Source organism: Pantherophis guttatus, chromosome 3, assembly GCF_059756535.1.
Source record: "Pantherophis guttatus breed Tessera chromosome 3, ASM5975653v1, whole genome shotgun sequence".
NCBI classification, from domain to species: Eukaryota; Metazoa; Chordata; class Lepidosauria; order Squamata; family Colubridae; genus Pantherophis; species Pantherophis guttatus.
In genome coordinates, this window is record NC_142065.1 from 166,076,180 (window position 1) to 166,148,268 (window position 72,089).

General features: G+C 41.1%; 1 non-coding gene and 1 pseudogene across 1 annotated transcript; both read left to right on the forward strand.

Annotated features, from left to right (window-relative positions):
* Positions 1-23,645: 23,645 nt before the first annotated feature.
* On the forward strand, positions 23,646-24,506 carry LOC148114890 (uncharacterized; annotated as a pseudogene).
* A 25,711-nt stretch (positions 24,507-50,217) lies between these two features.
* Positions 50,218-50,324, forward strand: LOC117672930 (U6 spliceosomal RNA). Its single transcript, XR_004593424.1, has one exon. It is a non-coding gene; the product is annotated as a U6 spliceosomal RNA (small nuclear RNA).
* The last annotated feature ends 21,765 nt before the right edge of the window (positions 50,325-72,089 follow it).

Sequence of the window (72,089 nt, forward strand, 5' to 3'; positions counted from 1 at the left end):
CTTTGTTCAGGTGTTCATGTCCTTATTTTCTTAGATGTCCATGGTATTCTTCCAGGTGTTCTACCATGTGCTGGTCTGCAGTGTGATTGCTTGTGCTTTTACAGTTGTGGGTTTGTACTAAAAGGCAGCAACTATCTACCATTTCAAGATCATCATTGTCAGTTTTAAGGGTGTTGTGCTACATTTGGTTCATTTAATCTTTTTTACATTTAATCTTAGTTCCAGTTACTCTGCTCCTTGAGTTTTATTAACTAGTGCTTGCAGATTCTTTAGTGTCTTTAGATTCCTTAGCATTTAGTGTCAGTGTAACATCAGTTATTGATATTTCTTCCTCCAATTTAAAAAAGAAATACTCTTTTCTACTTCTAATTCAGCTTCTCTTAATATAGTTTCTAATCCCTTCTCTGTAAAGTAAATTTTGGAAAAATTAAAAAACACATGGATCTTTCTTATAATCAAGCCCTGAATATGAACAAAGAAATGGGAAAACAAAATAATACCCAAACTGAATAAAATATTTCTAGTCCACTGTTACTAATCTCTGAATCTATATTTCAAGAAGAGCAATTGCTTATTTACTTCTGGTTCCAAGATTCCATCGTACTTTGTGTGTACACTACTAACAATATTACAAATAGCATTAAAAAAGAAAAAGCCATATGTTTTAATGGTTGTACATAGAGCAGGGTGAAATCTCTTCTATCATTTTCTAATATTCGTTGCCAGTGGTGGATTCAGCCAGTTCTCACCACTTCGGGAGAACCGGTTGTTAACTTTCTGAGCAGTTTGGTGAACTGGTTGTTGGAAGAAATCATTAGGACAGAGAACTGGTTGTTAAATTATTTGAATCCCACCACTGTTCGTTGCGCAGGAAACATTATGGACCAAAAGCCATAATTCTTGAAGTTGTATCGTTGCTTTTTCTTATACCTAATGTTCTGAGAGTTGCTGTGTATAAACAGGAGCTCAGTCTTCACCATCTGACAGCTTCTTCTAAGCATTCCCAGTTGTGCAAGCAAAAGCAGCTGTGGAATAGAGGCAAAGGAGAATAGAACAATTGCCTATGAATGAGCAGAAAGTGTGAAGAACTGGAAACTCGGTTTGCTCAAAATGCTCTGACACCTTTGCAATCAGCACCATCAGTGAAAGATGTTTCCACCCATTCTTCCAAAATACATTTAATTGTCTGTGCCCCCTCCTATTAAAAGAGATTGGTGTGAAGTGTTGCAATAAATAAATGTCACTGAGCTAATAATAGGACATTGCATGTCTTATTCTATTTGAAAAAAAGATATTGGAGGAAACATTATTTCATAATGCAGATGCTTCAAATATTCTTTGGTTCACATTCTGTTTGTCTATACATGAACTAAGTAGTCGAGTTATATAACTCCTTTGAGATCTAGCATATTGTGCAATGTACTAAAAGCTTTCCACTTTATCCATTTTATAGTATATGCAATTTAACAAGCTATTTTATTAGCTGGGAAACAAGCTATGTTTGGCTTTTGCAACCCCTATTATCCCCTGTCTTCCTGTAAACAATTGTACTTTGAATAATCAACAACATTTAGAATTAGAATTTAAAGTTAAATGAATCACAAAAACAAACATGTTTTTCAAAATATTGAAAAGTCATCTGAGTCAGATTCCTAAATCTTTGTTCAACATAGCTCCACAGCTAAATCTGATATATTGGTTTATTTTCCAGTAAAGACTCTCCTGCACTTGAGCTTTTATTTGTTGCATGTTTCTAATTCTCAACTTTGCTTCTTGAGGAAGAGACATGGACTTAGGACCAGACTTGAGATAGAAGAAAAACTCGGTATGTGGTTAATAATAGTGCCAAAAGTAACTTGATAGAAGCTGATAACAAAATGCCTAGCACTTTTAAAACATTTAGAGACATTTTTAAACATTTGTCTTTCCTGTATATTCTACTGAAATTTGCCACTGCCATATAAACCACCAATTTGAGTGTAGGCTAGGCATTGTACTTGAAAAGGTTCCTGCACATAAGAAATATAACCCTAATGTCTAACATGGGTGTCAAACTCAATTTCACTGAGGGGTGCATCAGGGTTGTGTTTGACCTCGGGGGCGGATGAGCCTGGCCAGGGTGGGCATGGCCAGCATGAAATCAGTCATGTTGCAACAGCCTCCTGCATCCCTCTGACAGCGAAAATGGAGATCGAGGGGGCGCATTCAGCCCCCCTGAGCTCTGTTTTTGCTGGCAGAGGGCTGCAGGAGACTGTCAAGGCCAAAAACAGAGCTCAGGGGGGCACGTGCGGCCCCCCCTGAGCTCTGTTTTTGCTGGCAGAGGCACCGCAGGCCAGTCATTCGCTGTTTCCAGGGTAGCCTCAGGGGGCCAGATCTAAGCATCCTGCAGGCTGGATCCAGCCTGTGGGCCTTGAACTTGACACCGCTGGTCTAACATCTACATAAAACTGTTACGAGTGATTGTTTGCTGGCACAGAGGTAGTTAGTATGAGTATACTTCTGATCTTCAATTATATAGCTCACCCAAAACCAAACAAGAAACCAGAACCAGTATCTAGAAACAGTGTAAGTGGGGATTGCTTTTGGTAATTATAAACAAGTAATTATAATGAACCAGTGGTTCTGTTTAGCTCTAAAATATTCTCAGGTATTAATATCACACTGAATTGGTCAGAAATTCCCTAGATTCTTCATTTTCCCTTTTTTAAAAGATAGTAACAACATTCAATCTGCTCCGATTATCCGGCACATTGCTGTTCTCCAGTTTTATTTAAAGGTAATACATAAGCAATCAGTTAGACCATCTGCAAGTTCCTTCAGAAAACTAGGATACAATTCATCTGGACCAATAGGCATAAACTGAGTCAAAGTAATAGATATTTTTTACTCAAATTCAAGCTTCAATATTGCCCATTCATTCTGTTCTTCATAATTTTCTGTTTAGGTAATAAGATTTGGATAACTCTATTTTCTCTAAGCAGCTGTTATACTAATTCTTTTCTTTTTCTTTTCTTTTGAAGTCTAAAGTCTTTTTTTGTTATTCTTAGCATCTTTCATTCTACGTTTTTGCTTTCCTTACATAAGCTCCACGGTTCCACGCTATCTGACCAGTCTGAATTTTTCCTTGTTATCTGGCTCTCTTCCATTTTCTATTATGAGCCTTTTTAAAGATTTTGTCTTAACTAAGCTTTTTGAGCAGCCATATTACCTTCTCCCCCTGATACTCATTTTTTTTCCTCTGTGGAATCATTTAGTACTGTGCTTTTAGTACCTTCTTATTTAGGAACTCCCAGACATGTTGAGTTTCTTCTCCAATTAGTATTTCTTGCCATGGAATCCTACTTACCACTGCTCTGGATTTACTATTAAAGAACATGATGGCTTTAATATGCAGGAACAAGTTTTGGAAACAGACTGTTCTAGTGGTATTTGCAAAATCTCCCAAGCTGCTAATAACTAAGAAGTAAAGTTTCCTCAGTCTGTTTTATATGCACATGTCGTTTAAGTTAAAGGTCTCTTTTAATGTAGCCATTCTCATTTTCAATTCTTACTATCGCTGATACGTCATCTCAGGAGCAACTGATGCCACCAACTCTGTCCAACTTCATTTGTCATTCAGATCACTTCCTCTATTTTCCCATCCTTCTCTAATATATTTTTACAGCCTCTGCAATTTACAACCCTGGATGAAGAACAACAGGCAGGGGCGGAGGATGAAGAGGCATGTATATTTAGAAAAGGCCCACTAAAAGGGGGAGGACAATAATCATTGTATGCATAAAGCTGATTAACAGCATACACCTATCATTGCAATTTGCCACATAGTTGGAGCTGTCTCATTATTTTATGTTTCTCAATTCATAGTTGCATCAAAGCAAAGGAAGCCCATTTTATAACAAAATGCCATTGCCAAGTCTTTGAAAAAAACCCATTGTTTGGGCTGAGTAAGTTGGCTATTATTCATACCAGCTTCTAGATTTCTGTGCCAATGCATCTATTTTTGACTGCTTGTTGTCTCTGTGATTTCTTTTATGGCGAAGATTTTCAGACAAAATGATCCTGCTGTTCACTAGGATAAAAAAGAAATGGAAGAAGTCTGAAACTATTTACAGACATAGATAATTGTATAATAAGACCTTTCTAAATGAAACTCCCACTGTGATTAAAGACCCTTGTACCTAAATTTTTTCATATTTTGTCAAAATCACACATGCATTATATTCAAGTCAGACAAATGAACAACTGTCAGTTTCTTTTTATATATATATAAATCTCTTTCTGAAGGTATAAAATATTGTGCGCACACCTGTATACCTGTATTTAAATCTTATTAAATTGCACGTGAGGTTTTAGGATTAAACCAAATTTTGACTAGACAGCATACTTGACTTTCCATCTTTTAAAATTAGATGTTACATTAAAAGCCTTCTTTTACCAAACAACTTTTGTATCATCTTTTATTTACTGGGATAAAAAGAAATCTAGAAGCCCCCTAAAATACAATTGTTTCTCTGACACATGCTGTAACATATTGAGGAGCATCAGGTGCCACAAAACTCCAACTGGGAGCCCTGCCAGAAAAGACAACCTTCACAATTGCATTGTGGGAGGACAAAAATAGTTGGCAGCCACTGAGAAAAACAGAACATGAAGCTGGTACGTTTCCACTGCCTCGGATGACCATAAAGTGAAGATGCCTTTCTATGAAAGTCTGAAATGCCAAGAATGAATAGCACAGTTTGCCCACCCTCTCAGCCCTTGTATTCCAAGTGTTTTATAGCCAACCTATAACTTTAAACCCTATTGGATTTTATTCTTACATAGCAGATTTTATATATTGCATGTTTATATAATAGCTGGATTAGGTATTTATTACTGGTAGAATATTTGTAGCTCAGGGTTGATCTGCAAGTCCTTTGGTGCTCTCTCAGCTTGGCTGTTTTGTTGCAGAAATTTCGTTACCAAAACTAGTTAATTTCTTTAGTGCTAGTAGGGAGTGGGGTTTGCTCCCATTTTATATAATAGTACAGGAGTGCGCAAATATGGCCCCTTTATGACCTGTGGACTTCAACTCCCAGAATTTCTGAGCCAGCTTGGCTGTCTCAGGAATTCTGGGAGTTGAAGTTCACAGGTTGTAAAAGGGCCACAGTTGCCCATTCCTGTAATAGTGGCTTCCCGCTGTCAGTGTTGATGGGAGTGGTCTTTGTGGTTCCTTTGATTGGCCTATTGTCTACCATTAGCTTGTTTTAATTGCTACCAACCCACCAACCCACCAACCCACTAGTATATAAAATGAGAGCAAACCCCATTCCCTACTAGCATTAACAATGTTACCTAATTTGGTAATGAAAAGTCTGCAGTAAAAGAAACAAGCTCAGACTCAGTAGGTATTAATTGTATTATATTCAGTTACAGTTTTCCTGGGGTTTTAAATTTTGTTGGCATATCTTTGTTGCTTTCTGACCTGCTCAGAAAACCCGTTATTGGGGAGAGGAGATACCAGATAGACTATAAAAATGTATGACTGCATTAAAGTTGTTTTACTAGCAGTTAACTGAATCCTTGAGTTTCTAACTGGGTTATAAAGCAGAAGTCAATTGTTGTAATCTAAGAGATTCTGGTCATCATTAGCATACATTAGCACAGTTTTTCCCACCTCAGGACTGTCAATGTGTTGGTCTTGCAACTGGCAAAATTGCCAATCGTTTCTGTTACAATCCCAATGTACGTATGAGAAAGCTACTACATAGTATTACATACACTCTTTTGTAATTCTACCTCTAGTATTCTGTGTCTTTTAAGAAGCATTCCTGCCTGCAGACTGCTGTTGATGACTTAGTTCATGTTACAAATAAGAATATAAAGATGCAAATTCAGCTGAATTATCATTATGCCATCTGGTGCTTTTACCTTTATTTATTTTATTCATCCATAGCAGCTAGTTGCTTGCCAGTAGATTATGTTTCTTTGGTCAAAATGGGAATAGAAAAGCTTTCAAAATTCATTTAAAGAGGTCTTTGGGGAAATAAGGAGGTCAGCACAAGATCAGCAAATTTCTTACATGCATAACCATGAACAGATACTGGAAGAAAAGATGAAGGGGGTATGTTGTTGTTCTGAAGGAAAGGTCAAACAATTCTTCCAAAAAGCTTTTGTTTCTAATTTCTGTTCTACAAGGAATTCAAATAAATCCACCTGCAGTGTTTTTAGAACTCTGCCCAATTATTTTAAACTTAAAACTGACTTTAAAAATACAGTTTGAGAAGGATGAATGAATAGGAGTATCCTTTATAGTTATTATGCAACAAAGAAATTATCTGATTTGGAAATAAATACTGATGAATTGAACACATATTACCTTAGAAAGATAGCCGTTTGTCTGATGAGTTGCAGAAAAGGCTTTTCAACTTGAGAGAAACCATTGTATCATATAGCATTTTGCCTGGCATCTTGTGAGGCATTATAACAATACAATCAGAGTTAAGAAAGATCCTTACAAGGAGAATATTCAAAGCGTGAATTCATTTCATACTTCTTAGATGTCCGGGTTCTGTAAACTCACAGAAAATTCTAAAGAAGCAGTCCAGAATTTTCAAATAGTGGGCACCATATTTTTTCATATATAAATCTACCTCAGACTATATTCATTGATAAAGATGCTTGATAAAGGATATGTTATGACTTTGAAAAGAAATGTCAACTGGCAGAAATATACATTTTTCCCTTATATATTGACTGTGTTATTCAGATAAATCTGATATATAGTAATTTAATTTCAGTTTTGTTAATGGTTTTTATTATTATTATTATTATTTATTGAATTTCTATACCGCCCTACTCCCGAAGGACTCAGGGCGGTGTACAGCCATGAAATAAAACACATAGATATACAAAATTTAAAATCAAATAAAATGAATTAAATAAATTTGGCTGAATTAATACCCATAATTTAAAATACCCATAATTTTAAAATACATTAAAAATTTAAAATTTACACTTAAAAGGGAGAAGATTTAGGCGAGGCCCGCTTGATGAAATAAAAGCGTCTTCAACTCGCGGCGGAAGGTGCGCAGATCCGGGATCCTCCGTATCTCTGGGGGGAGCTCATTCCAGATCGTCGGTGCCCCCACAGAGAAGGCTCTCCCCCTAGGGGCCGACAGCCGACATTGTTTGGCCGACGGCACCTGGAGGAGCCCTTCTCTGTGGGAGCGTACTGGTCGGTGGGAGGCTGTTGGTGGTAGTAGGCGGTCCCGTAAATAATCAGGTCCTAAGCCATGGAGCGCTTTAAAGGTGGTAACCAGAACCTTGAAGCGCACCCGGAAGACCACCGGGAGCCAGTGCAGCTGGTTTAATGTTACATTCCTGAGGAAAATGTCTATGGAGATTCCTAAGTCAAAAGGTGCTTTTCAAAAGGCAACTGGACATTCTTGGGGGATGGAGTTCTCTTTGAAAAAGGAAAAGCTGTGGAGGTGCACTGGTTAGAATCAGTGGTGGGATTCAAGTAATTTAACAACCAGTTCTCTGCCCTAATGATTTCTTCCAACAACCAGTTTGCCAAACTGCTCAGAAAGTTAACAACCAGTTCTCCTGAAGTGGCACAAACTGGCTGAATCCCACCACTGGTTAGAATGCAATATTGTAATTTTGCAGGCTAATTCTGCCCACAGCCAGGAGTTTGATTCTGACTGATTCAAGGTTGACTTAGCCTTCCGAGATCAATAAAATGAGGAGCCAGGTTTTGGGGGGCAACATGCTAACACTGTAAACTGCTCAGAGAGTGCTGTAAAGCACTATGAAGCAGTATATAAGTCTAAGTGCTATTGCTATTGCTAGGATATCTGTGATAATACAACCTAGCACCCTTTTTCTATTAAAATGTTAGCACTAGAAGAATAAATTACTGATTTTTATCCTGCTATTTAGTCTTATTCAACTTAATTCTGCAATATACTACTGTTCAAAATAGAAATTACAGTTCTGGCTCTTTATACCTTGAAAGTAATACTTTGAAAGAAGCTTCTAATTGAAATTGTTAGAGTTATCTGTACTTTAAAAATTGTTAAAGTGAAACACCATTAGATACAGCTGTAGATAGATATAGTAGATACAAGCACAGATAGACACAGATATCTATTGTAGTTCATTTTCAGTTTCATTCAACACTAAATGGGCATCTTGAAAACACCTAAGAAAGCTTGCAAGATTCACTTCCATGAAATGTTATGCTGACCATTATTTTATATGATTTTAAGAGGTATGTCAGGTTTCTGTCTGGCAACTGTGAAAAACAAAATGCTTGATCAGATAGTCCTTTGGCCTGGTCCAGGAGACCTTTCCGTCTGGTTTTCCTGAAAAAATACCTATGAAAAAAATACCTATTTCAGCTTTACTTTTGCCCAAGGTGACTATGATCATGACAGAAGTAATAGCTGTAAAACACCAACTTACTTTAAAAGAGACAAGCTTCATTTCTAACCCTAAATGCAAAAGAAATATTTTGTCCATGCTAAGACCCAAGTCCTAGCATTTTGTTCTTAAAAATATGCAGCTTAATATTATAATATACATTGTAGTTTTCTTAAAATTATAAAAAAAATCCAGAAGCATCAGAAGATAAATTCAAGATTTGAAACCAATATAATGATTTTTTTTAATCCCATTCATGTAGATCATAAACAAGATGTACTAAGATATTTGGGAAATGAAATATGCTTCTTCTACTGGAATCAATGAATCTTGTATATTAGCATTTTATTTTTCACTAATAACATTATATATTTTTCCAAGTACATTGGAAATTAACTAAGAATGAAGCTAAATCCATTTATAGTAGGTGGCCATTAAGCTTGGGTCATTGCTAACATCAAAAAATTGGAAAGTCCTTGATAGAAAGAACATTACTTCAGTGTCATAATCGTCAAAATGTCAAATGACTTTTTAAATGTAAAAGAATAGTAAACGTTGACACTTTTAACTTGCCGCAAAAAGATCACAGAATGTTCAGTTCTGTGAACACTGTCAAAACAGAATATTATGAGCCAATGTTTGAAAGTTGATTCTAAACAGAAATGTAGCTGCTATTTAGGGCCATGTTAGTGACGGTGACTTACTGGAGGTTAGAAGTTGGTATTTCTAGGAAAGTGTTCTACCTCAGGGACTGCTGCAGCATCCAGACCTTGCTGTTTAATTACAATATGTTTATTTCAAACTTCTTTAATATTGTTTATAGTAAGTGTTGCCTTTAAGTATTTTTATGAATTAAAAAAACCAGTTTTAACTTTGTGACAGACCATTTTGTGGTTTGTTAGTATTCTGAGTAAGAACCTGGCCTTTTGAGTATTCAGCCATAGTACAGATTCAAGAAGCTTAAAAGAGATTAGTATTCTTCACCTTTCCCTATTGTAGGAAGCTACTGACTGCTATAAACTCAAAAAAGAATCTTACTGCTGCAAACAATATTGTAGTAATTCAATGGATAGAAATAACCCCATTTCTTTCCTCTTTAAAATATTTTTTCTAAAAGATGTCAAGAATGATTCACAAAAATGTTCCTGCTTGTTCCCATATTATCCTCATTCTCACTCTCTGTGTGTATGATTGAGTTTGTGGTTTACATTTTTGATATAAGGATTATAAGAAAATGGATTAGCACCACCAGGAAAAGATTTTACTTTAGAATAAATTGCAAATTATTATGCTTTTTCACAGATCTAGACCAGTTCACATATCCAGTGGCTTTAGGGACTGGATGCAACTTCAGGGTTTGTTTTGAATCAGAGCAGTGATGCTCCTGAGGCATTGGGTTGATTGTTGAACCTTCATTTTTGAAGTGGCTTTCAAGTATACTCTTGTGACAAAGTAGCATTAAGAAAGGCAGGTGTAAAATAATTTACCACTGGCTACATAATTCTTTTCCTTTGACCAGGTTCTTTTATTTCCCCCACTGTAGCAGTTGAAATGATCATGACTATTGACAAGGTTAGTTGTATTTATAATTAAAAGCTAACATTTCCATTTCAGCTTGCAGATGATCTTTCGCTAAAGTTCAGTGTCGTGAAATCCTTGGTGCTCTTCATTTTGTTTCAAGGTTGCTGACATGTACACACAAACACAGTACTTTGGAAGCAGGAATATTTACTTCAGTTTAGGCAGACAACAGCAGGCAGGAATGTGATTTGAATGCCTAGTAAAGAATGCTTGCCTAAAGAGAGCCAAATACAATCCAAAAAGCAATAGTATAGTCCAGAGATGTTCCAAAATTCATAGGATGCAAAATCAGCTACATAGCCAGTTCAAAGGGTCAAGAGCAGTGGTGGATTGCTACCGGTTTGCACCGGATCGGGCAAACCAGTAGCGGCGGTGGCACATGCACAGAAGCGCCACGCGCGTGTGAACGCACGCGCACATGTGCGAGCGAACCAGTAGTGATGGAATTTGGAACCCGTCCCGGTCAAGAGTGACAAACAAGAAATAAGAACATGATTCAGCTGGCTAGCTGAACAGTTGTCTACAACAAAGGATTGCAAGCTCAGGAGCTAACTAAATCAGCCTATAGCCAGCTGACTACACACACTCATGCTTTGCCTTTTGTTTCACGAGAAGCTTCATTGACGAACATTGCTCTGCTCATTTCTATATGTGCCTACCCTGAGGCTTGGTGGCTATGTTTCATCATCTGATTACTCCAGCTGAACAGGAAATGCCTGTGACTGATCAGCTTCAATTGAATCCTGGCTTACTGATTCCTGAGACAGACAATTCTGAAGCACAGGCTTAGCTGGAACAATACTGTCAGATTCAGACTCTGAATCATGGCACATAACACTCTCTGAGCTTGGTTGTTTGCTTTCAGGCATTTTGTTACCCAACTAGATAACAACATCAGTGACAATAAGTGTGGATTTTTCTCTGTTTATATATAGTAGCTTGCTCTGCCAGAGTTGGTAGGGCTATGGTTTTCTCTTTGATTATGACATTGTTTTCTGCTTGACTGTTTGTCTGGTGATAATTGCTGCTTATCTAGGTGTTGGCTACTGGAGAGAATGTGTTCTGGACTTCTTTCCTTCTTAGCTTTTAATTGTCTCTTTTGAAAGATGTGTAAAGGTGGTTTATCTCTATATGTCTATTGATGACTGATTTGTCTGAATAACAAAATTCTAGGAATCCCCTAGCATTTTGGATTTGGTTTGGTCTCAGATGGTCCTAGTTTCCCAGTTGAAACTATGGTTGACTTTGTTCATGGGTTGTGAGACTAAGGGGTTTTCATTGTGTTTTCTGCTAATGGATGTTCATAAATGGGCTCTTCTAGTCTGAGGCTATGCCTCCTACATAGTCTTACACTCTATGTTATAAATGACTCCTTCTATTTATTATTCTATCTTTTCATTTATTTAAGACATTTTGGAAGATTTTAGTTGGTTGATACAGTGAGGCCATGTGGTCGTAATAGTCTGTTGTTTCTGAGATATTTCTGAGATATTTTTGATGTATGGTAATCTACAGATTAACAGAGGTTGGTCATCTAGTCCAACACCCCCCCAGCAGGAAACCCTACACCATTTCTGACAAATGGCAGTCCAATCTCTTCTTGAAAGCCTCCACTGATGAAGCTCCCACAACCTAAAAGGGCAAGCTGTTCCATTGGTTGATTGAAAATTTCTCTTTATTTCTAGGTTGAATCTCTTCTTGATCAGTTTCCATCCATTATTCCTTGTCTGGCCTTCAGGTGCCTTGGAAAATAGCTTGACCCCCCTTCCTCTCTATGGCAGCCCCTCAAATATTGGAACACTGCTATCATATTTCCCCTGGTCCTTCTCTTCATTAAACTAGCCATGCCCAGTTCCTGTAACCGTTCTTCATATGTTTTAGTCTCCAATCACCTAATCATCCTGGTTGCTCTGCTCTGCCCTTTTTCTCACGTTATCCTTTTTCATAGCTTGTGTTGGTTGGACTGAGTAGTATAGCACTTTTTGATAATGTTGCATGTGTTCATTGGAAAATGTCATATAAGTGATCTGTTTCCTTTTTTCTGGTGTTCTAGGTTACCGCAGTGCATTTATTCAGGGTCCTTTGTTCAATATCTTTAGTGTTTAATGTCTTTTTATTTATTTTTATTCATTTATCAAATTTAGATGCCACTTATCTAACTCTGAGTGACCCTATCCCATCAGAAATAATCACTTCTGAGTTTACTGACATTTGCTTCCTGTTAACTATTCATGAACCTACAAGGCGTTATTAGCTGTTTCCGTACTTCTTGTTTTGTATGTCAGAATTTTATGATGGAACATTAAATTCCTGAAAATTTTAGAAAAATAAAGTAGTACTAGGATCTGTTTCTTGCTACCATTGTTTTTGCTTTTTCCATCTACCGAAACTGGTTCAAACTGACATAGAGTCACCTTCCTGCCACTGACTTCAAAACACTGAGAATGTCAAGTTAATCAGAGCAGCCCATATCTGATCAAGAGGAGACACTCCCATGCCTGGTCTGTTTTCACAATCAGGGCTAGCTACTGAGTCACTAGATAACATGTCAACAAGTTACCATTCTCCCACTCAATTTATTAAAATGACAGAGAAATAGTAACTCGACAACAGGAGCTGTGAGTGAGGGAATTGTTCCTTCCCCCAAGTTTTACAAGACTCCAGGGCTCCTGATGAAAAAGATAATGTGCCAATTTTTCTCCTATGGAAACAAAACAGAGCCAGAAATAAATAAGCTGAACTGTCAAATCAAGATGATTCAGGCATGGAACCAGTCAGGAACAGCTTAAAAGGTAGGTGTGAAGCAGCCCTAATGTGACTATAAATACTCCTTGCAAGCTTGGTTACAAAGATTGTAACTCCCATTTCCAAACTGGTAGCGAAGGTAAGTGGATTTCACCACTGAGTCAGCCTGCAATACAGCATTCTAACCACTGCATCTTACATGCACAGTGTAAGGATGTCTGGAAAATAAGTACACTGACTCAAAGAAAATTGGAATAAAGATGCCAATTCTAACAGCAACTGCCATTACTGCAGTTTGTATTAGGTTACTTTCCCCACAAGGCTGAAATGTGTGTGGAAGGTGGATAAGCACTTGGTATCGCTGGACAGATATGGAGTTCACTATTCATCCTTGTCCTGTTTTTTATTCCTGACCAATTGCTCAAAGTCCCAATCACTTTAGGCCACTTAGAATGCAGATCCTGCTAGTTATTGCTCCTGCTTGGAGGGTAGAGCCGAGGATTTTGTTCAATATCTGTATGACAAAATCACTCAGATTCGGGAAGATCTGGACTCTGACTGGGTAGTCTCAGGGGGAGGGACTGGGGCAGGTCTTGAGAATGTTATCTGGGATGAGTTCGATCCTGTGACCCCTGAGGACGTGGACAGGATTCTGGGTAGACTGAACGCGACCACTTGTTTATTGGACCCGTGTCCCTCCTGGTTAGTGCTGGCTTCTCGGGAGGTGACACGAGGCTGGTTCCAGGGGATTATAAATGCTTCGTTGGGTGAGGGTGTCTTTCCTGCCGCCTTGAAAGAGGCGGTGGTGAGGCCTCTCCTCAAGAAGCCTTCCCTGGACCCGGCAATGTTGGTAAATTATCATCCGGTCTCCAACCTTCGTTTTGTGGCAAAGGTTGTTGAGAGTGTGGTCGCGCAACAGCTCCCCCAGCACCTGGATGAAACGACGTATCTGGATCCGTTCCAGTCAGGCTTCAGGCCTGGGTACAGCACGGAAACGGCATTGGTCGCGTTGGTTGATGATCTCTGGAGGGCTCGGGACAGGGGGTGCTCCTCTGTTCTGGTCCTGTTAGATCTCTCAGCGGCTTTTGATACCATCGACCATGGTATCATGCTGCACCGGTTGGAAGAGTTAGGGGTGGGAGGCACTGTGTTGCGGTGGTTCTCCTCCTTTCTCTCTGACCGGTCGCAGTCTGTGTTGACAGGGGGACAGAGGTCGACCCCGAGGCCCCTCATATGTGGGGTGCCGCAGGGGTCGGTCCTCTCGCCTCTCCTGTTCAACATTTATGTGAAGCCGCTGGGCGAGATCATCCGTGGTTTCGGGGTGGAGTACCATCAGTACGCTGACGACACCCAGCTGTACATCTCCACCCCGGATCACGCCAACGATGCCCTTGAAGTGATGTCCCGGTGCCTGGAGGCCGTACGGATCTGGATGGGGAGGAACAGGCTCAGGCTCAACCCATCCAAGACCGAGTGGCTGTGGTTTCTGACGTCCCGATATAGTCAGTTGACGCCATCACTGACTATTGGGGGCGAATCACTGGCCCCCACGGAGAGGGCTCGCAACTTGGGCGTCCTCCTGGATTCACGGCTATCTTTAGAAGAGCACCTGACGGCCGTGACCGGGAGGATTTTTTATCAGGTTCGCCTGATTCGCCAGTTGCGTCCCTTTCTGGATCGGGATTCGTTACACACGGTCACTCATGCCCTCGTCACCTCCCGCCTGGACTATTGTAATGCTCTCTACATGGGGCTCCCCTTGAGGAGCACCCGGAGGCTCCAACTGGCGCAGAGTGCGGCCGCGCAGGTGGTAATGGGAGCGTCATGGCGCTCCCATGTGACACCTCTCCTGCGCGAGCTGCACTGGCTCCCGGTGGTCTTCCGGGTGTGCTTCAAGGTTTTGGTTACCACCTTCAAAGCGCTCCATGGCTTAGGACCTGGTTATCTACGGGACCGCCTACTACCACCAATAGCCTCCCACCGGCCAGTACGCTCTCATAGAGAGGGACTCCTCCGGGTGCCGTCAGCCAAACAGTGTTGGCTGGCGACCCCTAGGGGGAGAGCCTTCTCTGTGGGGGCACCTACCATCTGGAATGAGCTCCCCCCAGAGATACGGAGGATTCCGATCTGCGCACCTTCCGCCGCGCTGTGAAGACTTTTTTATTCCATCAAGCGGGCTTGGCCTAATCTCCTCCCTCTTTTAATATGTAAATTTTAATCTGTTTTTAAATTATTGGGGGATTTTAATCTGTTTGGGCCAAAATGATTTAATTTGATTTTATCTGGTTTTAAATTTTGTGTATTTATGTATTTTATTGCTTGGCTGTTCACCGCCCTGAGTCCTTCGGGCGTAGGGCGGTATACAAATCAAATAAACTAAACTAAACTAAACTGCTATCTGCCATATCTGTCAGGTAATAATGCAGTTAGTTTCCAATACAATGGTGCTTGCCCATTACGATCATGGGTCATGACCATAATAAATCAGATCAATTTTATAACCTTGTTTGCAGAAAGATACTAAATAAATCACCATGATTGTTAGGTAAATATGTGATCATTAAGCAAACCCATTGTTTGCTATGGGGCATTTTTGCCAAAAATAAGAAATGACCACTTGTTTTCAGCAAAAATGTTGTAAATCATGGTCATGTGACCATAGGAATGCTACAAGTGGACATAAAACATTTCAGGCTGGTTGCCAATTGGTCAAAATGGTAGGGCAGCCACTTCAGAACTGACTCATATGAAAATTTTGGGAAGGGTTTTATAATTTCAAATGGTCAGGTATAAGTCTAACAGAATCAGTCAATTTTCTGTCAGCACTCCTAATGAGATAGCTCTATTCTAGCTTTGTTTGTTAAAACTTTATTGTCATTCTTTACACGTAGCAGTCAAACTTAAGACATTGTCTTAAAGGTCATATTTACATAATGCAAATAGGAACATACCTGATCTTTTTTTAAAAAAGCATGATGTTCAGACAACTTGCGTACATAACAAGTATAACTGGATAAATCTGTATTCTGGATGTTTTTGCCCACTTTGGAAGCACCACATCTTAGAAATGTATTTAAATCGAAACAAATAAAATAGTGAAGTCACACCATTAATTAAAATATTCCATTTTATTTCTCTGTGTTGTGATAAATCTATTTCTGGGACTGTATGCAGTGAATCTTACTTCCGAATAGTTATTTACACACTACGGATGTTGATTTCTCAAATGAGCAAGAATTAAGCTATCTTGAAAGCCTAGGGCTTATGGATAATAAAATAGAAAATCCAATGATTAGATTGAGTAGACAACATTATTTGTTTTATTTCAAAAATAAGCAACCTTCAGGGAGTGAAGGGACATTTCTTAGCCACCTAACCTTCTAGGGCAGTGATGGCTAACCTTTTTGCCATCGCATGCCAAAAGCGGGGGGAGTTGCATGTGCGTGTGCCACACCTATAATTCTAGGTGCCTCACCCCCCTGTGCATGTGAATGCTCTCCCCCTGCTTTTGGCATGCGATGGCATGGGGGGTCCAGTAGGCCCGTTTTTCGCCCTCCCCAGGCACCAGAGGCTTTCTAGGAGCCTGCAGAGGGAGAAAATGACCTCCACCCCCATACACCCCAGAGGCCAGAAACAGCCCATTTGCCAACTTCAAATGGGCCATTTCTGGCCTCGGGAGGGCCTCTGGTGGGTGGGAAGGCTGTTTTCGCCCTCCTCAGGATCCTAGAAAGGGTCTGGAGCCTGGGGAGAGCGAAAAATGGGCCTTCCTCACCCACCCCCGGAGGCATGCATGTGTGCCCAACAATCAGATGTCCAGTGCACACGCACACATCAGTTTTCAGCACTGCCACACGCGCAAGAAGGGATCGTACTCCAGAAAAGCTGAACTTCCGTGTTCCGGCACACATGCACACCCGACAGTCAGCTAGCCAGTGCACATGCACACACCGGTTTTTGGCACTGCCGCACGCATGAAGGATAGTTGACTGTCACATGTGCATGCACACCAGAAACCCGGAAGACAAACAGGCAAGGCTGCCTATGCCGGGTGACAAGCCTTTATGTGCCACTTTGGGCATGTGTGCCATAGGTTCGCCATCACGGTTCTAGGGGGCCTTTGAAGGGCCTTTGGAAATGTAGAAATGCCATGAGACAGGGGGAACCAGATAGTTTTGCAGCCCACTTTTAAAGTGGAGGATTAAGGATAGGAAAGGGAACAAGAGGGTCCCTTAGATATTATTGCGTAAGGTGACATGAATAAAACACAAGGGAACAGGTTTCTATCCTTGCTATTAGAACAAAGGTTGCATGTTTCATTTTCTTTCTCCTTCAAAGCATTTTTCTAAGGAATAAGGGGAAAATGATGTCTTGGTTAAAATTAATTTGGTGGCCTTAGCTTAGTTCCCAGGAAGCACATGCCCACATTGCACACAAAAAATCCCACAATAATTGGCTCTCTCATCATTATTCTCTACAACAGATACCACATTTAATGGCCTCTGTCAAACAAACCATCCTTTCTTACACTAGAAAAGGAAACTCTCCTTCTAGGTTAAAGCATCAACAGAAGAAATCTGATGGTATTGCCTTCACTCAAGTGAATATCAATTTCACTATGAAGGCTTCCTTCCTTCTTTACATGCAGTCCTCCCAAATATATATTCAAAATCATTATAACATAACAAATATAATCAAAAATAATATTTAACACCATATAGGCAACTATAACAGTTAACAAATATAGGATCCTGGGTGCTCTCTGAGCTTGGCTGTTTTTATGTAGACATTTCATTACCCAGCTAGGTAACATCTTCAGTACATAGTGGATTGAGCACTGAAGATGTTACCTGGCTGGAAAATGGAAGTCTGTATTTTTAAAAAAGCTCAGATACCACCAAGGGCTTCATAATTCAATCCTAAACTACATACATTCTCTTCTATCAGTACACTTAACTATTATTGTCTTTGTTAGCTAAATGTTATATTATATATTATATACCAGCAATATATAATACCATTCTCTCTATCTGTAAATAGCATGCACGAGCTCTGACTTCTAGCAAACCCATTTAGCTAGCTCCAGATTAAGTAATTTGAGAAAGAAATTTTTACATACATTTTAAATAAAACATCAAAGTTTTCAATCAGTCAGAAAGACGTGTGCATAAATTAGAAAAATATTAAAAACACATATGCTATTAAATGTATATTCAAGACCAAAAGGTAGCAAACTTGGTTAAGGTAGATTCCTTAACATAAAAGTATTTCATTTCAGAATATTATCCTTTGTTCTGCTTGGAAAGCAGGTTATTTATAACTGGAATTAACCTGTGCTTTACCATGTCTACATAACAAAAATCCAAATATCCACTGGTTTCTGAGCTCCATAAGAGGACCATCCAAGTGAACCTAAGCCAAGAATTAAAATTTAATTATCTCCAGCAGTTTAGACTGTGATCATACAGAATGCAACTTTTATTTCAAAAAGAACTTGAAATCCACCACCACATGTATGTCATTCATTCATATGGAAGCAACAGGAAGTCTTCCCAGGGATAATTGCTGTATTGACTCTGGCTCATTATGGAAAACATTCTATTACAGAATTTGTATAGAATCAGTACTAGGAAGACTATGGTGCTCTAGCCAGGAAAATTAGGCTCTTTCTTTCAAAAGCATGCTATTTGCAAAATAATTTGCAGAGCTGAACTTTTTTTTAAACAAAATATTGAATATTAAATACAACTTACAGCACCAAAAAATAGTGCTTGTATACTGAAAAAAAGATACTTGTGGCTCAGCGATTAAAGACCCTGAGCTTGTCAACTGGAAAGCTGGCAACTCAGGGTTGAGACCTGTGGAACTGGGGAAGTTTCCATCCCTCCCCCAGCTCCACCCACCTAGCAATTCAAAAGCATGCAAATGTGAGTAGATTAATGGGAATCATTTCAGTGGGAAGGTAACAACATTCCATGTGTCTTTAGCATATAGCCACGCTGGTCACATGACCATGGAAAATGTCTTTGGATAATGCATTCTCCCTCAGCCAAAAAACAGAGATGAGCATATTTGAAGTCTTTGATTTACTAATGTTAAACATTCCAATTCTTTATTCCACAAGTTAAATAGATAAACTTAATTTCCATTTTAGTTTTTAATTCCTTATAAAGTTGAATTTTTGGTTTCTGTCCAAGTGCTACATCTCTTTCTTTTTTTATATAAATTTTATTAAAAGAGCCGAGGTGGCGCAGTGGTTAGAGTGCAGTACTGCAGCTACTTCAGCTGACTGCTAGTTCAGCAGATCAGCAGATCAAATCTCACCGGCTCAAGGTTGACTCAGCCTTCCATCCTTTCGAGGTAGGTAAAATGAGGACCCGGATTGTGGGGGCAATAAGCTGACTTTGTATAAAAAAAGAACACCGCTTGGGGGGGGGGCGAAAATAAATAAATAAATAAATAAATAAATAAATAAATAAATAAATAAATAAATAAATAAATAAAGCATTTTGTTATATTTCAAAAAAGAAAAAGAAAAATTTAAAAAAATCAAAGTGCTACATCTCTTCAATAACCTCAGGGGCTATTGCAGCATTCAGACCACTCTATTTAATTATAGTATGTTTAATTATAGCATGTTTCATATATATATATATATATATATATATATATATATATATATATATATATATATTCATTTCTTTATTGAAGTTAAGAAATATTTGCATTAACAAGAAGCTAGTTCTGCTCATCTTTAGGGTGATCACTGGAATGGATAGATTAAATGAAAGATACTGTCATTTAATTGAGAGAGTCTTCATAAACCTTTTTAATGGCAACATTTTAGACTGATATAAATTAAAGCGTCTTGCTGGGTGTCAAACTGTGTATTTTTTCTGTATAGGATTTCAGTTCTTTTTGTGTTTTCTTTTAAGGGAAAAGCCATTTGATTGGCTGTCTATTTAGAAGTCTCAGGTTAATCTTCTGCGTAAAGCTATCACACAAATTAACAGAATTTCTCCAAAGCCATCATGGACAGCCAGATTCCACTGTAGAAGAACTCCATTTTAAATATGTCTCTTTCAAAATTTAGCAGCATTAAAATAACAACTCAAATTGTGAGAATGGTGTTAATCATTATCATAAGTTGAACATAGTTGATTTGGTATGGAAGTGCCAGAGTTGTTCTAATAAAGCAGTCCCCGGAATTAATGTATTATTCAAACACTTTTTCCATAAATGTTATATTGACGTTTTGACAGATGTTCCATGACAAAAGTAAACAGGATGTATGTGCTTCTCTGAAGATGTGTAACATTTGATGTTCCTAACTAATTGCTAACATCCCCTTCCCATATACAGAGATTATGCAGATTGCCATCTTCAGAATTCTTCAATGGAAACAACTTAACTCCAATATATGGTTATGAATGTTCTCTGCATTGGAATCTATGAGCTCTGTGTGCCTATTAAGACTCTGTTGCTGTAGACTACCAAAGACAGAATATTATTATAACATTTTTGCTATTTTGCTGCAGCTGTGGAAACATGTTGCAAGTTGAATTGGTTGATTTAAGATCTAATGCTGCAATAGCCCCCTGCAGCAGCATAGGAAATAGCTGCAAACCTCTTGATTAATGAGGGTGAATAAAGACCTGTTTTAAATTTCCCCATTTGTTCATAAAATTCTGTTCCAGTACATGGGAAAGGCCAAAGATTGAATTAGCAGATTATCTGATCGGAAAACAGATAGTCTAGAATATACTGGGGGGGGGTTGGTTGGGGGGGAGGAGAGCCTATATTGTGTAGTATGCAATTGCATCCTTGATTTAACCTCTCCTTAAAGTCCTTAAACCATATGGATTCTTTCAATGTTATCTTCAGTCCTCAACTGAACATAATTTTGATATATGATCACAAATCAAAAGAGGTAAATTTTGTCCTCTGAAAGATTCATACTGTAATTCCATGTGGAAATATTTAGATTAGTACGAGTAACAATCTTCATAATAGTTTTATGTGTGATAGCTCAAAGGAAGCCCCTAATACTGAAGACTGACCTAATACCTGTTTCTTTCTGAATCATTTAATAGCCAAAACCTAACCAGACAAACAAGGAATGTTGGAAAACAATTAAATTCATATTAAATACTGTAATCTAACTTTCAGTTTGGTATACTTAAAACTGTAGCCTTAACCTATGGATGAGTGTAACTTGGCAAATTAGACTGAATGTTATCTTTGTTCAGATTAATGTAGGAAGTTATAATTAAAATAACTTTCTTATTTAGCTCAGCATTATGTATACCAATAGCAGGTCTTCAAGGTTTCATATAGGATCTTTTCTCAGCCCTAGCTCTGAATCTGGGGCTTTCTGCATTAAAACGTGCAGAGCAGTGGTGAAATCCAAATTTTTTTACTACTGGTTCTGTGGGCGTGGCTTGGTGGGCATGGTGTGGCTTGGTGGGCATGGCAGGGGAAGGATACTGCAAACTCCCCATTCCCTCCCCACTCCTGGGGGAAGGATATTGCAACATCTCCATTCCCACCCCACTCTGGGGCCAGCCAGATGTGGCATTTGCCGGTTCTCCGAACTACTCAAAATTTCCGCTACCAATTCTCCAGAACCTGTCAGAACCTGCTGGATTTCACCCCTGGTGCAGAGTATAACTGAATAACAATGAATCCACAGTGTAACTGGATACAATGAATCTTTGACTTCTCCGTCATTAAAATGTAAAAGATAAAAGTTGTGATTACTTGAATGTGCTTTTCTCTAAGTTTTCGTGAACTGCTTAAGTTAAATCTTACATAAAATGGGGATTTTGGACACTCATACATATTTTTTTTACTGCCTAAATTTAACAGTTTATGTTTTCATAGAAAGGGCCAGATATACCAAGGTTAAATTATGTTTCTTAATAGGCTCGGCTTTATTTATTTTATTTTATTTTTTTGTTTTAAAACAGATGTAAATTTAAGACTCCAATGTTGAGAATAATGCAATAAATGTCATTCAGAACAAAAAGATTATTCTCATTATTTTTCTTAATTCATGCAACTTTGCTGATCAAGATGTGGTATCTACATTTCCCAGAATTCCCAGTTAGCATACAGACTCTGGGCATTGACAACCTAAAGTAGAGGTGTCAAGCTCGATTTCATTGAGGCCCACATCAGGGTTGGGTTTGACCTCGGGGGGGCAGGGTGGGTGTAGCCAGCTTGACGTCACTCATGTCAGATACGCCTGTGGTGGCCTGAGCGCTCTGCCAGTATAAACAGGCACTCAAGCTCCGTTTACAGCTGGGACAGCCTCCTGCAACCCTCTGGCAATGAAAACGGACCTCAGGAGAGCCACACGTGGCCCTTCACTGTTTCCAGGGCAGCCCTGCGGGCCAGTTCTAAGCACCCCATGGGCCAGATCCGGACCCCGGGCCTTGAGTTTGACACCCCTGACCTAAAGTGTTTGGATGATGCTCGAATGGGATTGTCCCCAATCTTTCAAACAATTTATCATACGTTTCTCATAGGGAGTTGCTCTATGAAGTTCTTTTCCACTTCCCCAAATGAAAAGATGCTCTTCTCCAATACATCTGCAGTTACATGTTCCCTGCTACACAAAAACTTCACTTTCTCCCAATAAACCTAACATTCTAAACCTAATCATAGAGTGTACATGAAAAATTTAGAAGACAAGGCTGCCCCAATCCAGCCCTGTGGCTAACATTCTCATATTCAACAGCATTAGTCCTTCATTCAACAATCCATGCAGGATGCAGTGCAAGTATGACAAATAAACACACCTTTAGCGTGTACAGATACATATTTCTGTAGCAGGATTCTTTTATTAATATGATGTACTGTGTTTTTTATAAAGCAAGCAGACTATTTATGCTGTTTTTTATACTACTGCCCAACAGGACAAGAAATCTTCAGTCTCAACTGAATCTTCAGTTGGCCAAATACCGGCATGAAGGGGGCTGCTGTGGAGGAAAAGGAGAGGGGCACAGGCAGTTGCCTGATGGAGATGTGTGACCCCTCACGGAAGACCTTTAATGTTGCAGAAGACCTGGAGACCTCTCATGGTATTTAAGGGAGGCTGGGGTCTGGAAACAATTATGCTTCCCAAAAAGCCTGAGGAAATAGGGTTGGGGGCGACGGAGGGGCATCCCTCCGTCGCATTGATATCTATCCCTCCCTCCTCTCCCCCCTTCCCGGGCACTGCATATGTTATGAAATGGGCTTACCAGCTGCCCTGAAATTGAAGGGGTTCTCCTCTCCTTTCCCCCACCTTCCCTTTCCCTCTTTTCTCGTCTATCGGAACTATTACTCGAATATGATCTGCGAGTATACGACTATGCCAGAGACTATTTCCATCTCTCTCCCTGGACTGATTGGCCGACTGATAGACTGATAGCTTTTGACTCTCCGACTGTGGTTAGTCAATGAGGCAATATCTGAGGGGGACTTTATTACATCTTGACTGTACCACTGGGAGGAATACTCCATTTCGATCTAAGGTCATTTGTCGGCCGCTCGTCATGTGAGGGCGAGTTGGATGTTACTCCTATTGAATTGTATCTGTCAGGACCCTTCCCGCTGTCATGAGAGGACAGTGGAAGTACCAGTGCGCCTCATTGAACTATACCTGTATATTACATCTTTTGTGAGACCTCTGTTTACGCTCTGTGCCTTCATCGTTACACCTGGAGATGTATACGACATTGGACCTGCTTGTGCTGCGAGATTCCCCCCTCTCGCAGATGTGGCCCTCCTCCCTATTGAAGGCCTACCTCAAGGATGGGTTTTGGGACCCGGAGAGGTGGCATGTGAAAACTAGGAGGTTGAGGGGTCTTTTATTCAAATTTTTAGTTAAATTTTTGAGGGATTCTAGGGATGGGGAGGGTTTGATTAGAATGCGGGTTGTGGGCATGGGGGATAGCCCACTAAGGGGAGGGGCGGGCCTGGCAAGAAAGCACGGCGTGGGAGGTGGGGATCCCGGGGTCAAGGGGGGAGTCAGAGTTTGTCCGGATAGTGCTTTGAACATCACTACCATGAGTGGGAGGGGTAGATATGGCAGGAGCAGGGGGCCATATCGAGTTAGGGGAGTGCACACCCACTGTTTACGAGCGGTGGTGTGCTCCGGCCCCCAAGGCTCCACCCATTCCCCAGGTTGCACAGATCCTCAGGGCCCAGCCCTCTGGCTGATGCTGTGCAATGCCAGGTCCATAGTAAATAAAGCCCCCCTCATCTGTGACTTAATTGGTGAGGGGGGAGCGAACCTGGCAGGTATTACGGAGACCTGGTTGGGCCAGGACGGGGGTTGCCCTCGTGGAAATGTGCCTGCCAGGTTTCTTTGCATTCCATCAGCCGAGGTCACAGGGGAGGGGCAGGGGAGTAGCGGTTATTATTAAAGGAAGTCTGAGACCGAGGGAGGCCACTGTCCCTCAGACGGGCGGCTGTGAGTCTCTCCTTGTGAAGTGGGGTCATGGGGTTCAGATGGGCTTGCTGATCACGTACCTGGCTCCCTGCCACGTGGCAGCAGCCCTGTCCGAGCTCCTCGACATTATCGCCGCGGTGGCAGTTGATACCCCCAGACTTATGGTCATGGGGGATTTCAACTTGCCATCTGTGGGTGAGACGTCGGAGGTGGCTCAGGAGTTCATGGCTTCCAAGACAGCTATGGACTTGACCCAGTTAATTCATGGTCCTACCCACAAAGGGAGAAACACGCTGGACCTGATTTTTGTCTCTGGACAGTGGTTGAGTCATCTTGAGATAGGGGATATAGTCATCGAGCCCTTGTCATGGTTGGATCACTCTTTTCTTCACCTTGACCTTCGAACCGCTATACCCCGTCGCAGGGAGGCAGAGCCGGTAAGATGGTTCCACCCCAGGCGCCTGATAGAACCTGATAGATTCCAGATGGAGCTTGGGCCATTTCCTGAGGCTCTGGCACATGCCTCGACTAGGGACCTAGTGGCCGCCTGGGATAGGGCAGCTGCTGGAGCTCTGGATTGGGTCGTGCCTTTGCGGCCTCTGACCTGGCACTGATCTCACCTAGCTCCTTGGTTCACTGAGGAGCTGAGGGAGATGAAGCGCTGGAAAAGACACCTAGAGAGTAGTTGGAGGGCCAGTCTTTCTGAATCCGACCGGACACTGGTAAAATCTCATATTAAGAATTACCTAGTGGCAATAAAAGCAGCAAAATGTACATATTTTGCTGCTCTTATTGCGTCATCAGATAATCACCCTGCTGCTCTGTTTAGGGTGACCTGCTCCCTGCTCCACCAGGAAGCGCGGTAGGACCCCTGGGAGGGTAGAGCCAAGGATTTTGTATGACAAAATCACTCAGATTTGGGAAGATCTGGACTCTGACTGGGTAGTTCTAGGGCGGTTAACTGAGGCAGGTCTTGAGAATGTTATCTGGGATGAGTTTGATCCTGTGACCCCTGACGACATGGACAGGATTCTGGGTGGACTGAACGTGACCACATGTTTTTTGGACCCGTGCCCCTCCTGGTTAGTGCTGGCTTCCCGGGAGGTGACGCTAGGCTGGCTCCAGGGGATTATAAATGCTTCGTTGTGTGAGAGTGATTTCCTCGCCGCCTTGAAAGAGGCGGTGGTGAGTCCTCTCCTCAAGAAGCCTTCCCTGGACCCGGCAGTGTTGGCTAATTATCATCCGGTCTCCAACCTCCATTTTGTTGCGAAGGTTGTTGAGAGTGTGGTTGCGCGACAGCTCCCCCAGTACCTGGATGAAACGACGTATCTGGATCCGTTCCAGTCGGGCTTCAGGCCTGGGTACAGCACGGAAACGGCATTGGTCGCGTTGGTGGATAATCTCTGGAGGGCTCGGGACAGGGGTTGCTCCTCTGTCCTGGTCCTATTAGACCTCTCAGCGGCTTTTGATATCATCGACCATGGTATCATGCTGCACCGGTTGGAAGAGTTAGGGGTCGGAGGCACTGTATTACAGTGGTTCTCCTCCTTTCTCTCTGACCGGTTGCAGTCTGTGTTGGCAGGGGGGCAGAAGTCGACCCCGAGGCCCCTCATATGTGTGGTGCCACAAGGGTCGATCCTCTCGCCCCTTTTGTTCAACATTTATGTAAAGCCGCTGGGCAAGATCATCCGTGGTTTCGGGGTGAAGTACCACCAGTATGCTGATGACAGCCAGCTGTACATCTCCACCCTGGACCACCCCAACTATGCCCTTGAAGTGATGTCCCGGTATCTGGAGGCCGTGCGGATCTGGATGGGGAGGAACAGGCTCAGGCTCAACCCATCCAAGACCAAGTGGCTGTGGTTTCTGACATCCCGATATAGTCAGTTGACACCATCGCTGACTATTGGGGGCGAATCGCTGGCCCCCACGGAGAGGGCTCGCAACTTGGGTGTCCTCCTGGATTCACAGCTGTCTTTAGAAGAACACTTGACGGCTGTGACCGGGAGGATTTTTCATCAGGTTCACCTGATTCACCAGTTGCATCCCTTTCCGGATCGGGACTCCCTACACACAGTCACTCATGGCCTCGTCACTTCCCGCCTGGACTACTGCAACGCTTTCTACATGGGGCTCCCCTTGAGGAGCACTCGGAGGCTCCAACTGGCGCAGAGTGCGGCCGCGCGGGTGGTTATGGGAGCAACATGGCGCTCCCGTGTGACACCTCTCCTGCGCAAGCTGCACTGGCTCCCGGTGGTCTTCCGAGTGCGCTTCAAGGTTTTGGTTACCACCTTTAGAGCACTCCATGGCTTAGGACCTGGTTATTTACGGCACCGCCTACTACCACAAGCAGCCTCCCACCGGCCAGTACGCTCTCATAGAGAGGGGCTCCTCCGAGTGCCGTCAGCTAAACAATGTCGACTGGCGGCCCCCAGGAGGAGGGCCTTCTCTGTGGGGGCACCCACTATCTGGAACGAGCTCCCCCCAGAGATACGGAGGATCCCAGATCTACACACTTTCCACCGTGCTCTTAAGACCCTCCTATTCCAGCAAGCCGGCCTGGCCTAATTTTCTCCCGTTTTAAAATTCTTTTAAATCGAAATTTTAATCTGTTTTAAATTATTGGGATTTTTTAATTGTCTCGGGCTAAATTATTTAATCTGGTTTTAATTATGTCTTTTAACTTTTGTATCTATGTATTTTATTCTGTGCCTGTTCACCGCCCTGAGTCCTTCGGGAGTAGGGCGGTATATAAATCTAATAAAACAAACAAAACAAACAAACAAATCAGCTGGCATGATTTTATTTATATAAGTTTTTTGTTGCTATTATTATACTATTACCTTTGTTTTGCTTTTGTTAACATTTGGGGAACTTGCCATTTTATCTTTGATCGAGAAAAGAAACTTGGAGTAAGCTTTGAAATTTTTTATTTTATGCATTGCTCATGACATTAAGGAGACATTTGCGACAGCAGAAGTAACAAATGGAATTGCAACATCGGAAATAGGCCATTGGAGGCTTAGAAATAATGACTTGTGAATAAAGGAAAAAAACAGGATACTTGTGTTATTCAATTACTGGAAGAAAGCAACAATAACAATGAAAATACTGTGACACCTAAAAATGGAAAAACAATAATAAAGAAAATTCAGAGCACAAAATACTCTAAGGACTCCAGAGCTCAGGCATTTGCAGATTGGGAGAGCAAAAATTAGAATGCAGAGAAAACTATACCTTTCCATCAAATTCAAAGGAGTATTTTCCTCCCACTGCGCCATGGAAAGAAATTATTTGGACCAGCCCAAATTTATTGGTGATTGTTAAGAGCCAGTCTTTCCCTTCAGCCTAATCTAAAAGATGACAAGTGAAATTTACAAATATAGAAAGTGTGGCTCTTCCGCACCACCCAGCAATTACCTGAGGCAGTTCACTTAATCTGTTTCTGATTAAAACCAATCTTCTTCCTGGAGTTTCTTCCTATTACAAAATAAAAGTAGAAAACAGAAAACTCAGGGTTGGCTCGGGTTTTAATGTGATGACCTGGGTAAATCACTATTCATCAAGGAACAGAAGGGCCATAAGGAAGGTACAGGGCAGCCCTTTGGAGAGAGCTCTACATCCTTGTGTCACCTAATTTGCGGGGAGCAGACAAAGAGCTTAAGATACAAACAGGTTCATGTGGAAGAAAGTAATCTTTTGAATAACTTAGCCAGGGCATCATGAACTATAAAGGTCAACATTAGCATTTTATATTGAATCTGGGGGGAGAAAAGGAACAGGACCTGAAAACAAATCAGGTGAATAAAACGTGACTTTCCAGACTTATTTGTAGCACGTTGCTTCATATTCCTATTCCTTGTGAAAAAAAAAAAATCCTAGTTCTTATTTATTAATGGAATATGCTCACATGGGGGTATTTATACTTTAGCCTATAAATAGTAGCGCAAACGAGCAACACTTTGACACTAATCTCAAAGCTAGTGTGAAATGTACCTTTTAAACTGCTCTTGTTCTCTAAAAATTATTCACTGTGAGCAGGTGGTTCTATTTCTGTTTGCTTTTTTTTTTTCCTATTGAAAAACACCCATAGAAATGTGCAGCAGGTAAAGTATATCACTGCAACAGAGGAGTAAATAAAATGTTTACTGCTTTCTTTTGGTTTTGTAAAAATGTAAGAAAGGTGGACACCTCACTTGGTCTACAGATAATGGAGTTTATGTGTTTGTATATCTGTTAGATGATAGAGAGAGACAGACACACATGTAGATTTGATTTTTCTCCTTACATTCAGTTTTCTGTGAAGTTAATACAATTTAATATTTATATTAGCATTTTATTTTTTAAAAAATTACATTTTATTCCATGCCTTTCGTTATCTGCCATGCATTTTAGCCCTTAATTGTCACCAGTATCCACTGCATCTTCCACTGCTTTTGGGATGTTATTTCTAACAACATTTACAATCCCCAAAAGAAAAGAAACAAATCTTTAAATCAGCAGAATGCTACAGCTACAGCCATGAAATAATAAAAATATTTTTTAATACAATGAGAATCTTTGTTTAAACTAAAAGCCTGGATCATTGTAGTTTCTCCCCCACCCCCACCCCTTTTTTTTTTAACTAATATTTTTAATGAGCAGTTAACCTTGTGGGTCCTGCAATTGGTGCTACATTCAGAAGGAATTATATTTTTTTAAAAGAAATCAAGGTGCCAATTAGTGATGGCCTTGGGCAAAGTGGCTGAAGTCAGCTGGGGTTCAGAAATCAACCACCAATTATGTTCGTTGTTTTTCTAGGTGCACAGCATAGGCACAGTAGTCAGGAATCAGAAGAAAGGGATAAAGTCCAGGCAATCACAACACAGCCAATAGACGTCACCAGATTGCTAATGCAAAAGACATCATGGCAAGCTATCCCTCCATTTACATAATATGTCCCATATTATCTGCCTGAAGCAACTCAACCATAATAAGAAAAGGTGACTTGGGTAACAGATACCTAAGCCACCCCTGAACTGAACTTAAGGTACAGGCAAGGGCAAGTGCTAACAGAAAGCCTCATACTGGGGTTTGAAGGTGGTGTGGATGTGTCCTGATACTGTAATCCTAGTTTAATAAGTAGGGAAGAAGTTGCGCTGTTGCTACACTTAAGGAATAAGATCCCCCGTAGGCTTTCTTCTGAGTGAAACCTGCTGAAGAGATTGCGCTCCACATCTTTCATGTTTGTTGGGAAAACAGTATCTGAAAATAATTGCAAGTACCTAGATTTAATAGAGGAAAGCTATTGGTACTTTCCTTTATTGTTTAATTTGGGTTTATTAGCCAACTTTGAGCCATGATAAAATAAGATTTGCATTTTTATCTGTGCTGCTTAAATGAAATAATTAAATGAAAAATCATTCCGATTGTTGTTTCATAATATGACCATATACCATGAGCTACTTTAAGAGTTTTATTGATCTGGGGAAAGTACACTCTATTACTGGTATAAACATAGAAGATTTTTTTAATTAAAAAAGCCACTATTGGCTATTATTTAGTAATAGACTTAATGTACAGAATGAATAACCTTAGTTTCTTAGCTCCAATTAAGGACTATAACACGTGAACGCACACACAGTCACAGCATCTGGTGAATGTTTGAACATGGACAAAGTAAAACTGAGCCAGGAGTTTATACAATTTTTGACAAAAATTAGAGCATAGAATTATTGGAGGACAATAAGTCCTATAGAAACTGATACTCTCTCAAAATTGCATCTGATAAAACAAATAAAACCTCAACTAAAATCCTCTTGGACTGTACAATTTACAAATTACGTTGTGGCACTACTGCTTATTATCCAACTGTCTCTAGACAGAGTCTTAGATGTACAAAAGTTCAAAGAGATATAATTATCCTCAATAAGGCCATAGGTGAGCCACTACAAATACACTTTAAAAAAAATTAGTTTATAATATAAAATACAAAAATACAAAAGAAAGTGGTGGGAAAATAAGGGAGGGAGAAGGGAAGGGAAAAGTGTAGGACAAAGGGAAAAAAGAAACAAAAGGCATTGACTTCCAACTTCTTTTGGTGCAGCAGGATATACAAACACACCTTTCAAATTGGAAAATATCTAAATATAGAAATGTCCAAGCATCTCAGGAGGGTATTTACTCAAGTGAGATTTAAGAAGCTAGATGCAATGGTTAAATATGGAAGGCTAAACAAACTTCCTTACCATCAATCTACGTGTATTTGTGATGCTCCAGAGAGGACATAGCACATATATTATTTGAATGTTAGTTGTAGGATAAAGACAGAGATCAATATCTTGGGACATACATTAGATGAATGGCCCATTAGGATCCATACTTTAACTCAACATTTTATGTGTGGTCAGAAGTCAAATATTATACCAACTTTTAGCTCAATGATAAAGTACAAGTGAGACCTGCATGTATGGATTTGATTGGAATAAATTGTAGGGAAGGTACAGAAATATGAAATGTATTTTCTTTTAGTTCTGCCTTTGCTTTGTTATGCATGGTCCTATTGATGTCTTGTGTGTAGTATTCTGCTATGGCAGGGGTGTCAAACTTGATTTCATTGATGGCCGCATACGGCTTGTGTTTGACCTCAGGGGCATGAATGGGTATGGCCAGGATGGGCATGGCCAGGTTGGTTGTGGCCAGCTCAACATCCTGCAGCCTTCTGCCAGCAAAAACAGAGCCTGCACGTGGCCCTCCTGGGCTCAACTTTTGGCTGTGATGGCTTCCTGTAGCCCTCTGCCCTCTACCAGTGAAAATGGAGCCTGCAGGGCTGCCCTGGAAAGGACCAGCCCATGGTGCCTCTGCCAGCAAAAATGGAGCTCAGGAAGACCGCACAAAGTCCTCCCGAGCTCCATTTTCACTGGCAGAGGCATGTGGGCTGGTCCTTCGCTGTTTCCAGGGCAGCCCTGTGGGCCAGATCTAATCACCCCATGGAGTTTCACACCCCTGTGCTATGGCTTCAAGGCTTACCAATAAACCTTTATTAATATGGTTGGTAACATAGTCAGCCAGATGTTTAGACTGGATTTGGCTTTTTTATACACCATCAAGTCCTTTCAAAGGATCTGAGATAAGCATATATTGTTGTTTGATAATGTTAAAGATATCATTGCATGTTCCAAATAAAGCTTCCTTTTAAAAAGATACTTATTACTACTACACCAAAATGTGAAATCAGAGCTGCCAGTTATTTAGCTGGTATTGGTCTTCATATGCATTGAGTTTTTCCCAAGAACCAAGGATGTTATACTGTATCAATTAGTGCAGATCCAAACAATGTGGACTTTTATCATTGGCAGATGGAAATTTTATCAATGTGCATATTTTCTAAGTGCCATCCAAGATTTTTTGGTATAGCACTCAGGGTGCCAATAACCACTGGGACTAGCACAGCTGGTTTATACTATAATCTTTCAATTTTAATTTTCAGATCTTGATAGTTCTCCAATTCTTAGTCTTTTATTCCACTATGTCTTGGCATTGCCACATCAATTATTCACACTTTTTATTCTTCTTTTTAACCATATTTAAATCTGGTGTGTTACAAGTCAAGACTATCAATTTGTATCTGGAAATCCTACAATATTTTAACTGGCTCATTCCCAACTATTTTTTCAATTCTATGTTCCCACCCATTTTTCATTACTGGCACATGATAATTTTTAAGGATGATCCAGTGAATCATTTTGGCAACCATAATGTTGTGCATTCTCTTGCATGAGCTGAGTGATCTACTGTTTCTTTTGTATCTTTGCATAATCTGCACTTTGAATCATTTGATGATTTTTTTTTCCAATTCTGGCCCTGATTGCATTAGTTTGAATAGCTTACTCTTAAGTTGCCAGAATCAAATCTTATGGCAAATCTTCTGGTTTCCTTTTTTAATGTTCCAGCTGTAAGCCATTGCCAGGTTTTATCTTTATCCACTTTCTCCTTGATTGTTTGTAGAAATTGACCATGTAATGTTGGGTTGCATTATTTCAATATTTATGTTTTGTTTCCTGCACATTCAGTAAGTTCCAATTTTAATTATTTTATGATTACTATGGTTGGTCACACAGTCAGATGTTTAGACTGGATATGGCATTTTTATTCACTTATCAGGTCCTTTTACTATTATATTTTTCTTAATTAACAGTTATAAAATATTTCCTTTTGGTACTGAAATATTTGTTACATGTTTTTGCTGGCTCCTTCCTTCCTTCCTTCCTTCCTTCCTTCCTTCCTTCCTTCCTTCCTTCCTTCTCATATTTAATTAAATTAAATATACCGGTAATTAGTAAAAAAAAAGAAAAAAAACAGCCATGCATTTGCATTCCAGTTTCAAACTGAGATAAATGGGGAGAGCTGAGGTAAGACATGGTGAACTACCTTGTAAAAACCTCACAAATAAAATTAATCATGTATGCTGTGGACTTCAGGCCACATTATCAATTTCTGTGGTATTAACAGAGAAATATTATGTTTACTTATATCAATAAAAAATCTATAAACCAAATTTAAATCCTATTTCCCCTTAGAAGTTCAATAACTTTTTTGCCAGTGGTAGAACAGAGCCAACTATTGAATTGGCAAAGTTCCTATTCACAGATTTGACATGCTACATTCCTAACTGCTATAAATTTGCATACTTGGGACACTTGCCAAAGGAGTATTAAAAAAGAATGGGTTTTCCGAAAAAGGAAAATGCCTTCAGTTGTGGAATTCGGCTCATGAAAGAAAAAAGACACTATATCTATGTAATAAAAATAAAAAATGTTTATATTGATATTCAAGAAAAGTAGACATCATATGGGCAAAACTATGGGTATACAGAATGGCACCAAGAAGTTGTCTTCTCGCTGATTGCATTTTTTTCCTTTTTCAGAAAACTATTGTACATATACAAATAATAATGAATAGAGTTTGATTCCAGATATTTTGTCTTACATAGTTGGGCAATTTTAATATGCAAATTAGCACCAAAAGAGTTTAACGTTAAGTATACATTATTTATTATTTCTTTTTAAAATTAATTTTTAAAACATATTAAAAATAGTAAAATACAATCCAGTGTATTTAGCATGCACATACACACACACACCTAGTGAATAGAATGAAAAGCAGAACATAGATATTCTATGAGGCTCCTTGCCAACTAATAAAGTAAATCTTTTAAAGACAGCTGGCTACAGCCTGATTTAAGATCCAGCCCTGATCCATGATCCTTTATTGAAAATAACTATCTGATTTCCAGCTCTTGTGTGACATTCATTTGAACTGTGCTTGAAGAATACTGACCTCTGAACTGCCTGACAACTCTGACTTTACTCTCAGAATCTTGAACTGGATTTTGACTATTCTTCTGCACACCCCTAATAAAAGCAACCATTCAGTCCAGCTCTTTTCAGAGACTGTTTTGGTTTGCATTCCTTGTCTGCTGTTGTTTCTATGATGTTGAGTAAACTGCTAATCACCATGACACCGTGACAACTATGTGTGTGCATTTAAAATCAAAAATAGGATAATGGCTTGGTGGATCAAATAATTCTAAAATTTAGGTGTTAAAATACTGCACCATTGGGCAAAAATGGCCAAATGAAATTATTAAGCAAAGGAACCATGACCTTGTTTAAGAGGGCTCAACACTCTAAACAAATTCAAAGTTTCAAACTAGCTACTAGCATTTGTAGAGCAAAAGCCATGAGGGTCTAGAAAAAGATTTTAAAATGCCAAAACATATCAATAACGATCAGAATCATGCAAGTCATGGTATTCCCTCTGACACTCCATGGAAGCAAAAGTTAGACTTTAAAGAAGCAGGATAATAAGAGTATTGGCAGCTTTGAACTTTGGTGTTGGAGAAGACCTGGGAATACCATAGACAGGCAAGAAAACAAACTGATGGATCATCAAATAGATGAAGTCCTACTCAAGACACAAATGGCTAAGCTCAAATTATTCTATTTCAGCATATTATGCAAAGATCTGGCTCTCTGGAAAAGCATGTGGTGCTGGGAAGAATGGAAAGAGAACAAGAGGATCACCAACAGCAAGGTGGAATTGATTCCATTACAGTGTCAATGTCTCAACTGTTGAGAGTCCTGAAATAACAAGTTAGGCATAGCTAGATAATCATAAAGAAGATACAGAGAAGAACTAGGGATGACATGATAGCAGTCTTTTAATATTTGAGGAACTGTCAGGGGGGGGTCAACCTATTCTCCAAAGCACTTGAGGGCAAGACAAGAACTAATGATGGAAGCTTAAGAAAGAGAGGTCCAACCCAGAATTAAGGACAAATTTCCTCTCAGTTACAACAATTAAACAGTGGAAAGCTTTCTCCAGAAGTTATGGGTGCTCCATCACTGGACGTTTTAAGAAGATATTGGACAGCTATTTGTTTGGAATAGTATAGGGCAGGGGTGTCAAATTTGCAGCCCGTAGGCCAGATACATCACATACTGACTATACCCACCCCCAGTTTAGCAAAGGGGGGGGAAGTCAAATGATGACAACATGACGTTGCGAATTTGACACTCCTGGTATAGAGTCTTCTGCTTGAGCAAAAGGTTGGACTAGAAGATCTCTGAGATCTCTTCGAACTCTGTTACCATGTTATTTTGTAATTTATCTATATAGCTGATAATAGTCAAAAACTACTTGATTGAACAATCAAATTTGTATTCTATAATATTTTTAAAAGTGAGATACGGACTCAAATCCTTCTTGCAAGCTATTCAATTCCTGTTTTTATATTTCCAGTCATACTTCCATCATTATCTCAGTAGCTGATCTGATTTCTAGAGGGTGCGTTGGATGTTCTAGTTCAAGAATTTGCACCTCTTTTTTTCAAGCCAAGGGCTATAAACAGATTTTGAGTGATGTGCCAAGGCAAAATTTTCCCCCAAATAAACCATGCTCCCAGAAAGGAGAGCATGGAGCTAGGAAAGAATTAAAAATTGATGGAATTAAAGTTAAATGCAGTCAATATGATTACTCCCAGTATATTTAATAGTTTCCCCCTTCTGTCACACTAAAAATCATTATTTGGTAATGACCTTAGGGAGAATCTTTGTTGCATAACTAAAGATTTGGGTAGCATATGGTCCTAGAGCCTCACACACCTTGAATCCATTGATTTATTTACCTTGTTACTCATTTATGAAAACATGTTTGCTGCTTGAATATGGCAAACAAAATTTGTATTTGCTGTATATATTGGATAACGCAGCCCAATATCTTATTATGTATTTCTCCTTGAAGAGACAAGTTAACTTTCCATCAAGTATTTTAAATATTATAAGTTTTTATAATAAGTTTTTTTCTATTCTGGTCCAATCAAAGTTGGAGATGTCAGGATAGTTCCCTAGAGTGATTATCCCACTCACTTAGAGCCACCCACAAAAACGTTCTGAGTGCCATCCCTGCAAACATTCAATAACAGCTGTGTGTAGGCTTCTGCATCTGCCCTACTTTACCAACTCCCACTAGTCAAGCATATGTAGGAATACATAGTTCACTTTTAGAAGCTAGGATTGCATGTTTTCATGACCTCCATGATTTTTAAAGAGTGAACTTAACATACATTGAGGTACATAAGAATAAACTAACATACCTTAGTTTCTAACTTCTAGCAAATTTCAGATTTGCTTCCATTGAGATAATGCATTCATCACTTGCTGAGACTCACCATGTCTACTTGTGAGTTAAAATTTAACAGCTGCTCACAAATGCATGGCAAGATGGCATACTGTGACAATCTTGACAAAAAATAGCCCCAATTATAACAAATAAAAATTGGATCATGAATTCAAGGCTTTGGGCAAGCAGCATTAATCTCTTAACTTTCCTAAAGAGTTGAGTTGCATTGTGCCTCAAGCTCCATTGTGGTATAAAGATCATTATGAATGTAATAAATATTTAGGTAAATAAATAAATCTCTCCAGATTTTCTTCCGCTAGTTGTTGCCGACTATAGGACGCAGTGGTCATATCCATTTCAAGGGCTGTTGAGCCAGCACTTTCTGAAGACATTTCCACAGTCATATGGCTAGCATGATATCACAGAATGCTGTTACTTTCCCACCAAAGTGTTACCATGCTTTCAAACTGCTAGGTTGGCAGGAGCTGGGGCAAGTAACAGAAACTCATCCTGTTGCCCAACACTTGGGTCTTTTAGCCAATAAGCCCAGCATCTTAACTACTGAGTTCTCATAAATACTGCAAAAACCTAAGCACCTCTCTACCAGCAATCAGTACCCACATTAACTCCAAGATTAACATCAGACCAACAATCAAATAAAGAAAACCCCAATCAAGAAACTGGCAAACAAGCCAACAGTAGACAGTCCAACCAAAGAATCCATAAGACCATCCTCACCAAAGCCCACTCCTTACTAGCACTGATGATGTTACCTAGTTTGGATAATGAAATGTCGGCAAGAAAACAATCAAACTCAGAGACCATCAAAGACCTCTCTTTTCAACTCTGAGTTACAACTATTCTCCTTATTGGTACTGTCTATGTTTCAGCTCCCATGAGATGTATTTCATTCATAGTTCTTTAGCAGCTTAGGACATGTATTAAGTTGCACTGGAGTTAAGAGCTGAGCTCTTAATATCTAATCTGAATATCTCTATTCAAGCTTTTAAAATCACCATTGTAGGACCTTGATTATCTTCTCTTTACTCATTTTGAAGGCAAAATTTAACCCTCCCCTTACACAGTGTTAAAATTATCTGTGCCTTCTTGCTCCTAGACTGGGGACTAAATCCATTTGCAGCCTGAGTGTTTAGTGCTTTAAAGTCAGAAGAAAGAAAAATGCTACTATCATGTTGATTTTCCTTGCAACAATGCAATCAATATTTCATACTCAAAAAAGGTCAAGAGATTAATAAGCAATAAAAAAAATAAGAGTTAAATAGATTCTTGGAGTGAGAAGGAAAGAAATAAACGTTATCTTATTGAATTATGTTCTGACCTGAAACAAATTTCCATCCAGGAAGTGAGGACTGAATAGGATTGTAGTAATTTCAGAAACTCTTATTTAGAACTAGGTTTAAAAGATGCTGACGCCAGAGTAAACCCCTACTATTTTCACCTTTACAGGGACATCTAAATTTCATTCTGTAAACTTCATTCCATAAAATAAGATTATGGACATTTTTTTGCAAGAAAGTTGACGGTTTTTTCCCCCCAAATTGATCATTCTCCCATTTCAAGAAAGATGTAAAATCAAACTTTAAGGCTATGATTACCACCATTATTCAGTCAAGCTACTTTTTGTCTGTTTTGGCTTTGTGCCAGCACAACTGTGGGGGGAGGGAATTCTCTTTCAAATATTCTATATTGAAATTTAAGAGACTGACATAACATTCCTGAGGTATGAAAAGATCCTTTCTGAGGACCTTATTTTGATCTCATACATTTATTAAAGATTATCAAACAATATCAGTTTTTTCTTTTAAAAAAACAATGTACTTCTTAAGAGTACAGACATCATGCTACAGTATTGCCTTACCATAGTTTATTAAATAAATCTCAATATTTCATAAGTTCATAAAATGGGGAGTTCTGGGAATCGAATTCCCAAGTCTTAAAGTTGCCAAGGTTGGAAAAACCTACCCTAAACCATGATTCACAAACTATGGGGTCTGGTTTTACAAAACACATTAAGCAGAATTAAACAAACTATAATACAGGTTAGCATGAACCAAACCAAACTAAACCAAGTCAAACTTATTCACAATTCCTTTCTGTATCTCAATCTCTAAATGTACAAAATGTTGTTTAATTTTCCTTTAAATTGATTGATCATCTGCTCAAAATATTATCAGAGATAATACTACACTTTCTACTACAAGTGGCTGTTTTTGTGTTGCTTCACAATAGCTGTAACAAGCAAACAAATCACCCAGAGAAGTCAAAAGGCACTCTCTGTTATTTGGCAGATCTAACTGTTTGGTGTTAGAGAGATATCTTCTTGGATGTTTTAATTAGCAGTTGAATTTCATCCAGTATAAACAGTCAAGACTACTTGAGGAAAGGAAGTGTAAAAGTACATCTTGAAAATAGCTATGATAGTTACATCCTTCCTTCCTGATGCCAGAATTCATCTTGCATTCAAAGCACTTAGCAAACATGGCCTAAGAAGCATAACTGAAAACATTTAAAATAAATTAATCGAAATATTGAAAGGTACATTTGTCTACAGTACAACTCTATTGCAAAGCCAATATCATTATGTGCCATGTCCTGTGACTCATTGAATCATGGTTTAAATTTAGGGTACCAAGATATAAATCATTCTCATGATTAATATGTTCTAATCAAACCCTATTAAGTATTTACCGAAAAGGAAATAGCTGTATTAGGGGTTGTGGGAGTGAATTGTGCTTGGTTAATGCTAAAAAGTCAAGCTTCCATTTATAATTAATAGTGTGGTGCCAGGCTAGAAATTATTTAAGAAATGAAATATTACCTTGCAGTAAAATGCCATGGTGCAATGAAAGCTTCACCAAGAAATGTAAGAACAATTGGTATCTACTGTGATTAGTGTTCAGATTCAGTAAATATATATATATATATATCGTTCAGTATCAATAAGGCTATGTAGATTTATCAGGAAACCAAGAATTGTGACTTATTAGGTTCATCGCAAAAACAAGATTATGGCATTGTCTAGCTTTAAGAGCAACTTGTATACCTCAAGACTCAATGAATCCCAACAACTTATTTCTAAATAGAGTTTCTTCGCTCCTTACATGGAAAATTCAATATACTTGGGTTTTGTACATCCAATCCATAAAAGTTGGAGGTAGGGGTAATAGCTGTTGTTTAATTTATTTTCTGCCTTTTATCCAGGAGCTGGCATTCATGGCACACATATACCCCTTCCATCTTTTCTCCACTAACAATCCTAAAAAGTAAGTTGGGCTGAAAGATACAGTGTGGCCCAAAGCAATGGAGTGAGTTTTCATGACTGGGAAATGTCTTAAACCTCAGTCTCCCTACCTTAAGCACTGTATCACACAGTGAGTCTCCTTGGTATATTGATATCTATTCACCAATTAATGTGCCATTTTTCCATCTCTTCAATATGTAGTCAATAATGTGTTGGTTTGGTGAACAAGGGCAAATATGCATGCAAATGATTTCCCTGAAAACTTTCAGCCATATAAAAATCAGTTTGAAATGATCAGGGAGCATGATGTATATTCAAATGGACAGAGCATTTAGCAGAGCTGAAAACTGAAAATCCCAAGAAGGTCTTCAAAATGAGGTGATTTGACAATATGTTAAAATTGGCATTACCTTCCACTTTGCATTCTGATTGCTATTTTAAAAACTCAGGGAGATGTATTGCCATATGTTTAGCCTTCAATAAGCCAACAGGATTAGAAGTACAAATTGGAAATAGAATCTGTCTAAATCATAATGCAATCCTTCGAATCAAAAATCATTTTGTGCATCCTTTTATTAAGCAAAAGCTAACATTCTAGATACGAAGTCTGAGTGGTTCTGTGTAATATTTAATTAATCATGGTTCAAGTTAAATATTCTGCAATAACCAATGATTCAACCCCATAAAATGTGGCTGCTTGCTTTATTGCATGTACTGTATGTATTCAGCCATAAATTAATCCATTCTGTTAGAATTATTCTAGTTGTTCTGTAGAAGTAAATACTGGTTTTATTTAAATTAATAGCTATTCTATTCTCACAGTATGGCACTGGCTATCTATACAAGTTTATTGCAACCATCGAACAGTCTTAAAAGGCTTATTACCAACCCACTTTATGTCACTTTCTATAGCAAACAGAAACTAATTTAACAGAGAATTCTTTGTCTTTTTGTTAATTAAAAAAAGCATGGGAGAAAGGAAAGACGCCTATCAATTCGTTCCTTTGGTGGTTTGGCAAAAGATACCAAGGGACGCGGTGGCTCAGTGGCTAAGATGCTTAGCTCGTCGATCGAAAGGTCAGCAGTTCAGCGGTTCGAATCCCTAGTGCTGCATAATTGGGTGAGCTCCCACTTCTTGTCCCAGCTTCTGCCAACCTAGCAGTTTGAAAGCACATAAAAAATGCAAGTAGAAAAATAGGGACCACCTTTGGTGGGAAGGTAACAGTGTTCCGTGTGCCTTTGACATTTAGTCATGCCGGCCATATGACCACAGAGACGTCTTTGGACAGTGCTGGCTCTTCGGCTTTGAAACGGAGATGAGCACCGCCCCCTAGAGTTGTGAACAACTAACACATATGTGTAAAGGGAACCTTTACCTTTACCTTTTATCCCACCAAGAACTATTTCCTCTGCCAGATGCTCAGATAAAAATCCTGTAAGAAAACAGGGAGCAACATTTTATGCTGGCAAGTCTAAAAAAAGAAACTTGGGGTGGGGGGAAGGCAGACAGACTCCAGCCCTCAGTGTCTTTTTTCCTGCATGCATTAGGAAATATGTCTGACATACTAGTTAAACATCTGGACCTGTCCTAAATAAGATGAACCTTGCTCAGGCTTCTCAGAAGGTCTTGAAGAACTACAGCCCAGGTGTCAAACTTGCAGCTTCATGTTGCCATCATGTGACACATTGCAACGTTTTTTCCCTTCACGGAGCTGGGATGGGCATGGTCTGTGTGTGATGCATCCGGCCTGCTTGCCAGTTTGATACCCCTGATACTACAGCAAAGAAATGCAGATGATACAACTGGCACACACATATTTTATGCATCAGTATTAACAGAAGGAACCATGCAGGTTGTTTCCCTTTTCTTCAATATAGTCATGAAAAAATCCAGAGCTATGATTTTCATTTAAGAATAAAATATTTTAAACATTGTCAGAATCCCAAACTACACTTAATTTTAATTACATTTTTATTTTAATTATCTTTTAATACTTAGGTTATTTAATTCTGATTTCAAGTTGGTTGGTTCCAACATGTTGTAAATCAGAGGTCCAGGCTTTTGCTCTGTTTCAAGATGTCTCTAAGATGTCTCTCCCGACTTCGTAGAGAGCTTTATTTTTATACAGTTTTACACAAGTAGACAAAAGGTAGAACAGTAACAGTATTCTGATTGGATAGAAGTTATTCACCCCACTCTCAAGTTGCCATCTTCTCTAGGTAGTATATTAGATCATCCACATCCGAGCCAATAATGAAGTAAACAGGAAAGACCCACAGAGCACAAACCGGCAGTGTGATGCTACAGCCTGGCACTGAGACCTTTGACCTATTGAGCTACACAACAAACTTTAGTTAAAAGTAACAAACGTGTCAGGATTCTTCGGAAAGCTTTCAGACTGCTCTAATTATAACCACAATGTTTACAGCAGTGAGAACAATAAAGAACTCAAAAAGACAAGAAAAGAAAAGGAAGAGATTGCTGCAGCTACTCATATCCTACTTAAGGAGCATGGTGTATTGTCTATGCCAAAGTGCCCATCATGGAAGAAGAGGTCACCAGCAAGGCACAAAAGCCATCCTCTCTCTGCTTCTCTGTAGCACTTGGATGCGAATAGACATAGCTCATTAAGTATGAGCTAAATGGTCACCAAAAATAAGGAGACATGGTCCTGTTGCCAGATTTATTGTCTACAGATGACATAGTTTCTTGAGAAGGAAGGAAGAGGGCATGTCATCAAAACTGAAAATGAGTCATCAGAAACTAAAGAGAATGGAATGTGAATAAAGATGAAGCAGTATAGACAATTCCAAAGCAAAAATCTCATGAAAAAAATTGATGAAGTGGATCATAGAAAATTTAGTTTTATAAAACATCCCTTATTACATAGTACAAGGGAAATATTTGCCTAACAGCTCTTTGAAAACACATTTTCAATGTTTTGATCCATACATGCTAAATAAGCAATACTTAACTAAAGATTGCTACTTTAACTCTTTGCAATTAATCAACAGTAGTTTTAACTGTAACCCATCAGAAATTACAGAGATAATCAATGAATATATCCTCATCATCGCTATCATAATCAAAATGAATAATGAATGCATCCAAATATTAGAAAAACAAATCCAGAGAGACTAAATCTCTAATTAACAGTGCAGAATTTCATTATACTAATTAAAGAAGATATAAATTATTGAAATAGGAATTAAAAAGACCCCTTTCTAATAGAAATGGCATGACTAGCTAGTCTTAAATTAAGTATTTGATTAATATAAATGGAACATTGTGGTAATTAAGATTGAAAACACATGATTATGAATTATTTGTATTTAAGATTCTCATAATCTGAAACCTAAACATATGACATATAAATAGATTAAATGAATTACATTAATGGGAATAATAACTGCATAGTGATTCCCATGCTTCTAAATCATTTCTAGGAGTTGCTTTGATCTATTCATACTTGAAACTGATCAAACTGAATTTCATGCAAGAATATTTATTTCAGAATAACTTGCCTCACTGACTGCAAGGGTCTAAAAGAGATCTGGTGAATTTGCAATTCTCAATATGCAAAATGGCCAATGGCCAGTTGAACAGGCATCTGGTTGCTTGAAATGAATATGCGCTAAATCCAAATCCAAGGAGAATATATCTGTTGGATTCAGTAGGTTGGAAATTGTTCTAGGATTATCAACAGTTTTCTCTACCATTGTACAAGTCATGTGGCTATCTCCCTGTTGTTAATAGAGCTTAAGTGCTGGGTAACTTGTCTCTTCTTTGGCCTGTCTCTTTTTTCATCTTCCTTTTTGATCTTCTATTCTGCCTTTTCTGGTAGAAATAAACAGGGAGAAAGAAAAGTTAAGAGGAACAGAATGGAGAAAAGAGAAAAGGCCACCAACTGCTCTGCCATGTATCTTTCCGCTCCCACTGATATGAAGAATTATTCTGTCCAACTTTAGATTTCTAGTTTATTCACTGAGATTTATTATTCCATAATTTTACCAGCAAGAAAGCCAGACACTGTCATGAACATTCATACTGTTGTTTGTAGAGATGTCCTTTTGATTTCAGCAGGACATATTGGTACCCAATTCTATACAGGATCGTAGTCTAGACTTTAGAATCATGTAGTCTAACAAATCAGCTGTAACCTTTTGAAAAGGAAACAGAAAACAGTTTCAGGAATATGTTCTCCCTCACTCAGTAAGGAGCTTCACAGTCACCACTGCACAGGCTAAGAAACAGCAAGATTTTATTTTTTTCTATTCATTTCCAATAAAGAAAACAAAAGCAAGGAACATGAATAAATACATTCATGAGACAATGCAGTGATATTTTCGTCAGCATAGATTGTGAAATTGCTGTTTTAGCAACACTAGCCCTAAAAAATGGCTCAGTAGACAGAAATCATTACAATGAGAAGAAATGATTTCAAACAAAACAATGACTTTAGACAACTCATGATCACCTTCGAAAATGTATCAATGTATATTCCACTGTATGAATTCTAGCCCAGAAACTGCTTTAGCCAGTGGGTTGAATCCTTTGGTAAGGCTCTTATTTTAAGACAGAGAACTTTTCCTGTATTTCTTCCATCACACTATCTGCTCTAGGTTGCAGAAGACTCCGAGAACATCTCAATAAGCATTTTCATCTCAGACAAATCAATAACAGGACCCTAAGTGGGTAAATGCTTTCATTGAGCTCCACAGAACAATTACTGATCCTAGCTTTCACCATTTCCTTTGCCCTCATGAACCTAAGCAAAATCACCCACCGTTCTCTCTACCCATTCATGCAAAGGGACAAACTTCCCACTGTGCCTATTGCAAACAGAAAGTGCAGAGAAATAATTCTGCCAAGAAAAAAAACGAAGGAAGAGGACTCCTCCTATGTCTCCTGTATTTGCATGTTTTATGTTTGCATACCCAAACATTTAAACATATGAATGTTTAATCAGAAATATATGTCTCTTGATTCCAATTTATTATTATAATTGCTAAATATTTTCTGATCTACTGTGCTCTCTCCCAAGCAAAACTGTTGATAGAAGGAAATGGTAATGACATATAAACCAATCGAAATATCCCAAAAGGTTTTCCTGCAGAGATTGCAGGCATCCAGGTCATGACATTAACAATCCTGCCCATTGTCATCTGTATTGTACTGTCGAGAGAAATCTTCTTTAACCTAACATACTATAGATGGGTTGAACTATCACCCCAAGGAATAATGGCTATTTTTTTTAAAAAAAATTATATGGTTGCCCATCTCACATACAAGACTTTGGGTGGCTATAGGACATCCTAACTAGAAATTTTAACGTAACATATTCAGAAGACACTAGATTAGAGAAGGCAAGGCAGTGGCACCTACCAATTGCCCAGACATTTTGCTCCACCAGCAAGTTAATGATGAACAGCAAAGAAGTAAAAAATGGGGGACAGGGCATGTTGTCTATTGCAGTTTTGATCATTGGTTTATACTAGTTGATGAAAGTGATTTTAGATGATGAAAGTGATTTGAGTGTGTCTGTGTATCTGGACATTGCACCTGTTGTGTTAAAACTTCTTCACTGAGCCAAGTTAAGAAAAATCAACGTTAATTGTTGTTACAACAAAGGCTGCTCTTGAGTATTGATTACTTTCTGTGCTTTCAAATTATCACTGCTTGCTTGAGAAAGTGGGTTTGTTTTCACCATTGACTTACACAACGTGATATTTCACATGCAGAATAGAAGTTTCTCTTATGTGCTACCGGCTCATTGTAAACTTTTAAAAGTGAGAGAGTTGGGATAGCTGGAGGATGAAATAGCTTCATGCATTCAAGTTTCTGTCTTTAATTACGCTTTCACAGTTATGCACTCCATCATATAATTACAGGCCACTCTCTTTTGATCACGTCAGTCTCTAACAGCGTCTTTACTTTTTGCTTTAATCCAGTGCACCTAAAATTATTACATTAGATTTCAGACCAGTGAACTCAAAAGAGCTTTTGCTGTTTCCAAAAATATAAACAACAATGGAGCTGCCTAGCAAAGAAACTAATATTGGAAGTTATTTTTTAGTGCTCCTTATACTGTTTTCCAGGGCAACAGCAACCTGGAACTACCCATAAATTTCCAAAGAACCAGGGTAAGCAATACAATATAAAAATGGAAGGGCATTGAAAATCTTAGATATTTTTCAATATATAAATTAATCATAAAACATTTTCTAATTGCTTCTTTCAAAACAATCACATTGTAATTGTTTATGACACTTTACTAGTTATGTTCAGGATCACTAGAACTACTGGACAGTTTCCTACATCACTCACTCTTCTCCTTATGCTACTATAATCCCATTATAGCTGACAGTAGTTGCTATGAAGAAGTTAACATCCTGTAATCTGGTGCTCACAATTTGCAACCTTTCTTGCTGGTTTTGAGGGGGGGATGGCAAAAACGCCCATTAGGAAAGCTGTATTCACTTACTGACCATATGTTTTGCTCAATGACCACCATAAAAATTGTTGTAAAATATATCCAAATTGACTCTAACGGAAATTCCAGTCCCAACTGTGGTCCTAAATTGAAGACTATTTTTAAGAATCAATATATAGTAGTGACCAAAATTGTGGGAACCTTTTGGGAAAAGTGTATCTTCTAAAACTAGCTAATACCACCACTTTATTTTTTAGTAGTACCATAAAATTATATATCAATGGAAAGGTAATTTAATCAAGAATGTAATGCAATAACTTTTATGAAGGATTTCCTATTAGAATAGCAGTTAAAGTATAAAGAAGAAAAGTGAAATATGTAGAAAAAAATGAGATATACAAAAATTATCACCATGTCAGTTAATACTTAGTTGGGTAACCTTTAGCATGAATTATGGCCTTACAACATCTTCCCATGGAGTGAACCAAGTCTTTTAGTTCTGCAGCTGTTCTAATGTGAAACCAAGATTGAATTATTGCTTCTATTAACTGGATTTTATTGCTGGGTTGCTTCTGATTAACAAGTTCTTTAGTCGGCTCCATTTTCAATTGGGTTAAGGTCTAGGCCCGTGATGGTGAACTATGGCACGCCAGCCATCCAGAGGTGGCATGCAGAGCCCTCTCTGCTGGCACGCACGCTGTCGCCCCAGGTCAGATCTCCATGGTGTTTCTTTCGTGAGCTTCTGTTTCCCTGCAAACGACAAAACAGAAGCTCACAAAAGAAAAAGATCTTACCTCTTGCTGCGCTGCCAATATTGGGATGCCCTGCCTCTCATCAGCCAGCCAGTCTTTGGGTCTTTGCTGTGCGTCTATGCATGTCCGTGCATGTGCTCATGCATGTTTGCACATGTGCACGCACCTTTCAATTTGGACATGCGCTCATGGGCAGTTTGGGCACTCAGTGTCTAAAAGGTTCGCCATCACTGGTCTAGGCTATTCCCAGGCCATTCCAGCAGTGGAATATGGTTATCCTGAAACTCCAAAAAAAGTGATGTTATTAGCCATCAAACCTCAAAAATACACTTTTCCCAAAAGTTTTCCACAATTTTGGTCACTACTGTATATTAATATATAGACCTATACATATATATTCATATAAATATAAATATATATTTCATCAAGAGTTGACTTCTGTCAAATATCACTGTTAAGGAAAAGCTGTATTTGGACACTCATACTGTATTGATATTTAACATAATAAGGACATGGTTTGGGAAGTGTCTCCTCTAAAAATGCCATTTCAGATTTTATTCAACTATGAATGTGGCTCTTTATTTTATAGTTACATACGTGGTCTTTGGTTCCGAAAAGAAATAGGGTGAAATATAATTTTTCATGATTGAACTTTGTCAGTTTTCTAAGATTAATTTTCTGTCTTTCATTAAGGAAGGTCTATTAAGCTGCACAAACAAGTGTCTGGATGATATATAGATATTAGTCTATCTCATTCACTTAGTGCTATTTCTGCCTTAGCAGATGTCTCCTGCCTACAAGACCCTGTTAGTTACAACAAGTCATTCGGGATAAGTTTGATTCAGCACCCTGTGTGGTAAATAACACTGCTCAGCAGAGTCAGTGAAACTGCAGCTATAGTTAGAAGAACACATCCTGAAATTTAAATAGGATGTTTAATTTGCTTTTTCCTTGGGAGTTCTTGTAATCCATAATGATTACTTAGCCTTTTGCACTTTTTAATAACTTTTAATGCTTTATGATAACAATTTTCCAGGGTTTATGTTTGTAAGGATAATATGTTTATATTAGTTTTAATTAATCTGTTCTATATTTATTCTTTATTCTTAGCCACTGGAAATGCTCTTTTACTTGTGAAAGGCAAGATATCAATCCAATTAATAATGATCATAATACCACTTAATTCATTGTCCTATTTAATTGTTTTATCATTAGCACTTTAGCAAGCAGATTTACTGAGTTAGCCAGAAATAGATATGAAAAAAATAATGTGTGTTTAAAAAAAAAAAGCCATAGGGAGTGATGTCTCTTCCTAAAATGCGAGAAACATAATAGACTGCTTTTCTGTCCATTTTGAACAAGAGCACTTCAAATTCAGTGTTTCATTGCTAAGCAGCATATGGTACCAATGTAATTCATGACAAAGTTCAATCATATTCCAGTCTGTCACACCAACCTCTAACCTCCTGAGACTTGTCTGTGACAACTTGTAATTATGAACGAGGTCAGCTTATGCAAATCATGTCAGTCAGTGGCATCATGCCAGTTTACACCATCTGTGCGCCCCGCGCAGGCCTAATCCTATGGCCCTCCATAATTGTCAGAAATATGATATTGAAGTGCTGTAAATTGCAAAGATGTAGACATTTTGATACTATATTTTTAACATATTATTATAGGTTAAACCTGGGAAATATACCAACTTCAGCTGAGTCCAGTGATCTGAAAAGCCTAATAAAAGGCTCGGCTTCCTCTCCATTTATGTTTAGCATTGCCAAAACAGAAGGGTAAAGTCAACAAAGACACATCCCCACAGTGTGATATAAATTGAAAAGCCTAAAACTGCGTGAAAAGGAAAGGCATTTCTTGTGCTAAGAAGTTTTCCTTGACTTTACTCAAGTGTTTTTTTTAATTTCAGTATCATGGATTACTCAATGAATAGGCTGGTGGTTCATTTGGCTTAAAATGTTAGGGTGAACTCCTGACACATTCACTACATATGGCAATCTCTATGGTAATTCTATCAGTGAAATCATGGATCTAAAAAGATGCCCAATCAAAAAGTCATTATATCTGTGATCTAAACACTGAAGTGAAGACAAACCAAGATCACTCATTTCTTTATACCAACTTATTTAGGTGACTATGGCATAATCCTTTGACGTCACACTGTATTAACCTAAACAAACAAACTACACTGTGGTTTAATGCAACATGTATGAACCCAGTCCCTCTTCTTCTTCATCATCATCATCATCATCATCATGATGAATCACTAGAACAACAGTTATCTTCTTTGTTATTGTTCGTGTTATTCCCATCATAACACAGGGGCCTGGTGGCTCAGCAGACTAAAAGCATTGTGATTAACAGCAGCTGTCTGCAATTACTGTAAGTTCGAATCTCACCAGGCTCAAGGTTGACTCAGCCTTCCATCCTTTCTAAGGTAGGTGAAATGAGGACCCAGTTTGTGGGGGCAATAAGCTGACTTTGTATAAATATACAAAAGGATGAAGGCTATTGCTTAACGCATTGTAGGCTCCCTGAGTCTCTGGAGAAGGGCGGCATATAAATCAAATTTAAAGAAAAAAATCACAGGATCCACAATTTTGCATTTTACCCACCACTTTGTCTGGTCTGCAGGATCAACAGGGTATATCCTTATGGCTTTCATGTCTTCATGCAGGCAGGTCCCCCATCATTTTTTCAGTCGTCCTTGGGGCTGCCTGCAAGTGGCCGCCTCACAATGGATTCCACATCATTTCTGACCAAATGTCCATACCACCACAGCCTCACTTCTCTCATTTTGTCTAGAATTGGAGCAACTTTGAAAGTCTTTCAAATGTCTTCATAATATGATCCAGCTACATGACCCCCAATGACCATCTGATTGTTCACATTTCCATTGTGTCCAATGCCAGCATTCTGCCCCATAGAGTGCCACTGGGAGAACAACTGTATGGTAGATATTCAATTTAAGGCACAGTGGAATCTTCTCAACTACTATATGAGCCAGATTTCATAGCTTGCATTATAGTATGCATTATAAGTATACCAACCATCAAACTTAAACTTCTGCTCCAGATCTGGACCTCTTAAACTAGATTTTCATTCACTGTGCATGGAGAATGTTGTCCTATAATGGAGAATGTTGTCCTATAATTACAAGTAGTTCTTGATTTACAACAAATGGTCATTTAGTGACCATTCGAAGTTACAACAGCCCTGGAAAAAATGACTTATGACTGTTTTTCACATGTACAACTGTTGCAGCACCCCATGGTCACATGATTAAAATTCAGGTGCATGGCAACTGACTCATATTTATGAGAATTATAGTGTCCCAGGGTCATGTGATCACTTTTGGTATCCTTCTGACAAGCAAAGTCAACGGGGAAGCCAGATTCACTTGTGTCACTAACTTGACAACTGCAGAGATTCACTTTAAAACTATGACAAGAAAGGTACAAAAATGGGGCAAAATTCATTTAACAACTATCTCACTTAGCAACAAAAATTTTGTGCTCAATTATAGTCGTAAATTGAGGACTATCTGTATGTTAATTCATTTGCTGGCCTGAATTTTCTTTAGTCAGCAAAATTATTTGGGCTGGTCCTGATAAAATATTTCAATTCAGAGCAGGGGTGAAATGCTCTGAAGTCTGCTATCGGTTCACTTCGCTGCCGGTTTGCTTTGCGCATGCATGCGTGGTGTGTGCCAAATGCACACGAAGCATGCTGGCACAACGCAGGCGCTGCCACACAGCGCTGAAAAAGGAGGATTAACAAGTCTTTTCAGAGTCTGCAAAGGTAAGTAGAACAGCAAGGGGGGGGACAGCTGTACCGCGCAATTTATATTTGCTAGAAAGCAGGATTTCATGCTTTCTAGCAAATATAAATCGTGCAGCACAGCTGATCGTCAGAAATACCGGTTCACTTGTGCTCGCTTCAGCAGCACATATACTAAAATTGGAACGATACAGAGAAGATTAGGATGGCCCCTGCGCAAGGATGACACGCAAATTCGTGAAGCGTTCCATATTTTTAAATCAAAGCATTTTGGATAAAAATTTGGTGGGTGATGTAGAATATCTTGAAAAAAAGGTTGAAATTTACTCCGCAGCTGTTTTTATTGGGTATAACTACAGACTGTACAACATTAGAGACTAAATTGATTTTAAACTTGATATCAGCAGCTAGGCTGTTGGTAGCGCAATATTGGAAGACAGACTCTTTGCCTACTATTGAAGAGTGGACACTGAAAGTAACGAACTTAGCGGAAATGGCGAAAATCTCAGCGTATTTGAAGGACTAGACACAAGAAAGATATGTATCGGAATGGAGAAGATGGATTGATTATATTCAAAATAAGTATCAATCAAGAAAATATCAAATAGCTTATGAATGAATGTTAAATCTTAAGGTTTCAGGGGAGGATTTGGTAATTTAAGGATACATAGGTTAATTTAGCTTATGATTGTTAACTGAATTACCCTGTATTTTGCTCTGGGAAGTCTGGGGGGGAGGGTGGGATGGAGGAAGGGGTGGGGGGGAAGGGAAAAAAGGGTGGAGGGAATATTGGGGGAGGAATTTTCTGTAAAACTTTTCAATAAAAAAAAAGAAATATCGGTTCGCTTGAACTGGTAGCATTTTTTTCTACTACCGGTTCGCCCAAACTGGTAGCATTTCAGCCCTGATTCAGAAAATCAGACAAATATGTCTCCAATATCAACCTGTTCCTTAGATCTAAGGTAAATGCTGCTCTCTAGCATGGTAGGACTGGTAATTGATTTAGGAGGGACAGGAAAAACTACTACACTAAAAGATTTCTTAAAGATAATCACAACTATGCCTGATTAGCACAACAAGGGGTGGGATGTAGGAACCGCATCTTTACTGAGTCAATCAAAACAGAAACCAAAGCTCTAAGGTAGGAGTTTTCCTCCAAGGTAGGAATGGTTGGAAAGTGTTGATAGAAATCTCTTTTTCTCCCATTCCCTTCCAGAGACAAAAAGTAAGGGCACAGATAAGAAGAGAAAAAAGGAGCCATCTACAGAGGATTGAACTTTTAAAACATGTATGATAACAAGTCTGCTATCACACATGTTTTCAGGCTGTGCAGCCATTCAACTGTGCCCTAATAGCATTGCTGGATTGGAGAGAAGGATCCTGGTGTCATTCTTAAAGGTGTAATGCATAAAAGGTGGAATTATCATATGTGATCTCACCTGCTTGCCTTAGATAACTATATATGGTATCTTGTCTTTACAATTTCCACAGCACCAGAATTGAGATTCCTCCATATTTCTGTAATAACAAAAATAGAACTTTATAAAGGATCCTGGGACATGCTATTTATCTGCTTTCATCAAGAACAAGGGTCTCCATGGCTGTTAAATCCTTGTTACTGCAATTGCACTATGATCACCTTATTTTATTACCAATAAATGGATGAATGTATAGCCTGTATGCTCCCTGGTGCTTTTTGAACTAGTTTTTAAAACAAAAACTCTGATATGTTTGCATATTAACACTATCAAATATATAGTATTTTTTTTCTTTTTACAACCCTGTAAATCTCTTCATTCGGGGTGGAGTCGGGGTGACTGAATAAAGGTAAGCATTTATTGGCCAGATGACTTTCCTGATGCCCAAGTGGAGTCTGCAACAGATATTTTCTCTTTGCGCCCTAAGGGAGAAACATCAGCTGCTATCTAGGATTGAACTCTCAAACCTTCCAAATGGGAGGTGAGCATCTTCAGCAGTAGGCAACCAGGCCCCTTCTGTCAAATATCTAGTATATTATAATATAAAGAGATATCCTAGATTATATATGCAAAATGGGCTTCTTTGGCCTACTCAAGCAACAGTCATTCACTAAGGACAGAGAAAAACAAGGAGCAGACAGAAAGCAGAACTGGTTTTTAAGCTTTTTTAAAAAAGTGGGAGGAATGAAAGAAGCATGAAAGAACCTGTTGAGACAAATTATGCATCCATATTACAGTGACTGTTGTACAGTTCAGATAAGTAAAAGAATAAGTAGAATTTATACAAAGGTACAGAATTGTAAGAACAATTGGATAAGAGCAAGAAAAGTAATTGTTTCTATTTCGGTCAAGCCAATCTGTTTGAACCATCTTAGCTGAAGAGTCAGAGCAGAGATACAAATAGAAATATATGTGTCCTTCTTCCAAGCACTCTGATAAGCCGCAATGCTGAAATCCATTGCTGAGAGGGTCATTGTCAAGGACTGAGCCCATCTCTCAAGCACCTCCTTAGCTTTGTGTATATATTGAAACAAATTTGCAACATTATTTTTCAAATTCTTTGCAAAGCCAGAATAGTTTATCAGATTCTTTAAAAGTGCTCCATCAGTTTGATCCATCAAATTGCTTTGACAACTCCAAATGATCTTGCACATCCCACCTACATGATCAATCTTTTTTTTTCATTGGTAGAATCTATCAGAAGTATTGATTTCACTGGCAATAAAATTCCCCAGGCATAAAGCAGTCACCATACTAAATTGTCCTTTCAAGTTTTTTACCGGTATAATGAAAGAGTTTAACAATAATTGTATTAAGAAAATTACTACTTCAGAGTAGGATTACTCTGTAGCACCATCAGACAACTTCAGCTTACTTAGAGAGGAGAATCTAAGTTATTTGTACCAACTTGCTGTCTTTTGACTAAATGCCATTTCATGCTATTCCCTGCTGTTTTAACACAGATGGTGCAGCATTTAAATATTTCATTGTTTATGACTTTGCTTTGATTTGCTGTATGTGATACTTGACTAGTTTTATCGAGTTCATGAACAAGTGACAAGAGAATATCTGTGAAGTTTCTTCTCTTTTTTTCTGTGGTAGAATATGAAGTGCTTCACTTTGAAGGCAGGTTTATAGTTTTAAACACAACAAAGTAGTTGTTTGAATTCAATGGAATGGCATGAACAGAGAATTGTAATACTGCAAAGGAAGTAAATGTACTATATAACGTCACAGAGAATACCCAGGGGTAATTTAATAATAGTTATTTGTAGATTACTCATGTACATCTTCATAATAATCTAAATATTCTATTATCTATTTGAATTATTATCATGGATGGATAAACGAATGAAGGAACAGATAAGATACGTAGAGGCAGAATCCTTTTTTCAGACATTATCCTTTTTATCTTCCCTGTGATTATAACCTGACACAAGGGACGGGAATGATTCCATAGAGGAATGAATTAGAATGCTGTATTTATAAATGCACTCAGAATTGTAGAGCTATACTATATCTGAAATTTCTTTCTCGGAGGTATCACAATGGTTTCTTAGCATCTTCTATGGTTAAGGGTGTCCTTGACTCCCTTCCAAATACTAGGCCCATGATGGCGAACCTATGGCACACGTGCCACAGGTGGCACACGGAGCCATATTGGTGGGCACGCGAGCATTGCTCTAGGTCAGCTCCATTGCGCATGCATGCACCGGCCAGCTGATTTTCGGGCCTTCCGGTCCCACTGGAAGTTGGCAAATGGGCCATTTCTGGCCTCCTGAGGGCCTCTGGGGGGATTGGGGAAAGCCGTTTTCACCCTCCCAAGGCTCTAGAAAGCCTCTGGAGCCTGGGGAGGGGAAAAACAGGCCAACCGGGCCCACCATGCCATCAGGTGCCAAAAGTGTGGGCAGCGTGGGGGGGTCGTGCGCATATATATGGGGGTGGGGCACATTGAATTATGAGTATGGGCACGCATGCGCGCAACCCCCCCCCCCCATGCTCCCCCTGCTATTGGCATGCAACGGCAAAAAGGTTAGCCATCACTGGTCTAGGCTAATCTCTGTTTTCACATTTTTCACTCTACTGCTGTGTCCTTTTATAATGTGGATAATGCCATATCATATCATTTATAGTCATTCAGTCCCACAAATGTCTTGTTTTTGCTTTCCATTTCCTCTTAAGAAAGAGAGAGGGGGGGAGGGAGAGGGAGAGAGAGGGGGGCATGGATGCTATCAGCCTGTGGCACTGCTGAGGTGTTATGGAAGACCAGAATGCTTCAATAGTAGCCTTCAGCTCTTCTGCATTGTTCGGTCTCGTGTCTCTCATTTTTCTCTTGGCAATGCCCCATAGATTCTCTATGGGGTTCAGGTCAGGTGAGTTTGCTGGCCAATCAAGCACAGTAATCCCATGGTCATTGAACCAGGTTTTGGTACTTTTGGCAGTGTGGGCAGGTGCCAAGTCCTGCTGGAAAATGAAGTCAGCATCCCATAAAGCTCGTCTGCGGAAGGAAGCATGAAGTGCTCCAAAATCTCCGGGTAGACGGCTGCGTTGACCCTGGGCTTAATGAAGCACAGTAGACCAACACTAGCAGATGACATGGCTCCCCAAATCAACACAGACTGTGGAAACTTCACACTGGACTTCAAGCATCTTGCAGTGTGTGCCTCTCCATTCTTTCTCCAGACTCTGGGTCCTTGGTTTTCAAATGAGATGCAAAATTTGCTCTCATCAGAAAAGAGGACTTTGGACCACTGAGCAACAGACCAGTTCTTTTTGTCTTTAGTCCAGGTAATATGCTTCTGACGTTGTTTGTTGTTCAGGAGCGGCTTGACAAGAGGTATACGACATTTGAAGCCCATGTCCAGGATCCGTCTGTGTGTGGTGGCTCTTGATGCACTGACTCACCTCAGTCCACTCCTTGTGAAAGTCCCCAACACTTTTGAATGGCCTTTTCCTGACAATCCTCTCCAGGCTGCAGTTATCCCTGTTGCTTGTGCATCTTTTTCTTCCACACTTTTCCCTTCCACATAACTTTCTATTAATGTACTTTGATACAGCATTTTGGGGACATCCAACTTCTTTTGCAATTACCTTTTGAGGCTTTCCCTCCTTACGGAGGGTGTCAGTGATGGTTTTCTGCACAACTGTCAGATCAGCAGTCTTTCCCAAGATTGTGATTCCTACTGAACCAGACTGAGAGACCATTTAAAGGCTCAGGAACCCTTTGCAGGTGTTATGGCTTAATTAGCTCATTAGAGTGGGACACTTTGAGCCTAGAATATTGAACCTTTTCACAATATTCTAATTTTCTGAGATTGTGAATTTGGGGTTTTCATGAGCTGTAAGCCATAATCATCAAAATTATGACAAATCAAGGCTTGAACTATCTCATTACACATGTAATGAGTCTATCTCATATATTAGTTTCACCTTTTAAGTTGCATTACTGAAATAAATGAACTTTTGCACGATATTCTAATTTTTTGAGTTTCACCTGTACATATACATATACATTATATACATATGTATACACACACACACACATTGAATCCAGAACTTTTCTTCCTTTTCTGCCACAGGAACTCTTCTTCTGTTAGAAAAAAAGGAAAACATGTGAAATAAGTTAAGTGGAGTTGTCCAAATCTTTTAGAGTAATGAAGGCAGCCATCTCTCCTAAAGGATCATCACAGGAAGGATCTCAAAGAGGCCCAGTGAAAGCCTTCCAGAGGTGCAGCCTTTCCAAGCAGCATATTCAGAAGGTATTTTTGTTCATTTCCTAAAGTGGTTCTCCAAATGAATTCTACTGCGAATTTCAACATTATTGGTATTGTCTATAAGGCTTCATTCTTTTTCCTTTACTTCTCTAAGTTCTCATTCATATCTGTGTTTGCTTGCCCATTTTCTTCCCTCCCTTTTCTGCGAAGCAACCTCTTACTCTTATCCTATCTTTATCCTAGTTTTTCATTTTTTTTTCCTGCTGAAACATGTGTGAACGTATACACTTCTATATGTTTCCTCACTCTATTTAAAACTAGACAGCATTAATATACAGTGCATTCATTCCCAATACTGTCTTAATAAAGTTGTCATATAAAACGTGAACAAAATCCTTCAAGGAATGACACTAAAATAAATGCTACAGAATCCCAAGATCAATGTTACAGGCCTGGGAGGGATACCACTACAAAATCATAACCTTTTCAGGGAATAAAAATAAGGTATTTGTCAACAGAATGATGTACCAAGGAGAATAGAACAATAATGTAATTCTAATTAAATTTAATTGATCTAGTTACTATAACGCAAGCAACTTTCTAATTTTGTTCATAAGATATCAGTGGACATTTTATTAGATCAAATTTTCCTTAACTTGAATATCAGACATCTTTCTTATTTTGGATCAGTGATGGGTTGTCCCCGGTTTGCACCGGTTCAATAGAAAACCGGCGGGAGGCTCCGCCCACCAACCCCGACATCATCAGAACACTTCTATGCATGTGCAGAAGCTTCTGAGCATGTGCAGAAGCTTCTGCACATGCACAGAAGAGTGCACGCGTGTGAGCGAAGCAAGCGTGCAAGCATGGCCCCGTTGCAAACCGGTAATAAAGATTAGTAGAACCCATCCCTGTTTTGGATGTGTTGCTCAAGTCCTTTGTAATACACAATGTTGTCCTTCTTACAATTATGATAACATTGCCCTTGCAATTCATTGCAATATGAAATGATAATGAATAGAAGATCTTGCATGCAAATGGGTGAATCTCCTTTATGGCAAAATATATAGTTTCATCTATGAAGAATTATATAAGGGTGGAACTTTTTCTTCATCATCTCCTAACAGATCTTGCCATTCTCTCAGAATGGAAGATTTGCTCCTCCCTTTTCCTTCAGTCCTAAAACAAAATTTTAAGGCCTTAATTTTTTATCATTTGACACCTTCCAACTGACAAGTTGATGTTTTCTTGGTTTAAAATCCTGGAGACAACATTTGACCAGTTATGATCTTTATGTTGCTTCTAACCACCAACCCAAATTAACTCCGTGGGTAATCCAAGTTTTAGTTTATTATATATTAGACATTTGTAAACTGTCAGCTTGAAAGCATGCTTCCATAGCAACTATAACCAAAGCAGCCGGATTGTTTCATGCCAACTATATTGTAGCAAAATTGAGCTTCTGTTAAATTACAACCGTATTTGGAGACCAGTCACAAAATGCAAACATCACCATAATAAATGCAGAGGTTCTTCATGAAGGTCAATTCCCATGTAGCCTTATTTAGTTGTTTCCAGATGTTTCAGATTTACCCTCTTATTAGACAAAATGATTAAATCATGTCATGAATTTCTACATTCAGGAAACTGCTGTACCTATTCTTGTTGCATTCCATTTTTTTAATGAATTACAGTATTTATTGACCTTTTGTTTTTTTCCCTTCATCCAAGACAATTGTCTGATTGTATATGCAAGCATTTTCTCTGCTACTTAGTTGACTGCTATCAAATGCCAAATAACAGAATGCAGAATAGATTTATGCACCATGAGGCAGACACTGCTGGGGTTTTGTATATGTGTGTTTTGATTCCAGTTAAACAATACCCAGAGGGCTGCCATACTAACAAGCTTTATAATGATTGACTTCACCAGCCACTTTGAGACCTTGGCTTCAGTTGAGTAGCTCAAACCCTCAATTAACATGAAATTTATATCTGAGACAGGACGCTTGCTTTGAGCAGTGATGCATGTTTTTGATTTTCCCCCACAATATCTGGCTCTTCCTTATTTAGATATACTTTATCTGCAGTATCTACTCCCAGCAATTTCAGACTGCCAAAAAAAAAAAAAGCAATAATTCAGTTAATGTAGTGTGTGAGTCACGAATTATGTTTAACTTTGTTAGATGATATCTATTCTAAATAGTTTCTTTTCATTGTTTATAATGCTTCACTAGCCATTGTCATATTAAAAGCTGAGATGTTCACTATCTTCTTTACCCTTTATATTTAATAACTTTTTTATTTATTTATTTATTTATTTATTTATTTAATTTGTATACCGCCCTTCTCCCGGAAGGGACTCAGGGCGGTGAACAGCCAAAATTAAAAAACATACAAATGCAAAAGTTAAGATAATTAAAAGAATTAAATCATCGGCTACCCAAATTTAAAACCCCAAATCCATAAAATTTAAAATCCCAATTAAAAACCATTTAGGCTAGGCCGGCTTGATGAAATAAAAACGTCTTCAGGGCTTTACGGAAGGTCCGGAGGTCTGGGATCAATCGTATTCCAGGAGGCAGCTCATTCCACAGGGCGGGTGCCCCCACAGAGAAGGCTCGCCCCCTGGGGGCCGCCAGCCGACATTGCCTGACCGACGGCACCCCGAGGAGGCCCTCTCTGTGAGAGCGTATTGGCCGGTGGGAGGTTATCGGTAGCAGCAGGCGGTCTCGCAAATACCCTGGCCCTAAGCCATGGAGCGCTTTAAAGATGAGAACCAACACCTTAAAGCGCACCCGGAAGACCACCGGGAGCCAATGCAGCTCGCGCAGGAGAGGTGTTACGTGGGAGCGCCACGTCGCTCCCATAATCACCCGCGCAGCCGCATTCTGCACCAGCTGGAGCCTCCGGGTGCTCCTCAGGGGGAGCCCCATGTAGAGAGCGTTACAGTAGTCCAGGCGTGACGTAACCAAGGCATGAGTGACTGTGCACAAGGAGTCCCGATCCAGAAAGGGGCGCAACTGGCGTATCAGGCGAACCTGATAAAAAGCCCCCCTGGCCACGGCCGTCATATGCTCTTCTAAAGACAGCCGTGTGTCCAGGAGGACGCCCAAGTTGCGAGCCCCCTCTGTGGGGGTCAGTGACTCGCCCCCAATAGCCAGCGATGGCACCAGCTGGCTATACCGGGACGCCGGCATCCACAGCCACTCGGTCTTGGAAGGGTTGAGCCGAAGCCTGTTCCTCCCCATCCAGACCCGCACGGCCTCCAGACACTGGGACATCACTTCGAGGGCATCATTGGGGTGGTCTGGGGTGGAAATGTACAGCTGAGTGTCATCAGCGTACAGATGGCATCGCACCCCAAAACCACGGATGATCTCACCCAGCGGCTTCACATAAATGTTGAACAGGAGCGGCGAGAGGACCGACCCTTGCGGCACCCCGCAAGCAAGGCGCCTCGAAGTCGACCTCTGCCCCCCTGCCAACACAGACTGCGACCGGTCAGAGAGATAGGAGGAGAACCACCGCAACACGGTGCCTCCCACCCCCAGTCCCTCCAGCTGGCGCAGCATGATACCATGGTCGATGGTATCAAAAGCCGCTGAGAGGTCTAACAGGACCAGAACAGAGGAACAACCCCTGTCCCGAGCCCTCCAGAGATCATCCACCAATGCGACCAATGCCGTCTCCGTGCTGTACCCAGGCCTGAAGCCGGACTGGCACGGATCTAGATAGACGGTTTCATCCAGGAACTGTGGGAGCTGGCGCGCAACCACACTCTCCACAACCTTCGCAACAAAGCGAAGGTTGGAGACCCGACGATAGTTTGCCAAAACGGCCGGGTCCAGAGAAGGCTTCTTGAGGAGGGGCCTCACCACCGCCTCTTTCAAGGCGGGAGGCAAGAAACCCTCTCTCAGAGAAGCATTTATGATCCTCTGGAGCCAGCCTCGTGTTACCTCCCGGGTGGCCAGTACCAGCCAGGAGGGGCACGGGTCCAATAAACATGTGGTTGCGTTTAATCTCCCCAGGATCCTGTCCACGTCCTCAGGAGTCACAGGGTCGAACTCATCCCAGGTAACATTCTCAAGACCAGCCTCAGTCACCCCGCCGGGATCTACCCAGTCAGAGTCCAAGCCTTCCCGAATCTGAGCGATTTTATCGTGCAGATACTGTGCAAAATCCTCAGCCTGCCCTTGCAAGGGGTCCTCCCGTGCTCCCTGATGTAGGAGGGAGCGGGTCACCCTAAACAAGGCGGCTGGGCGGTTATCTGCCGATGCAATAAGAGCGGAAAAGTGGTTACGCTTTGCCGCTTTTATCGCCACTAGATAGGTCTTAATATGAGACCTAACTAGTGTTCGGTCGGATTCGGAGCGACTCGCCCTCCAACCACTCTCTAGGCATCTTTTCCGGCGCTTCATCTCCCTCAGCTCCTCGGAAAACCAAGGAGCCGGGCAGGTTCGGCGTCGGGTCAGAGGCCGCAAAGGCACGACTCGGTCCAGAGCACCGGCGGCTGTCCTATCCCAGGCAGCCACCAGATCTTCAGCCGAGTCGTGTGCCAGAGTTTCAGGAACTGGCCCAAGCTCCCTCTGGAACCTATCAGGATCCATCAGGCGCCTGGGGCGGAACCACCTGGTCGGTTCCGCCTCCCTGCAGTGGGGTGCAGCGGTCGAAAGGTCCAGTCTCAGGAGAGAATGGTCCGACCATGACAGGGGTTCAATAACTATATCCCCTATATCCAGACCACTCCGCCACTGACCAGAGATAAAAACCAAGTCCAGAGTGTGTCCTCCCGCGTGAGTGGGGCCATGAATTAATTGTGTCAGGTCCATGGCTGTCATGGAAGCCATAAACTCCCGAGCCATCCCAGACGCCCCACCGGTAGATGGCAGGTTGAAATCCCCCATGACCAAAAGTCTGGGGGTATCAACCGCCACCCCGGCAATAACGTTGAGAAGCTCGGGCAGGGCCGCTGTCACGTGGCAGGGAGCCAGGTACGCGATCAGCAGGCCCACCTGCATCCCATGGCCCCACTTCACCAGGAGAGACTCACATCCGGCTATCTGAGGTACAGTGGCCTCCCTCGGATCAAGACCTTCCTTTATAACGACCGCCACCCCCCCACCCCTGCCCTGGGCCCTTGGCTGATGGAATGCGCGGAAACCTGGTGGGCACATCTCTACGAGGGGGACCCCCCCCTCTTGGCCCAACCAGGTCTCCGTAATACCTGCCAGGTCCGCACCCCCCTCCTGTATTAGCTCACAAATGAGGGGGGCCTTATTAACCACGGACCTGGCGTTGCACAACATCAGTCTAAGGCCTGGGCTCTGAGACTCTGGACAGCCGGGGAAACGAGAAGAGTCATGGGGGCCGAGGCATGCCACCGCTTGGAGATAGCGGGTGCGTGCCCCCACCACCTGATGTGGCCCCCTACTCCCGCCATATCTGCCCCTCCCAACCACGGTCCTGATAGAACTGCCCTCCACCCTATCCACACTGAGCTCCTCCACACCCCGCTCCCCGCCTTCCGTTCCATGCCCCTGTAACGGGCCTGACCTATGCCCCTCCCTCCCCACCCCCCGCCCTAAGCCCCTTAAAAGATTACAAAAAGACAATTTTAAAAAACCCCACAACCCCCTCTTTGCGGCATGCCACCTCTCGGGGTTCCAAAGCCCGTCATCGAGGTAGGCCCTCGATAGAGTGGAGGGCCAAGCCTGCGAGAGGGGGGAGTCTCGCAGACCAAGAAGCTCCGCTGCGGAATACATCTTGACCACAGAGGATGGGAGCAACCATATCCTAGGGGTCCATATAGAAGGTCCAGGGGAGAGACATGGAATGGGAGTCTCAAAAACATTTTCAACAGGACCGGTCCACTGTCCCCTCACAACAGAGGATGAAGTCAAGTTCCAGGTCGACCACAGTCCAAGGGGGGGGAAGGGGGAAGACCCAACCACCCTCTCACGGAGGTCCGATCAACCATTCGACCCCCTCTTGTGGTGAGATGGCAGCGATGAACCAATGCAGACAGCACAGCATCCGGGGCTCAGGTCCAAAAACCGCCCTCTCACGGCGGTTGGTCCGATGGTCAGGTCCCCTCTGCTGGCAGATGCAAGAATTCAATATCATCCCAGTTCAGCCCCCAGGGGCCCCGACATCAGAGCCACCCTCTCACGGTGGTTTAACTGAGCCCAGCCCTCTCAGCTGATGGGATGGAGCCATGTACCAGCCCCCATTCAGATTTAAATAGTCCTCCCCACAGTTAGGGAAAGTTCAGATGAAAATAAACTTGGCGTCAGGTGAGTCAGTGAGCTAGCCGACAATCCAAGGTGGGCATAGTCTTGGTAGAGAAGCATTGGGGGGAAACAGGGGCAGTTATCTCTAGCCCCCCCCAGCCCCCACATAACAATGGAGGCATCCCAAGATCTGAAAGCGTCTCATGCCAAGTCCTTGCCCAACCCAAAAGGCAGATGATCTCCCGGCCTCGTTGCCCCCCCCATCCCCAACTTCCGGGGGGGGGTGTCTCCTCCCTGCCAGACCCTCTGGGCTGCCATCACAGCTGCCGTCGTCATGCCATCGCCGCCGTCGCTGCCGTAGCGCCCAAAAGGGTCTGGCAGCGTCCCAAAGATCTCCTGGGAAATCCGGCAACTCCCATAGCACTCCGGGCAACCCCTCAGCCTGGGAAATCGCCGTACCGCAGCGCCCCAGGCAAAAAACGCCGCCACGCCGATTCCGACGCCCACGTGGACTCCAGCTGGAGGAAACGCTGCCGACGCCCAGCTGAAGCAGTCCGCTGCTCCCGACATCGCCCGCTCTCTCTCTCTCTGCCCAGCCTCAATATCCGGAGGGAAAAAAAAAAAAAAAAAACCCTCTCCGTGTGGGCAGAGAGTTCTCCTAACCGGGCCTGGGGTCGTAGATCTTCACAACGACCCCCAAAGACCCCAAAGGGTAGGTCAGTCCCTCATCCTCAAGCCGCGATCTCGGCAGCCGTCGCCATCTTGGGCATGCGCATATATATATGCGCATTTTCTCTCTCCTGAAGCCGGTTCCTGCGATTGGTGGACCATAAAGCTTTAAAAGCATATCACCACTTCCTGACAAAGTTAGCTCCCCATGCAGGGGTGAAATCCAGAAGGTTCTGACAGGTTCTGGAGAACCGGTAGCGGAAATTTTGAGTAGTTCGAAGAACCGGCAAATACCACCTCTGGCTGGTCCCAGAGCAGGCCACACCACGCCCACCAAGCCACGCCCACAGAACCAGTAATTCAAAAAAAATTGAATTTCACCACTGTCCCCATGTGATAAGTTTCCCCACCATCATGAATGGATTCCTGGTATTCTTCTTCTCTAAAACACTGACATCCCAGAATAGAACAAAGAGGTGTAGCATTGGCAATTATACTGAGAATAAATCTAATATGGTCACCCTTTTTCTTATAATTTTTTTTTCTTTACAGGTAGTCCTCGACTTACAACAGTTCATTTAGTGACCAATCGAAATTACAGTGAGAGTGAAGAAAATGAGTTATGACCATTTTTCACACTTACAACTGTTGCAGCATCCCCATGCTCAAATGATCAAAATTCAGAGCCAAAATTCAGCTTGGCAACTGACTCATATTTATGACAGTTGCAGTCTCCTGGTGTCATGTGATCACCTTTTGCAACATTCTGATGAGCAAAGTCAATGGGGAAGCAAGATTCACTTAACAACCATGTTACTAATAGCAATAGCGCTTAGATTTATATATCGTTTCACAGTGCTTTACAGCCCTCTCTAAGCTTTACAGAGTTTACAGAGTCAGAATATTGCCCCCAATAGTTTGGGTCCTCATTTTACTGACCTTGGAAGGATGGAAGGCTGAGTCAACCTTGAGCCGGTGAGACCCAAACTGCCAAACTACTAACTTAACAACTGCAGTGATTCACTTAACAATTATGGCAAGAAAGGAGGTCGTAAAATGGGGCAAAATTCACTTAACAAAGGTCTCACTTAACAACTTAAATGTTGGGCTCAATTGTGTCATACATTGAGGACTACCTGTATTTTCAGTTCAAAAAGGCATTTTCCTATGTTCTTGAAACAAAAGTTAAATTGCATGCACAACAGTACAAAAATGCCTAAACCATTCTTACATGTGGTTTCAATGTGATTCAGCTCTTTCTGTCCATTGTAGAAATATGAAGTCTACATCATGTCACAAGAATGTTTATTTCATTTAGTAAATTGCCTTGTTTTACTTGAATACTACATTCATTTATTTTTTTTTATATGATATGAAGGCATTTTTCTTTTCATTAAAGTATTGTGTACAAAAGTAGTTTAAGGTCTACTTATAAAAAAGGCAATAGAATTTAACAATCTTTTCTTCTAGTTGCCTGATGTGTTAGAACATAGCACCATTAAGAGACATACATTTTCTTTTCAGATTTCCTGCTTAACAATCAGGATAGTTTGTAACTTAAATATAACCACTGTAATAGAAACAAGGAAAAATGAAGGTAAGAATGAGGAGGAAGAGGAGAAGGAGAAGGAGTGAGGAGGAAGAGGAGGACCAAGTAAGAAGGAAGAATATCAATAAAGTTTTATTTGCTGGTCTAATAATAAAGATACTAATTAATGCCTACTTTTTCACATTTGCATCATAGTCAATCCAACTTTTTTTGTAAACATTTTGGCACCATTCAATTTTAAATAGGAGTGTACATTAAAGCAAGTTTCTTTTCACACTGTATTCTGCAGAGGCCTAGGCTTCTATGAGATATTGGTGGAGTTCTGTGAAAGGCTAATAGGGAAAATAGTTTATCTAAACGCAGGTATTTTTTATCATTAGCTCTGTACTCCTTGATCTTAGAATCCAGGCTTTTTTTCCCTTTAACTGATAAGTTCTGCAGACTGAAAAGGCTCGAAAACCCTTGCACTAAATGCACATTGAAAACAATGATTTTTCTAGTCTAAGATATTGAATATGGATCAGAGGTGGTATTCAGCAGGTTCTGACCAATTCTAGAGAACTGGGAGCGGAAATTTTGAGTAGTTCAGAGAACCGGTAAATACTACCTCTGACTGCCCTGCCCCCATTTATTCTCTGCCTTCTGAGTCCCAGCTGATTGGGAGGAAATGGGGATTTTGCAGTAACCTTCCCCTGGAGTGGGGTGGGAATGAAGATTTAACAGTATCCTTCCCCTGCCATGCCCACAAAGCAACACCCACAAAGCCATGCCATGTCCACAAAGCCATGCCCACAGAACCAGTAGTAAAAGAATTTGAATCCACAACTGATCTGGATGGTAAGTATGGGAAGGATAAGATCACTTTGAGAATTCCATGTCATATTCAGAAATAAAAACAAAAAGAAGTAACCATCAAAATGGCAGAAAAACAAAAAAAAATGAAACTATGAGAAAAATCTTGCTGTGTCCCCTCTCAAGGTTTTTATATAGTATGTGCATTGGAAAACACTTTCTTCTGCTTGCATTATTAATATCCCTTCCAGAATATAATATTGTGAGTGGTCCTGAACACTTTTTGGAGTAACAGTTGGAAACATTAGTGTAAATGCAAGGAAGAAAATAACAGGATTTACATGGTGGTTTGGGAATTGCAGGATGTGTCAGTAGAGAAAAGTGTGACTTTGCAAGCTATTGCTCTCAGCTTCTGTCTCTAAAACAAAAAGCTCTTGAACTCCATTTCTCTCTTTGTCTTTAATTAAAGGGAAACAGAATAAAGTGTTACTTGTTTGAGAAGATACAGAAAAAAACTAGTTCCAATGGTACATTCACCATGCTTGCATAATCAACTGCAACTCATTCAGTGTTAATTGGGTAAACTTTATTCCAAAGGTTTAATGAAAAATATCCAAACTGTCTTCCGCTTTGGCATAACTCATTTTTTAAACAAGCGGTTAGACAGCAACATCCAGTCAGCTAGTTTTCTACTTTAATATTAAATCAGAAAGAGAAGGGATGTTTTTTTAATCATCATCATCATCATCATCATCATCATCATCATCATCATCATCATAGTTTTTTTGTAGAGTCAAAATGTTCAAGTCCATTTACCGGACTTGAACATTTTGACTCTACAAAAAACCACCTTACTCGGAACAGCTTACATCCTCCGACGATACCTTAACAGTTCCTAGGTCCTTGGTTAGGACTCGAGCTGCTGAGCTATTAACCAGCCTCAAAGGCTGTGAATCTCACTAAAGATTAAATAATAATAATAATAATAATAATAATAATAATAATAATAATAATACATCTTATTCAACATATGAGCAGCCATATAATCCCTTAGAAAAGGAAATACAGTATTACATAGAGACAAGCAAATAAGTGTACATCACTATCTTCTGCTGTTAACCCCAGTCATGAACATTTATTTCATCTTCCAATTTCACCCTTCCCCATATTACTCATTCAGCTAAACTTGAAAAAAATGAGGAGACACAACTTTCTTATTCTTTGGGTACATGCCAAAACATGGCCATGACTAGGAGAAAAACTAAATATGATTTAACTTATATCTAAATCTAATTGAATTACAATTAATATAATTTCATCTTGTGTAATTAAATTTAGTTAAATAATGCATTCTTTTAGCCTAATGGCTGGCCTGCAGTGAATAATAACAGGGTTAATAATGAGCCAGGACTGAAAAAATCCTCCCCTCCCCTCATAAAATGCTAACATTTTATATTATCTACAACATCAAAACAATAAGCCAAAACACAATTAAAAGTACATCAACAATAAAGATGTCAACAATTAAAATCCAGTAGCAAATTAAGCATAGTTAGTATGAAAGAAAGCTATACAGCAAAAACCGACCCTCAGTCGGTCTTAAGATTGACCTGACCAACTGAGGGAAGGAATTCTAGAATGCTGGAACCAACACCAAACACGCTGTATGCTGATGCCATATAGTCATATTATTGGAAGAAATGTCCATCTGGGTTCAATTCCAAGTGGGGACACTGGAAACATGGAGAGTGCTTGGAAGAATGGTTTTAATGTTGAACAGGAACACATGGTTTGAGGTCCTGGGCAGAAATGAGCACATGGAAGAGAGAGAGAGTGTCGAGGAGAAAATAAATCAATGTATCTTAAACCTTTATCTCTATTAAGATCTACTTTAACAAATGAGCCTCTGAAGCAGTTAACAATAAATATTTTTATTTACATAAAAATAAAAACAATATATATTCAAATATTAAATAGTATTTCATTACTTTGCTTAAATATCCTGTCAGATATATATATAATAATAATGATAATGATAATGATAATGATAATAATAATAATAATAATAATAATAATAATAATAATAATAATAATAATAATTTTATTTCTATACCGCCCTTCTCCCGAAGGACTCAGGGCGGTGTACAGCCTATTTAAAAACAGAATAGACATCAATTTAAAATAATTTAAAAGTATTAAATAAATTTGGCTTAATTTAAAACCCCAAAAGTTTAAAACATCCAATATAAAATTATGTTGCTAACCCAGCCTGGCGGAACAATAGGGTCTTGAGTGCGCAGCGAAATACCCGGAGGTCAGAAATCTTACGAATTTCCGGGGGCAGTTCATTCCACAGGGCTGGGGCTCCCACAGAGAAGGCCCTCCCCCTGGGTGTCGCCAGCCGACATGACTTGGCCGATGGCACCCTGAGGAGACCCTCTCTGTGGGAGCGGACTGGTCGGTGGGAGGCTATTGGTGGCAGAAGACGGTCTCGAAGGTACCCGGGTCCTATGCCATGGAGCGCTTTAAAGGTGGTAACCAACACCTTGAATCGCACCCGGAAGACCACTGGGAGCCAGTGCAGCTCGTGCAGGAGGGGTGTCACGTGGGCGCAACGGGTTGCACCTATAACCACCCGCGCGGCTGCATTCTGGACCAGTTGGAGCCTCCGAGTGCTCTTCAAGGGGAGCCCCATGTAGAGAGCATTACAGTAGTCCAACCGGGAGGTAACAAGGGCGTGAGTGACTGTGCGCAGTGCGTCCCGGTCCAGAAAGGGCTGCAACTGGCGAATCAGGCGAACCTGATAAAAGGCCCCCCTGGCCACGGCCGTCATATGCTCTTCTAAAGACAGCCGTGCATCCAGGAGGACACCCAGATTGCGAGCCCTCTCTGTGGGGGGCAAAGATTCACCCCCAATAGTCAGCGATGGCACCTGCTGACTATATCGGGATGCCAGAAGCCACAACCACTCGGTCTTGGAAGGGTTGAGTCTGAGCCTGTTCCTCCCCATCCAGACCCGCACGGCCTCCAGGCAGCGAGACATCACATCAAGGGCATCGTTGGGGTGGTCTGGGGTGGAGATGTACAGCTGAGTGTCATCAGTGTACAGATGACACTTCACCCCAAAACCACGGATGATCTCACCCAGCGGCTTCACATAAATGTTGAACAGGAGGGGCGAGAGGACCGACCCTTGCGGCACTCCCCATGCGAGATGCCTCGAGGTCGACCTCTGTCCCCCTGCCAACACAAACTGCGAGGGTCGGAGAGGAAGGAGGAGAACCAACGCAGAGCGGTGCCCCCTATTCCTAAACCCCTCAACCGCTGCAGCATGATACCATGGTCGATGGTATCAAAAGCCGCTGAGAGATCTAATAGGACTAGGACAGAGGAGCAAACCCTGTCCCGAGCCCTCCAGAGATCATCCACCAACGCGACCAATGCCATTTCTGTGCTGTACCCCTGCCTGAAGCCCGACTGGCACGGGTACAGATAGATAGCTTCATCCAGGTGTCAGGGAAGCTGTCGTGCCACCACGGTCTCAACAACCTTCGCCACAAAACGAAGGTTGGAGACCGGACGGTAGTTGGCTAATTCAGCCGGGTCCAGGGAAGGCTTCTTGAGGAGGGGCCTCACTACCGCCTCTTTCAAGGCTGCAGGAAAGGCACCCTCGCTCAGAGAAGCAGTTATAATCCCCTGGAGCCAGCCTCGTGTAACCTCCCGGGAGGCCAGTACCAACCAGGAGGGACACGGGACCAATAAACACGTGGCGGCACTAATCTTACCCAGAACCCTGTCCACATCCTCGGGAGCCACAGGCTTAAACTCCTCCCAGATAACATTCTCAAGACCTGCCCTCGTCTCCTCCCGTGGACTCCTCCCGTGGACTCCTCCCGTGACTAGTCCTCCAAATGCTCTCTAGGCGTCTTTTCCGACGCTTCATCTCTCTCAGCTCCTCAGAGAACCAAGGAGCCAATTGAGATCGGCATCGGGTCAGAGGCCGCAAAGGCACGACGCGGTCCAAAGCTCCGGCGGCCGCACTCTCCCAGGCGGCCACCAGCTCTTCGGTCGAGTCGTGTGCCAGAGTCTCAGGAAACGGCCCAAGCTCCATCATGAACCTTTCGGGGTCCATCAGGCGCCTGGGACGGAACCATCTGGTCGGTTCCTGTCTCCCTGCGGTGGGGGAAAGCGGTAGGAAAGTCCAGGTGGAGGAGCGAATGATCTGTCCATGACAAGGGTTTGATGTCTAGATCCCCTCTACCAAGATCATTCAACCACTGACCAGAGATAAAAATCAAGTCCAGAGTGTGTCCCCCTATGTGAGTGGGGCCTTGAACTACCTGGGTCAGGTCCATGGCTGTCATGGAAGCCATGAACTCCCGAGCCACCTCTGACGCCTCACCCGCAGATGGAAGGTTGAAATCCCCCATGACAATAAGTCTGGGGGTATCAACCGCCACCCCGGCAATGACGTCGAGTAGCTCGGGCAGGGTCGCTGCCACGTGGCAGGGAGCCAGGTACATGGTCAGCAAACCCATCTGCACCCCACGGCCCCACTTCACACAAAGGGACTCACATCCGGCTATCTGAGGAACAGTGGTCTCCCTCGGACAAAGACTTTCCCTAATAATCACCGCCACTCCCCCACCCCTCCCCTGGGCCCTTGGCTGATGAAATGCACGAAAACCTGGCGGCCACATTTCGACGAGGGGGACCCACCCCTCTTGGCCCAACCAGGTCTCCGTAATACCTGCCAGGTCCGCACCCCCCTCCGAAATAAGATCACAAATGAGGGGGGCTTTATTAACCACCGACCTGGCATTACACAACATCAGCCGCGAACCCTGGGCCTGAAACTCTGCGCAACCCAGGACACGAGTTGCGCATTGGGGGCTGGAGTGCGCAATCGCTCGGAGACAGCGCATGCGCACCCCCAACACTTGATGTGGCCCCCTGCGTCCGCCATACCTGTCCCTCCCACTTATCACATTGATGGAACTGCCCTTTTTTTTCACCACCCAGAGCCCCGGTTAGATTACCCTTCTCGCCTCCTCCGCTGCACCCAACCAACCCATCACCCCGCACAGTAGCTATATGGACCCCCCCCCGGTCCATCTCTACAACCCCCTTCCCCCTTCCCGGGTCCCCTTAAAAACCCCTCCCCCCTCCCAGACCCCTTTAAAATACAAGATGAAAATTTGACTAAAAAACCCCACAACCTCCTCCTCGCTGCATGCCACCTCTCTGGGCTCCAAGACCCTTCATTGAGGTGGGCCCTCGATAGCGTAGAGGGCCAAATCTGCGAGAGGGAGGAATCTCGCAGACCAAGAAGTTCAGTCCTAGAATACATCTGGGGGACTGTAATGATGATAAATAGCCTGACATAGTCCAGGAACCTCAAAAGAGGAAACTTCATCGGCTGATGATAAAGTCCAGGGAGAGGCGTAACAAGCGATGGAACAAAAGCCCTCCCCATTGCCCTCTCACTGCAATGGGGGAATCTGACAAGTCAAGGACCGCATGAACCGCTTTCTCACACCGGTCATGTTGGGAGAACTAAAACCCCAGTCCTGTTGCCGGCAGGCAAGTTCCATCAGTCTGGTACATCATCCTTGGTACCTCCTGGAGGGGGGTGCAGAGCGGAACACCCAAAGGCAAGACAGACAGTTCCATGTCAAAGACATGTCCAGATGGAGCAAATGACAAAGACCGGCCTTTCACACCCCCACCAACCGCATCCCCAAAGTAAAACCTGGGGAGGGGCGGTGGGAGGAGACTTGGGGAGACCCCCATCTGCCATGTTGACCCACTGTTCGGCAGCCCCAACTCCTCCGGCCACCAGAGGGCCATACACAGCATTGATGGTATGGCACGGTCCAAGGGCGAGAAGAAAGCCAGGGGCATTCGGGACGGAGTCCAGCAGGAATCTAGCGAGTCCAGCGGCCTCTGCAGCGACGCAAAGATGCAACAGCCACCGCAGCAACCTCGACTGCCTCGGGGGGGCGCCCAGCAACACTACAAAAGCCTGGGGCAACCCCCCTCATTCGGCCACCGAGGCCACGGCCTCCTCGGCGCATCCCAAGCGCCGGCTCTCCCAGCGTTCTCCCGGCTGCCCAATCGCGCCGACCGCAGCTGCAGCCTCTCAGCTGATCATCTCCAAATTCCATGCCGTCGCTGTTTCCTCCGACACTGGCAGTGCTGGTGGCACTCCCCGACATCCTCACCGAGCCCGCAAATCATCGAGTCCAAGCCCCCAGATGTTCCGATATATATATGTAATTGCTCTAAGCGATGTTAGTTCTGGCTATTCTTCCTCAGAAGAAAAAGTCTTGTAAACCATCAGAACTGCATCAGAACTGCCCTTCTAACTGACTTCCAAACTGCCCACAGTTTTCTAACAGAAGAGTTGAACAGAACTTTCCGAACTGCCAATTGCCTTCTGAAATGACTTCTGAACTGCCAACGGTTTTCTGTCAAGAATCTCCTTTTATACTGTCAACTGTGACAGTTAGGAGAGGGAACATTAAAAGCCCGGGAGATTCAAACCCATTAGCTGCTTTCTGATTGGCTTACCCACTTGTCCATTCCAAAAGCCATTAATATGCACAGCAATTGAGAAATAACTTTTTTCTCACAGAGAGAGAGAGGGAGGGAGGGAGGGAGGGAGAGGGGGAGAGAGAGAGAGAGAGAGAGAGAGATTTATACCCTCTCTTGGGGTCTGCCTTGGAGCTTCCTGTTCCGGTGAAAGAAATGTATTCTGACTGGTTGTCAGATTCCCATGGGGCCATGCAGGGGTAACTTTGTAGGTTATCTTGAGTCCCAGGCTTGGTTGAATCTTGCAGGGTGATGTAATCTCCCCAGGTGCCATGTGGCTAGATGAGTAGAGGGCTAATCCTATCATATCCTGAGGGCCATGTCTTAATCCCATCACCCTGGTGCTGAAGGGGGAGCTAGGAACTGCAGGGAGCTGCTTTGCCTTTAAAACGTGTTTCTCTTTTTCTCATCCAGGGAAATATAATATTCTGCCCTTTTAATATTTCCTAAAATATTTCATTCTTCTAGGAGGGGGGTGGATGCTAACTTTCTT